The sequence below is a fragment of the Cyprinodon variegatus genome, unplaced genomic scaffold, assembly GCF_000732505.1.
Source record: "Cyprinodon variegatus isolate N-32 unplaced genomic scaffold, C_variegatus-1.0 Scaffold1434, whole genome shotgun sequence".
NCBI lineage: Eukaryota > Metazoa > Chordata > Actinopteri > Cyprinodontiformes > Cyprinodontidae > Cyprinodon > Cyprinodon variegatus.
In genome coordinates, this window is record NW_015151887.1 from 1 (window position 1) to 66,059 (window position 66,059).

The window sequence follows — 66,059 nt, forward strand, 5'->3', positions numbered from 1 at the left end:
TACATACATGCGTACATACATACATACATACATACATACATACATACATACATACATACATACATGCGTACATACATTCATACATACATACATACATACATACATACATACATACATGCGTACATACATTCATACATACATGCATGCATACACACATATATACATACATACATACATACATACATGCATGCATACACACATATATACATACATACATACATGCATACATACATACATACATACATACATACCACAAAAAGCAAACAAAAACATTACACCAAACCAACAAAGAGTTTAACATTATGCTTCACATACAAAAAATGAAATTTAGTGGACATGTGGTGAGCAAAGAACAAACAAACTATGCTGCACCCTTCTATGTATGTTGGCTTCATGTTGGCTTCAATTGCATTAAATCAGAAGGCATTTCCTGTGGCCCTTTCTGATCAAGCTTTCATTGCTAATGTAAAAATGTGTGACAGGTGTTTGGTAAGTTGGGCAGCTGCTTTAATAATTTTGAATGACAGTGTGTTCCTTGTGAAAAGCTGAAAACTATGCTTATTTATAGGAAAAACTAGAAAAGTGTTTTGACTAAAGTGTGTTTTAGAATTACACCTATAGAGAAGAGCAGGAACTGGTCTATAGATAAGTAGAATCGGTTTAAGGGGTTGGTGCATGAGTTACATGGGTAAAATGTGCCTTAAATACCATTTTTTGTGTGTAAACAATACATTTTGTATACAAAACAGGCATAAGCATGCAGATATATGTGTGTCTGCATGTATGCGTCTGTGTCTGACCAAATGGGGTGCTTTAAATGCTAATGAGTCATCTGATAATTGTATGTCATCTTTTTAAGGATTACCAGTGGCCATGGGAACCAAAGGATTATCAATGGAGTTTATTCTGAATTCCTGTTTCAGCCCAAACACCAAACCACCCAACCCGGCAGACCAACGTGTCAAGTAGAAAGCATCAAAAGCATCGATGGGTTAAGAGACTGAATTCACTTTGACAGCCAGCAGGTTACATGGTAAACAATAATGCAGGGAAACCGAAGTTTAAAAGGAAAAAATTGACATTGTGTCTGACATATAATCCTAAAATATGCTGATTGATTTCACTGCTAAGTTTAATTAGATTCCTCATGTCTTGCTTTAATTCCTGAATGAATTAAAACACCAGATTTTTCCAAAGTAATATGTGCAGCAAATCTTGTAATGAATGTTTAACTGCACTAAGAGAGCCAATGACTGTACCATCTACATGATGTACCCTATTTCATAAATTTATTTTTATAACTTTGCATTTGAATTTATTCAACTACTGCTTGAGCTATGTGTGCTCCTGTTATGGAATAATTCTGCAGCTAACCAGCAGACTGATGTCTGTTAAAGGGGAATATTTTTGTGTACAAAGTTATTTCTTGTTCCAAATGCAATGGTTTCCTCAAAGAAACTCCTAAAGGCCTGTGAGGAGCAGCTCTGTAGGATTCAACAGCACCTCTTCACCCTTAGTCTGAACCCAGAGACGGTTTCAGTGATGTGGAAGACCTCCTTCCTTGCTCCAGAGCCAAACAGGACTTAGCCAACAGTCCTCAGTGACTATAGGTCTGTTGCCATGACATTCCACATCATGAAGATCCTAGAGAGACTTCTGTTGGTTCACCTCAGCAAACAAACCAGCAGCTATCAGGACCTGCTGCAGTTTGCTTATCGCTGCGGAGTTGGTTTTAAAGATGCCATCATACACCTGCTTCAACAAACCCACTGTCATTTAGACAAGGCAGACAGCACTGTGTGGATCATGTTCTTTAATTTCTCCTGTGCATTTAACAAAATTCAGCCTGATTTCCTAAGAAACTTTAGAAGACTCAGGTGGAGGCATGAAACAGACCACAGTTTGTTAGACTGAAGGGTCAGCTGTCCGATCAAGTATTCAGGAGCACAGAAGCACCACAGGGGGCGGTACTCTCTCCATTCCTTTTTACTCTGTAAGAATCTGACTTCCACTACCAGACATAATCCTGTCCTTTGTAGAAACTTTGCAGTCATTAGATGCATCAAAGATGGACAAAAAAGTGAGTATAGGGAGCTGGTGAGAAGCTTTGTGGTATTGTGTAGAAATAATCATCTGATCCTGAATGTCAACAAAACAAGGGAGATGATTGTAGATTTAAGAAAAAAAACAAGAAAACGTTGCATCCTATTAACATCAAAGGAGAAGAAATGGAGGAGGTTGAGGAGTATAAATACCTAGGTGTTCACCTGAACTACAAACGAGACTGGAGACACAACTGTGAAGCCGTCTGCAGGAAGGGAAAGAGCAGATCGTACGTCCTAAGGAAACTTAAGTCCTTCAGATGCTGCAGCAAGATGCTACATATCTTCTATAGATCTGCTGTGGAGAGTGTGATCTTTTCCTCCATCCTCTGCCGGAGTAACAGTATCAAAGCTAATGACTTAAAAAAGCTAAACAAGCTAATAAAGAAGGTCGGCTCTGTTCTAGGAACTCTTCTAGATGATTTCACAAAGAAGAATTCTTCATAAAGTGAAGAACATTATGGACAACAGTAAAAATCCTCTTCAGAAGATTTTTTAACAACAACAATGTCTTCAGTCAGAGGCTTCTCCAGATCTGGTGCAAGACAGACCACTACAGAGGGTCCTTCCTGCCTACAGCTATCAGACCTGCAACAACTGGTTAAAAACCAAAAAAATGTATAATTAATTTCCCTTTGGGTTTAATAAAGTATTTTTGAATTGAATTGAACTGAATATTTCTGCTTGCACATGGAAAGGGCGGGATCCTGATCCCATCCATGTAAGATGCTGATTCCCCTCCAAGGGAGAGGGCTTCCCCCCAGTTCTACTAAAGAACTCTGGAGTTGATATAAAACAAATCATCCTCCATGAGCAACTTCCAACCATTTGAAACAAATTCAGGGTGGTCAGTGGATTTTCCATTCTGTTAATGCAAGAAGTCACAACACTAAAATTCTGGCAATATGTTGTCTGGAGCTACAAATCTGAGCCCCGGTGAGAAGATGTGGCCATTTTTTACCAAGCAGATGAAGAAACAGAAGCTCGTGGACTGGAATCAGCTCCATTCACTAAGAAGCACAAAGAGTTAATCAGCATCAATCCTGATTTGTTGATATCGTGTGAAAGGGAAACGCAGAGATTATAAAAAAGAGGTATAAACAGCAGAGATACTGATGTAATTACTAATAAAACCTCTGAAACATTAAGGAAAGTTTTTTTTCTTCCTTTTCATATAATAGGAATGTATAAAATTGTTACAGCCACATGCCGTCTGATTTTTCCCACATCTTTTCATACTGTATTTCTCCTTCACGTCAGCGTTCTGCGATCCAGTGAGCAGCCAGTGAACTAGAAAAACTGCAGCGTGGAAGAACAAATAAGCTGCAGAGTAAAAACCTTTTTCAGCCATTCAGCTTCATCAAGCTTTGCAACAGCTTTGCTCTTTGTTTGTTTTTCCTCTGTTTCAGTGACAGAGAGCGAATGAATGGAGGACAGCAGTGCTTACATAAGCCCATTTTACACTCATTTAGGAAAACCCATGCATCAGGATTTGTTCCTTTAATCTGTAGCAAGACTTTCATCTTAAAGTCCAATTTATTTATTCAGCTTAAGATATAAGCAGATGATTATTTTGGAAAATGTGTGATCAAAATTTTTCTGCCTTATCACCAGCCAACATTATGCAGATAATTTGGGGTTAAATAAAAGCTCCTTTGTGCCTTTTTCAGATGGTGTTAAGGTCAATCAATGCTGACTAAATCCAGGGCATCATGTTTGCTCCCAAAAAATGTTCTTCACGTTTTTGAGGACATAAAACAGTTGAAAACAAATATTTACTAAGTTACATATCTGGGATGCCATCTTGTTTCAAATATGTCAGAAATCCAATAAATTGTAAATGTTCAGGGCTGAAATGAGATTACTAGTCACGCTAATAATGATATTATTAATGCTAAAATCCACAACAAAGTAAAGTCATGGTCGATAAATTAGAATATGGGTTTTGATGAGGCTCTTTTGTAAAATTAACCTTTTCTAGGGCAAGTTACCCTTTTTTATTTGACCAATTGAATTATATATTACCTACTTTAAGTTCAAGGAAAAAAAATTAACAAGTCAAGAAAAAGGTAAAAAGTTAATTGAAGAGTTAAAAAGGAAAGGTAAAAAGTTAATAAGCATAGTTAACAATTATATTTAGGTTCATAAACTAAAAGATGTAAGTGCCAGTGTCAGCATCAGTGCCTCTAAGGTTTTGTTGTACCAAAAAAAAAAACAATGTGTTTCTTCCCTGTCAGAGTATTTTTCATGAATTTCTTATAGAAGCAATTTTGTTATTTTTCTTAATATATTCAGGCAAGTTGGAGTTTCTTGTTATTATATTGACATATCCATATTTTTTTGATCTTACAAAGGTGATAGGATCTTGTCCTGGATTCCAGTAAAACTTTTGGCTTGAAATTTGGATTTTCAAAGTATTTCGCTGAGTGCCATATAAAGGTTTAAAAGAACCTTTTGCAAAAGAACAACCTTTGGGGATATAATGAACCTACTTTCCATCAGGCTCAGATTTAATAAATGCAGCTTTTTAATTAGCTGTAAAAGGAAAACTATCATGATTAACAGAAATAAAGAGATTATAACGTCAGTCTGGTTCTATTTAACTCCTAAAATTTGATTCATTTTGTAAAATTAAATGGATTTTTCACAAAATTCTCATTCATTTGTTTCTATGATTTACATAAACTCACTTTAAACTAGAAATAATTATCAGTTAATTTGACCATTTTATGTTTTGGTTGTTTTTTGCTGCTGTGAAACCGCAGATGGGCCCTTTAGTGTGGCCTCTGACATTGGATTGGTCAACATGTACAGGAAGTTCACCTTAGATCTGTTCTCTTTACCAAGCCGACTTCCTCTAATGGGTTTAATGGAAATAAATACTTTAACTAAATAAAAAAGTCTGATGCATTAAACAGAAAAGAAGTTATAAATTATTCTGTGATTTTTATTTACTTTCTTGAAACAGCTGGCAGCACTGTTGTCTCACAGCATAAAGGTGCGAGTTTGAATCCCAGCCTGGGTCATTCTGCATGTTCTCCATGCAAATCTGCACTCTGGTTTCCATCATTGGTTGTGGATCATGTTTTAAGCTTCTATGAAGAAACAGAATAACAGAAAAAAGTTAGAACCGTTTTTTTTTCCATCATTCATGATTATTACAAGTAGCAAAGTAAATCAGTATTTCTAAAAGACCTTCAAGTAAATCTGGAAAAGAAGAAAAAAATAAATCTATGAGTTTAGAAGTAATATTTGCTTAAGGGATGATCTAACACTGTTCCAGAGCCTTACTTCGCCCACATCTGATATTTGAAAAAAGTACCTGGCGACAGACGGACCAGAGAACATATGCGGGGCGTCGAGGCTTAGGTTTGGTCTCTGCTGTGATTATCAGTGAAACAAACATGGAGACCAATCTCACACTGGAAAAAAAATCTAAAGCTAGATAAATCATTTTTTCTTAAAATGTTCTTGAATTGAGGAGGTAAAAGAGACATTTCACCAATAGAATAAGACAATTTCCACTTAAAATAAGAAAAAAACAATTGCATTGTCTTGTTTCAAGAGCATATTATCTAATTATCTTATTTTAAGAGTAAAATACTCATTCCATTGGCAAACTATCTCAATTACCTGCTCAAATTAAGGTTAAATATGCTTAATTTAAGAAATGTTTACTTATTTTAGAGTGTTTTTCCAGTGCAGTAATGATAGTTTTGTTATGGAGAAGCCATATGGGTGGGGTAAGATGCTTTAGAGGCCTGCAGACCGGAGCTTTACCCGTTTGAGTCACTGCCACCCCTTAAGGATTAATGAATGGATGGAGCTTCAGTCTGCAAAGGATCCAAATCTCAACCTGAGCAATTGTTCCTGTGTAAGCTTTCTTTAAGTGAGTGTAGACCAGCACATTACAAACCTAAATCTGGTTTAATCTCTAAATAAATCAAACACTCTAAAATGGATCGCAGGGTATGTCCTTCAGTACCAGCTGAATTCTGATTTCCTCTCAGAAATTGGCTTTATTCAAAAACATTCTAGACATGGATGAAGAAATGCTGAGGTCTCTAAAAGCTGCTCTTTGATGCATCCTGCTGCAGAGTGTTTGTTTGTGCTGTTAAAGCAGCAGGTATTCAGGCCAGTCTGAATCATCAGTTATGATGGTTTAACTTTAGATAAACATTCTGAATGGATTTTGAGTAAATCAGCAGGAACTGGAGGGTTTTGGTGGAGCTGAAGGCTCGGCTTCCCTCAAACCGACACAACTGGGTCTCTGAGTTAAGCAGCAGCAGGAATAGCTTTTTTTTCACTGTTTACACTGTTCCTGGAATAACCCTGGACCAAAACCAGCAACTGTAACCAAGATAAACACACCTTCACCTCTTTGTCCTGCTAAATGTTATTTAGACTTGGAGTCTAAATGTTATCTAAACACCATTTTGTTTTAAAGTAACATTGTTTTCAAAGTATTTGTCTAAACTTCAGCCTGACCTACTTACTTTAATAAACTTATGAAGATTTCTGATTATAGTTTATGTAATCATAGCTGCATTACCATTTTTATTGCAAAATTTCCTAAGTGCTGTAAAAAAAAAACTGGAAAAATTCTTGTTTCACGGTGCCAAGAAATTCAAAGAAAGCCACACAGCAGAGAACAAATCAGAGGAAGGATGCAACAATTGTAAGAAATCTGGTGAGAGATTTGTCCGAAGACCCCGGAACAACAGCTAAACACAAGTTAATGACTTGGCCGAGTTAGGGATTTTATTAAAAAAAAAAAAAAAAGTCTGCCTCTCAGGCCCAATACAGAAATAGATAACTGATGATTTAGGATGCGGGCAAAGAAAACCTCCACTAGGAAAGACACCTTCAATCCAGACTGAAAGGTGCTTATAACAATCTGCAAAAAAAGATTATGGATATGGAGATGTGTGCTTTGGTCAGATGGGACCGAACTTAAGCTTTTTATCCACAGATATTGCTTATCTTTGAAGAAAAACAGATTGGCATATAACCTGGAGAACACAATCCCCACAGTAAAACATGGTGGTGGGAGCATGTTACAAGAATTCTCAAGAAAACAGGATCTTAGTCTAAAGCAACCTTGTATCTGGGTTGTTGAAAAAGGCTGGGATTCCTCTGGAGATGTGCCACAAATACAAGGGCCTGTAGGCTGTATGAAAAGGTTATACCCGAGCATCAGCAGCAGGGAGGCTCATCATTTTGACACTGGTAGTTTGCAATCCTTTATCTAGCCAGTTTGTTGTATAGATCTAAAGGTAAATGTAAAGACCTTTGGACTTTTTCAGAGGTAATTAACCAAAACGACTGTATGCGCTGCAGTTTAAGACTAACCAGAGCTCTTAATGGTGAGAAAACAAGTGCATTGTATCATACTTCACTGGTTGGGATCATTCTTCATTGATACATAAAATACTTAGCTTTGTTCTTTATAGCTGAACCACTCAGTCTAAAGAAAATGCAGAAAACTTCATTAGAGCAATTTTCTGCATTCATGGCCACATTACTGTAACCTTATGGCTGGAAATGAGACAAGGATAAAAACAGCATTAGGCTGCAACAGACTACTTTATTGCATTTGCAATATTACAAGGAGACAATTCTGGTAACAAAAACAAGTGGAAATATGCACCACAGTGTCAATAGAAAGATGTCACAAAGCAAAATGTTACAAATGTTAAGGAACTCAGCTTCATTTTTTTTCTTCATTTTTTTAGTCGTTAGAAAAAGATGTTATGAAACATGAAAAAACAATGCAGCCTTTACTAAGATGAATACATATAAAAAAAAAAAATTATGTAAACGGGACGATCTCCGTCGCCTAGCGTTGGTCGTTGGTTCGGTTCTCCCCAGGGTGCAGTGCAGACTGAAGAGAGATGCAGGATCACGAGGAGGCGGGGCTTCCTGCGTCGCTGCTCTCGCTCGCCTGCCGCTGCATCACCATCTCCTTGGCGATGCAGGTGATCTGACCATTGGTCACTGCACCCGAGACCCCCGCCCTGGCAGAGAGAGGCAGCGGTTAGAAAAATAAACACCATATGCATACAAAAACATATCAGATAGCTTGACGGCATTACTTACTTCTGCTGTGCCTCCTCAGTCAATGGGGTCATCCCTGGCTGCTTCCCAAAGAAGAAACTGGACCACCAATGGCCAGAATCCTGCTTGGGGAGACCTGTGGACATAGATGAACAATAATGCAAATGTTGCAAAGACATAAGTAAACAAAAAGGGGGAGAAAAAAAAAGACAAAGGGATGTATAACACAAAGTGGACACCCCCTCCTTTTGACCTACTTTCCTGCTCTGCCCTGTTAGAGGCACATTTAAAAAAATAAAAACTGTTCCTCTGCGTGATTAGACAGAACTCCACCAGACTGCCAGCAAATATGTGAGGATTACTGATGAGGACACGCCAACTGCTGCTAAGATTTAGCAGGGAAGCATACCCAGCCTCATTACCAGGAAACAAAACTGTGGGTGTGGCTGGGTTAAGAAATCGACTCATCGCACAAAAAGCAGTGAAAAAAAAAAAAAAAAAAAGTGATAAATTTTTCCCAGCCAAAAAGAAATTAGAAAAAAATTGATTCGTCATGCATAACGAGTAACACTGGTTTCTGGGTGTGCTACAAACATATCATGTCTGGAAGTTAAAGAGGGATCCTTTAGAGTTTTTAAACAGTCATTATCTTACTCTCCGTCACAATCCCTCTGAAAAGGAGTGTTATAAGTCTTAAACTCAAATTACTTCTTTTAAAGCACCTTCATTGTTGTTAAGTCAGCTACCATGGATGAATTTCCCATTGTCCCTGTTCCCTTTGAATGAAGTTAATTACCTGGATGGTGAGGGATGACCTCCCCACTGTACTCCGAACTGCCGCAAGAGCTACTACTGGATGTAGAGCCGATGCGCCCTGCAAGCAAACATTTAGGAGGTTAGATATTAACACAAACACAGAAACAACCATCAGGACAGGAGAGACTCACTTCGGTAGTAGTCAGTGGTCGCCACGAGGGAACCGCCTGCTGGAATGGCTGCCATACTTCAGGAGTTGGTCACTGATGGGCTTGATGGAAACCTGAAGAACAACAATCACATCTGAACAGTCAGACTAGAGCCTTTAAATTAGCTCAGCAAAATGATTGAGATTTTGCATCAACAGCTTGAATATTTCAATTCTTTCAGTTTTCAAATACAACTGAAACACAATAGAAGCTGGTGTATGTTTATAACAGGAAAAATAAAACTGAAAAAAAAAAAAAAACAAAAAAAAACAACGCGAGTCTTAATTTAAGATCCATTTAAACTCAAGATTTCCAGATTGTCAGTTTTAGACCCTAAGGATTTTAGGGTGTAAAAGTGACCATTTGTTATTTATCTCTAAGAGGTAAAAAATAAAAAACAACAACAAAAAAAGACAGCCATCTTTTTTTCCACCTTCATTCAAAGGTAGTTCTCCCCCACAAAAATACAAAAACAAAAAACGTTATACTTGACCCAATTAGCACAAGAAAAACGGATTAAGGGGGGAAATGATTCATGACCACTTGCAAGTATTTTGGAAATATATATACAGATGCAGGTTAAAATTGTGTTTCTGTGTTAAACGCTTTGTTACAATGACGTCCCCACAGACACTGCTCTGCAGAGAGAGAGGAGGGGGTTGTTTACATTAAAACAGTCACTGCAGCAAACCCACATCTTTGCATTCATCTCATTCAGACTAGTGGGGAAAAAAAAAAAAAAAAAAAAAAGGTACATCCATCTTGTTTTGGCCATCTCCAAAAAATAAAAACAATTAATGTAAATTATTTTAAACCAGTGAGGAAAAAATAGGAAATTTTTTAAACTAAACCACATTTCTTTCTCTTAGGAGTGAATCCTTAAACGACTTGAGATGAACATTTCTTGCGATGTGCGAAGGCATCCCTTTTTGGCAAAGGAAAACTTATGTGAGATGAAGATGTGTTCTGTAACATATTTAAATAATGGCAACTTGTTGATGGCATAAGAACCGTACAAAATCTCAAAAAAAAGAGGGAAACTTTTCTATTCTACAGGAACATATCTACTAACAAATAGTGAACAGAAACACAAATTAAACAAAACACACACATATGATGCAGTAATGCAGTTTGATGACAAGTTGGACTTTTTAAACTTTTGATCTGGAGCTTTAAAAAGTCCCGCTCTGAGCTTTAGAGATTTGGAGAATTTTCCTGCTTATAATGCCTTAAATGAAGGAAAATAATAATAATAATAAAAAAGAAGAGAAATGAAACAGGAGATCAACTGCGGTGTGGAAGAGCCAACTAAATATGAGAAAACCTCAAAGTTATTCCATCATGTTTGTCAAGATGAAAAAAAAAATAAAATGCAGAGCTTCCTTCTTTTATTTTGAAAGAAAAAGCCTCTCAGGCCCAAAAAAAAAGGGGGATTTTATGCAGTTTGGCATCATGCAGCCAGTGAGTTTAGTTTGTGTGTTAAAAGCAGCAAAATGCGTGTACATTCAGATACTTGTTGGCAAAAGTGTCGCCTATGGCAGCGGGAGATCATCTCTGTCCCCAAATGAACGCGGAACTTTATAAAAAAGGGAAGAAAACATCAAAGTTTCCTTCTTCTTTGAGCTAAATTTGAGCAGGTGAGCCTGTTAACGTAAGGCGCCGACATTCACCAGGTATCGTACGCAACAAAGCCCCGCCTCCCACAGAACCATGGCCGGAAAGCACAGATTAGGCGGCTTTAAATCTACACTACTGAAAGAAAATGCTGCAAATTAAACCCAGTTTGATCGGATCTAGAGCTGCTTTGGTTTAATTAGTGTCACCAACTCATTCCTGGCTGAAAAAACTGACCCATTAGTGTTTGTTTTTTTCCACACTGACTTTTTCTAACCCACCAAACCCTGATAACTACCACCGATATATTGTAGTCTTATATATTTATACTTATTGATAAAAATTATGTAAAAACGTTTTGCAAAGCAGTGTAAAATAGTTTATAATACAAAATGGGTGCAGTTTTTTACAACTTGGGTGCTTTTTTTTTTCCTTTTCCTGTGGCTGTTTGCAGGGTTTCTACGATGAAGCAAACATGCAGATATCTAAGATGTCCTTAATAACGGCGAAGCAAAGTCTGCGTCTAAAGAGTGGAGGAACAAACTGGGTGCGAGTGTGACAGGTGAGGAAACAGTGGTGATAGTAACAGTTGCTCACAGTGTGGGTGGAAGCTAAACTGGTTTTTAACTGGCACCCGAATCCACCCTGATGCTCGGTGAGCCTCAGAGACGTCGGCTATTAAACTACAAGGGAAAATAAAAAACAAAATGACATGAAAACCTCAACATCTTTTAGGTTTTTCCTTCTTAAAACGGTGTTGAGGACTGATGATAGGAAAGGCAAATTATTCCGGTTTGAACAATCTTTGAAGAGTGAGGAAGAGAACCAAAGGTGGAGGAAGCAGCAGTGATGGGACAGTCGACTCATCAGCCTGCCTGCTGTGGTGCGTTTACAGATCGTAGGACAATACGCAGAGTGTTGCTGAAGGGTCAGAGGTCCGGGCTCGATAACAGTACAGTCTGAGGTCGTGAGGAAGATGGCAGCAAGGGGGAGGAGGAGGCGGCGTGTTGTGCGCTCAGAACGGCGGGTTGTCCTGAGTTGGGGTGGTGTCGGTGGGGGAGCTGACGGCGTCTCCGTTCCCTCTGGGTCCGACAACCTTATGCTGAACAGGGTGGAGGGGAAAGAGGAAGATGAAAACAGAGGAAACAGAAGAGTGTCAATGATGGTTGTGGTTCACTGACTCAACAGTTTCTGCTTCCTGTTTACGGTGACGTCGAGGATCTGGTGTCCTCTGATGGGGTCTAACTATAGCCGCTGATATGAGGCCGGCTTGATCAGGAAACTATTTCAGTAAAGTACGCATCCAGACAGGAAGCAGCTCCAAGAACTCACAAGGATTAAGTCTCTAATAGACACTTTTAGATATTTCAGTTCTGCTCAGTTATTCAGATTTTCTGCAGAGTCATAGAACTTCACAGTTTAGATTATTGTGCAAAGTGAGGAGTTAACCGCAGGAGCTTTAGTGGCTTTGAAAACTTTATATTTTAAATACATTATAGAAACTAATTTATCCGGTCACCAGCTAAGCTGATAAAAGACAGGATGGTCTAACGGTCTCCATTAGTCTGGATTTGGTCCAGAAGGTCAGAGTGAGAAAAGAAGCAATGAAAAAAGGAAGCTTAACGCTGGATAATTTCCAGCTAATAAATCATTTCTATTTGCCAGAAATCCTGAATAACCTCTGAACCGTTTAGCATTCAAGGATTTTCTCAGACAAACCGAGTTTTCTCACCTTCAGGTTTCCCACTTTGTCCTCAAATGACTTGAAGGTTGGAGAGTTTCTATAGAGCAGAAACGTGAAGTCAGTTAATCAGAAATATCAAATTACTCAGCTAAAATATACTGAGAAAAAATATGAAATCCAAAGATAAAACATTTATTGTCAAGATTAAATTGTTTTATAGGAATTTCTTTAAAATAAAAATAAAAAGTATGGGTATACAAAAACCTTAATTTTAACAGTGTATTCTAATCTAGAAAATAGGCGTTGGACATCCAAACATTAAAAAGTCAGACATAAGTTTTGGTAAATTACATGAGGATAAATAATAAATAACTCATCCAATTTAATTAATACTTATAACAATAAGCAGATATTGGGAAAAAAACCAAAACAAAAACAAAAACAACAACAACAAAAAAAACAGAAAATGTATTTAAAAAGATTAAGATACAATATGTAATTTTATTGTTACACATTTCCAAATAACTATTTATAAATAACAAAATATATAAATATATACATATAAATATAATATTTATATGTATATAAAACATTAATGAAATAAAACTGGAACAGAATATCAAAAAGAGCATCATTATAAACCAAATCTATTAATTTAAAATATAAATAAGACTGAGAAAATCTAATTTAAAAATAGGAAATGAAGTAAAAGAAACATTTTAACAAAAGGATGCCATCAAACTAACAGAGACCATTAGGATCTATTGGCTACAGGATGAACTCTGTGATACTTTACCTCATGGCAGGCATACTTATGGAGTGGCGAATGGAATAGTTGCTACTTTGCAAGCATTAAAGAGAGGAGAGAGTGCAAGTGTTATACAGCAAGCAAAGGGTGAGACAGAGATTCACATTTAAAGCCTGCATCTAAGTAGGTTTTATTGATTAAAAGTGTAGATCTGATGCTTTGTAGCATTAGTTTGGCTTCATCTATGGCTTTCTAAAAGCTCAACTCAGAATACTTTCATTTAAACTTGCATGTCTTCATCATCCTGATGAGTTTCAGGATGACTGACCATGTAAAGTTGATGTATTAGTCTTACCTAAAGGAATTAGAGAAAGGCAGAGCTCTGATCAAACCGCGGCAGCAAATAAAAACAAGAGGACAAAGTAAGGCAAAGGGACAAACGGAAACAAACAGGCGGAGAGGACGGTGCAGGGTGAAAAACCAACGTTATCAGATGGGATCAGAAACACAGGATGCAGATAAGAGAGCAGAATCTGTTTGCTGTGGAACCAGTGTCACCGGCAGCGTAATGCCATTCCTTTTCTGAACATGGAGGCACGTACTGTACAAGAAGCCACAATGACACAGGAACTACAACAATTCTGAAAGACAAAGGAGCCAAAAATACAAACAAAAATGATCCAAGCTCAATTATTTTAAGTTAATGGTAAACATTCATTATCAAGCCTGAATCCAATGGATCAAATTTAGTCATAGTGTAGCTTCAGCTTGATTCATCTTCATTTAAACAATATTTAAATATGGGGGAAAAAAAGGAAAGAAAGCTGGACCTTCTAGCTCATTTATGTATTCAGAAGAAAGGTGAAAACACAACCAGCTTTAAAGACACGGAGCCGAGGTTAAAGCTTGGGCTTTCTTCCGATATGGAAATACACTGCTGGTGCTAAAAACTAAATATTTCTCCTAAAGCCGTGCAGTTGGCAATAATCTGACACTTAAACTGTCTAAGAACAGACGTTCGTGCAGAACACCTAACATCTACAATGGTAGCAGACATGCAGGCATGCAGCAGGTTTTCTACTACAGTAACTACTAAAGCAAAGAAACAGATTAAAGGTCTGTTATGATAAATCTGCAAGGAAAAGAACAAATGAGCCGTCTGTAACAGAAAGCTTTGTGTTTACCGCTTAAAATTAAATAGATATATCAATATCCTCATGGTTCAACATGAACAGGTCTTTGAATAGTTGGTTTGTTCTGTGCAGTAACTGAGTCAACCTTTATGTTGCTCAGACTGAACAGAGCCGTACAGAACGTCTCTACAAGCTCTTCTCGTTTGTTCTTGTCTGCAGGTAATGTTGTTGGCCATTTTCACTCCGTACCTCATGTCGCCCAACCTCCTGCTGATGGCTGTGCCCAGCGTGCTGAGAGCTGCGGTCGTCTTCTGCCCCGCCTCAGAGAGAGTCTCCTGGGTTTTCTTGTATCTGCAGGGAGGGAAGCAGGGATGAGTAAATGAGAACATGAAGGAGAAGGGATGATGGAAGAGACAGAAAAGAGGATTTTTATCACCATATGGAGGCGTGAAGAAAAGGCAAATGAGTTAAAAGGGTGAAAGAAGGGTTAGCCGAAAATAAGAAGGCAACCAAGATCCAAAAGGTTAATAAACTAGAAGATGAGATTCTTTTTCTCTTCTATCTGAAAGCTAAAACAGGTGTTAGGAGTTTCTGGCAGGACTCCATCTGTGAGTAAAGCAGGGTTAGGGTTAGGTTAACCTTACAATAATGTGGGATTCGTCTCATGCAATAGGACCTAAAACCATTTTTTATCACTACGATTCAAACTGAGGATAAACAGTAAGTCTTTGATCATCGCCTCAGATCCTGCTGAACATCAGAGGTGGAACGGTTCACAAAATCCACGGTTCGGTTCACGGTTTCGTGGTCACGGTTTTCGGTTCGGTATGTTGATTGTTAGCCTGACATGTTGGTCGTTTTGCTGTTAGCTTAAACAAAACGTGTTGCACAATGCTTGCACACTGTTGCACTTTTATCCACAGCTTTCTTTCCGCCGTCATCGTAGGTCACTCTAAATGCAAAGTGGTCCCATACAGCAGACCTATAAAGTGCTGCTGGCGCGTCTTTCAACTCCTGTTCTTTCCCACTCGCCATACCCACACAATTCTCCACAACAACTGATTTTTTTTCTGCTACACCCGGCTACGCTGCTTCGCTCCTTCTTCTTTTTGTTTACTACTGGTGGTTGGCTTTGGTCGCAGTACCGCCACCTTCTGCTGTGGAGTGTAAACGCTTCGCCTATGAGAAAAAGGAGCAGCGCATGAACCGAAGGCAACACACGCGAACCGAACCGAGACCGTCGAACCGAACGGTTCGGACGGTTTTCATAAACCGTTCCATCCCTACTGAACATGAACCTGTTCTTACGTCTCCAAAGACACATCTACAAGCAGCAGGACGCCAACCAGATAAGAGCCAAAATAAAGGGAATTAAGGAGAATTATCAGGTAGATTTTCATGGATTCATCTGAAATATTTAAAATAGAAGGAACCTTCTTGGTTCAAGGACATGGGGACAAAAAGGGAGAAGAACGGGGAACCTGAATGAGGGTCTGGATGGTTAGGAAGGAGGAACATTTTGAAACTAGTGCTGCACATCATCAGGGAAATAAAAAACTGTTACACTGTTGCTAATAAATTATGAATAATCCTCATATTTCTGACTCCTTTCCAGTTACTATAAAGACACCAGTGTTGAACATTAGGATCGATTACATGTCTTCATCCAGCTGACTAAACATGTTATTAATATACAGGGTGTTAATGCATGACACCAATATAGTATCCTAGCGAATATTGGAGCAACCTTCGATGTTTCCACACACACAATGAATGCTGCAAGTTCCGTGATGAAGACGCCACATCATTCTGTTTCTATGCACCAGTATCCAACCTAAATCTTTTTACCAAACTCAAAACAAAGCTCACTGATGAGATTATTGTATAATCATAAAAAAGTGGGAGATTTTAGTTCGGAAGAATCAATAAGCTCTAAAAACCTCATTGGTATTTGACCTGCTGACCCCACAATGAAGCCAAACAAGAGAATGGGGATGATTTCTACCGCTGCTGTTTTAGCAGTTAGTCCCAAACTCTCACATACGCAGTAATAATAACCCATTAGTTAGAGAAACTGGACAAGACATGTAAAAGTTAAGACTGGAAGATACATGTAAAAGCATCATAATTATTTAACATTCATTGCAATTGGTATCGAGATTAGAGCCATCTCTACAGCAGGGCAGGAAAGAAAATGCATTTATGATGCTTCGACAAAAACGGTTCTTTAAATCTTTCATCCCGTCAGTCCTTCACATCTGAAGCATTATTAAAAAAAAAATGACCTCATTAATTAGATTAATATAATTATCCAAACCAACCCAGTCATCCTGGAAAGTAATCCTGATGACAGGCTGTTAGAGATAACAGTTGGAAGAGCTCAGTTTCTTGTTCCCCAACAGTTTGAAAGAGGAGTAATGAATAAAATCATTGTATACCTTCTTATTTACTCAGGTTGTATGTATCCTATAATAAACATTTGGAATAAAATAGAAGAAAATAAACACCGAAATGTTGATAAATCTTTTTACTGCACTGTAGATCTGGTTAAAAAGAAGATGCGTTTATTTCTGAAGCAAAATTCAGGCAGGCTGACTCAGCAGTTAACATTCAGGACGTACAAAAAGACAAAGTACAAAACCATTAAGCATAGACTATAAAAAAAAACCTAAAAAAACTTTAAATGTTTAAAAACTTTGACGGCAAAAAATAAAAAAAAAAGATGAGAAGAAAGCCTCAAATCTTCCACCAGTAATGCAGAAAACAAAAGCTAAACCATGTCCACAGCAGGTTACCGTCCGAAACAGAAAAAATAAAATCCCTCCTCTGATTCAGAAGACTTATTTGGACCAGAAATAAACTTGTTTTTCTTTTTCTGAAAGCTATAGGATTACTTTGGAGGAGTTGTACTGAAAGTCTTTCCTCTTATAATCAAGTTGTTTCTTTCCTATTAAGCAAAAATAACAGCTGAATTTGGGCAGCTGGGCTTCCTCCAGTATAAAACCTGAAGTTGGGATATAGTCCAGGATGTATCCTGCTATGTGTTGTGTTTAAATCCCTAAAGCTGAGCTCCATCATCAGTGGCTCAGAGACCTTCAGCTTCCTGCCTAACTGATGTTCAACAAAGGAAACAGCCTTTAATCCACAAAAGCAGCAGCTAAGCAGCAAGTTTCATCACATCAGTTATTTAGAATCCAATATCCCCTAAACATAGCCTTCAACACCGAATATGAACAGAATACAAAGCATGGACAGGAAGAAGGTGACGGCAAAAGCTCCCAAATAAAACAAAAAGAAACCTTAACTCATCTACAAGCCAAACAAAAACAAAACAAAACAAACAAAAAAAAAAGGATCAACTCACGCTTCAGAGTGGGCAATGTCATCCAAAGTGGCTGAGGCAGACAGATATCTGAAGACACAACAGCGGGATAATGACACAGAGGAAGAGATACAGACAGTCACAATACAGCAGTCTTTAACTGGTCCTAAACCTGTCCCAGTCTGGGAGACGCACTCTGATACTGGGCTGAAGGAAAGAGGGGGACAGCTGAAAGGGTTTGATTTGAGCAAGTGAGAATGTAGAACATTTCATTACATCAGAGAGAAACAGAACTGTCATTAACAAAAAGAAAAACATGCAGCTTATATTTCTATATAGTTTAGATTTCTAGATAAAAAAAAAGAAAAAAAAAGAGAGCAAAGTCTCCAACTTTTATTTATTCCTGTGTGCGTGTCAATTATCGTGCCCTTCATAGAGGACTGGTGTTGAATGTTTCCTCTTGAGGCCATCAAGGTTTTATGGGCATCCAGCTGCATTACTCCCATTATTTAAAAAATATAGCTTCAATATCATTTTCAGAAACTGCTAAACAAATACCAAAGGTTTCAGGTTTCTTTTTACAACATCATACAACCAGAAATCATAAAGACTGCAAGGATATATTAAAAATAAAGGCAAAAAAAACATTACTAGAATAAACACTAGAGCTTTAGCCAGAGGAGACTGCAATGTTCAGCGGCGTAGGACCAAATTTGGCCAAATGGTTGCATCCATCAGGAGCACAGTTATGGAACACACTACCAGCTCATATTAGGGGCTGTGTAACCTACATACGTTTTAAATTCTCCTTGAAACATTGGTTGAAAACTAACCAGACATGTGTTCACAGGTAAATTGATCTGTTTCCATGGGCCTGTTAACCTCATTTTATTGTTAACCTAATTTTATTGTGATTTTATGTTATTGGCATCTTATCCGTTTGTGTCCACTCTGTTCTCTTCTGTAGTGTCTTGTTTAATGTTCACTGTTTTTACCTGCCTTAGGACAGCGGATGCAAATTAGCTGTTGTGCTAATTCTGGCATATTTACATTCATGCTTTATGCTGACATGTTGATGAATGTGCATTGTCCCAATTCAAATAAATAAAATAATAATAAATAAAAATAAGACCACTATTAGGGGTGAGATTAGAGATTAAAAACAAGTACTATAAATGTCCATTAGAAGATATTGATCATTCCGGGGACAAATTCAGTCAAAATCTATTCGCTTCAAAACATCCTAGCTATTATATGCTACAGTTTTTTCTTGTTTTTTTTCACTGAAAAATTAAAATCCAGTTAAAGACACCATCATAAAAATAAAGCGCAAGTAGTTTTTTCCCCCGAAATATCCCAAAGTGGCACTTACAGCATAGCGACGGCATTGTAACCATTAAAAGAAAGAACATTAAGGATAAAGAATTGCTGAAAATGCACAAAAAATAGAAAAATAAACTTACTGCAGATCAAATAGCTTTTCTACGAAAGAGAATAAGGGCCACTGAAAAAAAAAGTTTACTGATTTTAAAATTTAATTTCAATTTAGTTTTGGAAAAAAGTCAGAATTCTGACTTTAATCTCAGAATTCTGACAGATAACAAACATGTTAGCATCAAGCCATAGCCATGTCTGTTTTAGACACTAGCTCTCTTGCTTTAATGACCTTCTGCTCCTCCATTAATGAGGGGACCCCTCGGGCACGTAAAAAGTTGTCTAATTCCGTCATTTTCCACCAGTGTGTCACTGGCCACCTCAAGCAACTCACATCTATGTCAGTGAAGCTAAGTGCTCCCACATCTCTTCCTTCATGGTGTCCATCTACAGTAAAATCCAAAATTCTGAGGAAAAAAGTAAGAATTCTGAGAAAAAAGTCAAAATTCTGAGAAAAAAGTCAAAATTCTGAGATTAAAGTCAGAATTCTGAATTTTTTCCTATACTAAATTGAAATACATTTTTAAAATCAGTAGACTTTTTTTCTTTTTCCAGTGGCCCTAATCCTCTTCCGTACTTTTCCCTCTTATTTTATGGATTTTTTTCTTAAATCAATATTATGACCTATAACTCAACTTAACTCAAACTTTAATTATAAAGCACATTCAAAACAACCGGAGGTGACCAAAGTGCTGTACAGGAATCACAGTTAAGGAACATAAGATAAAAACTGAAGACTAAAATACATAAACAATTAAAATACATTTTAGAATAAAATAAAATAAAAAAAAAATTTGCCAAATGTCCACTTAGACATGATTAAAAGCCAGGAATAAGAAATGTGATTTTAAAGAGGATTTAAAAACCTCAAAGGAGCCTGCTGATCTAATATGCCAAGGCAAGTGATTTATAAGATAAATCAGGTGACCAAAATACAATATAAATCTAAATTATACTGTGATTTAAATGCCCATGCATTATGTATAATAATAAACATTTTTAATGAAATGAAATGTCAAATTCTTGCGTCAAAAATCTAACTAAACCACTTTTTAATGGAAAGTCTTAGTCTCAACGGATCCCAACTTTACATAAAAGTTCTGTCCTTTCTAAAATGAACTTACTGTTCAGATGGACACTGGACTACCAATAAATACGGAGATTAGAAAACACAAAGCTTTGGAATAAAACTGCTGTGTAATCGAGTTTTGATCTAAAACTAGTCAATAGATTTGTTTGTTCTTCCTGCAAAGGATCGACTTCCCTCTAAGTCTAAACTCCTTCTGTCTTCAGATAACTGTCTTTTGATGGCGCAATAAATAAATGAGCTGCATGAGCAGCTCCACGTTTCAGGAAGACGGGAGGACAAAGATAACGAGCATAAGCGATGCAGAACAGCTGAAAATGTTTTAAGATGGAAAAAAAAAAATCCTCCCACAGATAATACAAAACGCTCCAACGCTTAATGCTTTAGCAGATCAAAGCAACGAATGACTCGGCTCATTAGCGAGGAGAGAGAAAAGTAGGCCAAACACACCATTCGCTGCCTCGGTTATGTTTGCTTCAAAACGCAAAAAAATAAAAACGAGAACAAAAACTTGAGGTCCAGCCTCAAGTTGTTTTAGACTCATCAAAACCCTAAACCAGCAGAGAATATTAGCAGCAACGTTTGTCAAGAGAAGAGTAATGATGATGCAGATTTCCTGCAAAAAATTTTCAGAGAAACTGAAAAAGAAACCTGAAAGAGTCTGGATAAAACCGACTCTGATTTAGGGCTGGGCGATATGGCAAAAATAAAATACCACGATTTTTTGATTATATTATTGTGATCTCGATTTTATCACGATTTTTTTAGATACGACCAACATAACTTCGATTACATGCAAAGAAGAGTAAAATTAAATAAATGAACAAGTTTATTAAAATTAGAGAATCAAAGCAGTGCTAACAAACTTTTTTTTTTTTTTATTTCTATATTGTAAACACACCAAAGAGTATAAAAATGCAATAACTCCTGAGTAAAACAATTACAAATTAGTTACATTTTTCAAGTAACTACAGTCAAAATAAATAAAAAATTCTAACTGTATCTTAGTGCAGTTTTATTACTTTAAAATCTTGACTGGTCTAATAAAGTAGAAGAAAATAGAAAGCACACAGAAACTAAGTTGAGTTAAAAAAAAAAATATTACATTAAACGATAGATTTGTATAATTTCTAAAGTCTTTAGAAACAAAAACTATTATGGAACTGCAAATATAGTGCAAGTCAAGATGTAATCTGTGCAATCTATGATGATATGATCAGGAAAATAGGCTGTCTGCAGTGTTGCATTACATAGCTCCCAGTTGCTGATGGAATGTATGGTTAAGCTCACATACAGCTCTGACGTGCGGCTGAACCAGAGGTCGATTGAGTTGGCAAATCTTTAACTGATTTTTAAACTAACGGACGAACGTCAAACCCTCGGATTATATTCTAGCTGTAAAGGTTTTTTTTTGGTTGCATGTAAATGTGGTCAGTGGCAGAAATACAGCAGAACTGCAGTTCTGTGGAGCCTGATAAAACGGTCTCTTAATAATGACAAATCGTCAGAGGTGTAGATCGTAACACGGTCTTAAATCGTCATATCGCCCACCCCTACTCTGATTCTCATTTTTTACTGCAAATTGATATGTGAGGCATTTGCAGCAGAAACAGGAGGGATCGGACATCGGCATCAGACAAGGCTAGACTACGCTGGGACCACTGTCAGCACAATGCAGCTTACAGTACAGCACAGTAACGTCAGACCCAGCGGCTCTGTGCTGGCATTGTCCAAGAGAAAACAATATGAACAGAGGAGGGGAGGACATCTTTAATTAAGGTCTGTAGCTCTACCAGCTGAGGTCTCCATGACCTACACAGCCTACTGGAGAGGAGCTGGATGGCAGAAAGTACAGAGAAAACCTCCCCTCAAAATAAAGCTGACTGGGAGATTCAATCCCATCATTACTAAAACTTTTTTAATAATCATATTTTTATACTTTAACAATCTGTCCAGCTTTGCACAGTCAGAAGAGTTTTATAACCAATATATTTTCTTTGCACCTCCTGACCCCGTCTCTGTGTGGATCATGTGACCCCGTCCTCCTCCTCCGTGTCTCTTCTTGTTTTCCTCTTGTCCCGTTTATTCCCGTCTGAGCGGCCTGTCTGCTCACTGGGAGGGAAGGAGGAGGCGTCGGAGAATGTGTGTCAGAGATAGACATGCTTTCCTGCATTGTCTCTGTGTGTTAAATACTTCCACGCTGCTTACTTCTCCTGTCGTACATTTTTCCTCCCTATCAAACAGATGCAATCCACCATCATTCTGACAGCAAACAAAATAAAGTCCAAGCCAACTTGGTTTCTAAATGCAACAGAAACACTGTTCACCAGCTGCACAGCTGCTAGAGTTGGTGGCTACATGTCGAGTTCTCATCCATCCGGTTTATTGATCAAACCTCTCAGAAGCCATTTAATGGTTTGCCTTCAAATTCAGCCTTTTGAAAACGGTTTTACAGCTCAGCCACAACTAGGGATGGGGATCGTTAATATTTATTGATATCGATACCTTTATCGATACTCCTTATCGATCCGAGTCTTTATCGATACCACTATCGATACTTTTCTGTCATTTGGTCGAAAGACTATGCGACAATATGTTTTTAACAGACAGAAAGGAAGTGGGGAAAAAAAATATTTGAAGAAATGTCTTCTTTTGGTTTAAAAAAATATATACATTTTCACAATTCACAATGGTTAATGTATTGTCTACTGTCACTTTTCATCATGTTTTTAGTGATTAGGAAAATATTTAGCAAATAAATAATTGTATTTTAATAAATGTTGGCATCAGTAGTTTAATTATATATTCTAAAATAATTAGAGCAATATACAACTGTATTACTCATGTTTCTCGCCAAAAACTTCCCTTTTCTTTACGTTACACTTGAACGCATCATGATAACCCAATTGTCGTTTTACTGAGCCAATCTGAACACATCATCACGCAGCACGTCTGAAACTTTATTTACTTTTCAAGCTAACTAGCTTGTATGCTGCCGATTACAACACGGATTTCACAATTACTATTTTTAACTGACCGGACAAGCTACAAAGTCTGTGTGCGCTTACCAGTGGTACTCTGAGTGGATGATGAAGACGGGCCCGACTGTGGTGTGGTGCGGCAGCAGCAGGAGGAGGAGGAGTCTTTTCAACCCGGAGACAGGCGAAGGTACTGCATTTGGCCTTTATTTGATGCACAATACTAATGTGCTTTGGCCATTGAGGTTGTGTTTCCCCCTTTAAAAGAGATGATTTTGCAACATAAGTTGCATTTTGCTTCTTCTTTATCTTTGAGCTTGGTAAAATGAAGCCAAACTTCAGACCTTTTCGTCCGTTCAGCCATCCTCGAATCGCGAGCGAAGTTAAGTGCCAGACTTCACTTGTTTTATTTTTAATATCTGTTTGCTTACAATTTCATTCCAAAACATTGGTGTACATGCTGCAGTGATTGGATTGATTAGATTTAAATGCTGTGACGCGACTCGAGGGACACACAATTATGTTACAGGACCTCCGGGAGGAAAAAAAAAAACGACCAGACTCGATAGTGGTATTAATAAGCCCAAACGTTATTGATTTTCGGGTTTTTAAAAAAGTGGAACCGGGTCCTTGATAGAACCGGGTTTCGATCCCCATCCCTTGCCACAAAAGAGCAGCTGGACGTGTTTTATCAAGATCAAGAGATGCAACCCTGTCCTCCAGTTTGACTCTGTGATAAAAGACAAAGGATTCTCTTCTTACAGATGAACGCTGTCAGCATGAACAGCCTCCAGTCACTGAACTCTGGACAGATCTATGAGGAGACAACCAGAGACAAGCTCCTCTTTGTGCAGAAATCCCACCAGGGTGAAAAGAAAAGGTGTCACGTCTGACCTGTGTGGAATTTCAAGAAAACTCTGCCTCTAATTCTACAGTTTCTCACACGGTTACAGCTCAATCAGATTAACAGCATTTAAAAAGACTTAAATAGTCAACAAATCTAGTCAGGGATTTATCATTAATGGGATCATATAGACTGTAAAACTCGCTCAGTGCAGGAACAGAGCTAAATTTATATAAATAAACATTTTGCAATTAAGATTAGGAAAAAAAAATGTATCTCCGTTTATAAATACATCAAGAACTCCTTAAATGAAAGGGTTTTAGCTTCAGATTCAAATTCTGTAAAAAGAAAGATCTATTAAGCATCTTTTCTATCTAGTTATTTATCTGCAGCCCTTTTTGGTTGTGAACATGTGAAATTTAATGTTAGGTTGGATGCGATGCTCTGATTAGAGTGTTAACTTCATCTATTTCTCTCCATCCCTGTAGTCATCTCTACCAGGAAGGAATAGGCTACCATAGAAACGGTTTATAAGACAGGGAGGCTTCTTCATCGCAAGATTAGCCAGAGAGGGTCAGGCTGACTTTGGAAGGACTCCGATTGGAGAACAGATTCTCTACCAGAACATCTATTAACAGGTTAGACTAAGAGACGGAGCAGAGGAAAACACCCGGCAGATTTTATTCACAGAGGAAGAGAAGGGGACACATCAGCGGTTCAAGAGGAAGAAACCCTAGCTGATCTCTGAGGAAGCAAAACACTGATTCAGTATAGAATAAAGCCAAACAGCTAGTTTACACGATACCTTCACCACAGGCCTGCAGGTTAGGAAAACGTCTCAAATGCATCAGTTCATTATTAGTAAACTAACCAGTGAGTTATAGGCTACAGGGTCTGTTAATGTTAGGACTGGAAAAAATACATCTCACTTCAGTGCAACAAGTATAACCAAATATCCAAGAAAGTTATTAGAAGTGTAAAAGTGCTGATCCAAACATTACTTCTTTAAAAAGAAACTAAATAAGTAGATGAATGCAAAAACAAAAACAAGTGATCCTGCTGTAACACCAAGTGTTAAGAACCAGCTGCTGCGACGTTAGTCGCTGCCAAGGTTAGAATGTGTGTGTGGAGAATAGCGGGGGGTTACTGAGGGGGAGTCAGAGCGTGAGAGAACAAACAGCAGAAGCCCGGACATCCACCGGTGAGACGAGCAGCAAACAGAGCATGGACTCACAGATCCGAACTGGTAACCCTTTCATTCCACTCGCCCAGTTTCTCTGTGGTTCTCACATAGCTAGAAACAGAAACAGGAGCTGGTTACCCAACCGAGGTCCAGCAGGGCCACAGAGGTAAACCTGCGCTTCTGCAAAGAAACACTTCTGAAACAACCGATCGACACCCAGGATCCATTCAGTTAAGCCTTCAGCTCAGTTTAGCTTAGCTTTACAAGTACATTTAGCTAACATCTAAAAATATAAACATTTCTCCTACAGGAAAACCCATCAGGAGTTTAAAGGTTTTAATTTGATAAAGTAGAGCTCCAAATCCTACAAATCTTATTTATTTTTTCTAGAAATGCCCTTAAAGTCAAGAATTTCAAGTTGCCACTAAGATAGTTGTTATTCTGTAAGCGATGTTAATAGTATTTGCACATGAACTAATCAGATGACCTCATTCATTATTGCTTTGCATCAATAATCAGGAAACATCAGCTTAAAAAAACGCAGCTGAAAGAACCGTCTTCAGGATCAGCAATAACTTCATGATGAGGTTCAGCTGCAAAGAAGAAGACTTCAACAATAATCCAACCAGATCAGATCAGCTCTATTACCAGTGTAGAGCTTACACTGGCAGCAGGTTCATTTTTTCACTTGTTCCATTGGACTTGTTCCTGTTTTTCCTGACATCTACAATCATCTTGTTTTGTTAACAGAGGATCTGATGATTGTTTCCGCCCGCCTGCTCCTGTACTCGGCTACTTCATCTCTGCAGATTCATCCTAATGTTTCTGCAGATGATGTCACCGTTTAAAAAAAAAAAAAAACATGGTGATGGGAATGCTGAGAAAACCGACTACCAGGTTAGACTTGACCCTTCAAGTCTCACAGTCTGAACCTGCTCAATCTGTTTGCTTTTAAAGAAGAGGAAACAAAAGTCCACAATCTGTGATGAACTCCAAGCTCTGTATATAATAAACCATCATTTCCTTCTAAGTGACCCAGAGGGCAGGAAGTGGTCAGCGTTGGTCAGAGTCTGCTCTGGAAGCTGAAGCTGATTAAAGTCTGTCCCAGAAACTCATAACTCAGTAGAAAATCTTAATAACTCCATGACCAGTAAATAAGGATTTCCCTAACCCTTGATCCGCCAATATGAAAACACATCTTACAATAAATAGAATTATATTGTACCATTATACCTTGACAGCTACACAGATTCAAAGAGAACAATTACTACAAACATTAAAGGATTACTAAGAAATTAGTAATTACTCAAAAGTAACACATGTAACAACCTCAAGGCGTTTCTTTTCCAAAGCAGTGACATTTTTATTTGGAAAGGCAATCGGGTTGAAAGGAGAGGTTGATATAATTATCTCTCTGCCAAAGTTTTTTTTTTTTTTTTTTTGTTGCCTTGCCAGTGAACTAATAATAGTATTGCAGCTTGACTTCAGAGGGAATCGAACCTCTGGATTCAGAACCAGAAGTTCTAGTTCTATATATGAGCCTCCAGGGCTGAAGGGGTTAATGCATACGTACGCCTGTGAGGTCTGTACATCTTGCCAGCTCTTGGAGATGTTCTGCTTGAGTTCGTTGAGCGGATTGAGGCCGAGTTTCCTCTTTAGCTCTGAGGCGTGTTTTTCTTTGGCCGACAGAACCAGGCGCAGGGTGTTGATCTCCTCCTCAACCTGAAACATCATCAGAGCTCAAACCAAAATACTCCAGCTGTCACCCACGGAGATAGAGATATATATATATATATATATATATATATATATATATAAAAATATAAAACTGTTAAGTAATCCCATATTTTAGTCAAAAGGCCTTATTAAAAAATAAAAAATAAAAAAAAACACCAAAATATTCAGATCCTTCACATCACATCTCTTTACAGAAGAGGATTAGGGCTACTTAAAAAAAAAAAATTAACAGATTTTTAAAATTTTATTTCAGTTTAACATGGGGAAAAAAGTCTGAATTCTGACTTTAAATCTCAGAATTTTTACTTTTTTCTCAGAATTCTGACTTTTTTCTCAGAATTATGACTTTAATCTCAGAATTGTGGATCTTAATGTAGATGGGCACCATGAAGGAAGAGATGTGGGAGCACTCAGCTTCACTGACAAAGATGCGAGTTGTTTGGGAGGTCTAGTGACACACTGGTGTAAAAAGACGGAATTAGGCAACTTTTAACGTGCCTAACGAGGGGTCCCCTCATTAATGGAGGAGCAGGTCATTAAAACAAGAGAGCTGGTCTCTAAAACAGACATGGCTATGGCTTGATGCTAACAAGAAACCAGAAGGGCTGGTTTAAGAATGAAACGGCTGTTCTATAATCAGGGAAACTGGGTTTGGTACTTTTATTTTAAACATTATACTTTGTCTCTTACCTTTGTTAGCTCTGTGCGGAGCTCCTCGGCTTCTTCCTCCGTCAGGCCGGGTGGAAGAGGGTGAGCCACGTTTCCTGCCGCTCCCTCCACCTGAACATCGGACAGGTTGTCTGAATGATCCATATTGAGACCTTTGTTGGGAGAGTTCAGGTTGATATCTGATAAAGAAAAACAGAAAAACGATGAAGCGGGAAACATGACAAGGGAAGGAAACGGAAAACATAAATAAAAGCTGGAGTTTGTTTGGATGGTTTTTGGCTGCATTCAGGTTTCTTTAGGCAGAAAAGAAGATAAACCAATAGGAATCAGTATCTGTAAGCAGACTATGATGTCTCTTCCACAAAAAGCAGGCTTTATGTCTAAGTTTTTTTTATTTATTTAATCACACATGGATAAAACAATCTAAAGTAAAAAAAAAAAAAAAAAAGGGTTTCTTTTTTACTTCACCTTAAACGACCGACTCCAGAACTCCTGTGGTGCAAAGAAAGGAAGTCTAATATGGCCGGCCTTTCTACAAAACTGAGGACTAATTTTAGCAGCGAAGGCTGAGTCAGAGGAGGCAACGCAGGCAGCAGAACAGGAATGGGGAAAAATATTTACTAATGAATCAAAATAACTTCATGGAACCATATTCTAGGGTTATGGCTGGAAATAAACAAAATATCCAGACGTTATTGCAATATCAATAGATGCTGCAGAAACAACATATCTAACCTCACTGGTAGGCTCTTCCTGCCCTTTATGCTCACATCATATTCTGTTTGGGAAAAATTTTGGCAAATTAATATGAAAGCTTCATGAAACTATCGAAATGATTTTTACAATATTCAGTATTCAAACATGGATTCTAAGAACAGAAATGTCCTTATCCGATATAGATATTAACAGTTGATCCGATCAGATTCTATCGGACTGCATCTGAAATCTCTAAGTATGCTGATAGAAACACTTTGCTTTCAAATGAATGTAACCATCGATTAATAATAATTCTTACAGCCATTGTTTATATCTATTGTTCTCTTTCTGAGAAAAATCATTCGATCCAACATTTTCTAACCTTTAATGCAACAAAATGAGTAAAAGTAGTTAATCCATGCAGATAACCTATCGGACCATATCGGCCTTAGGGAATATTTATCGCTGCAATATATGCATCACATCGGAAACTAAAAGGTTTTATTAGGACATCTCTGTCAAAGAACCACACACTGGATTATGGCTCTAAAACATTACTGGGGCAAAAAAAAAATTGCCATTTTATTAGGGCTGAAACTAACGAAATCGGTTAATATGTTTATACTTTTTTGATTAATAATCGGATAGCCAATGGTTCCTTAAGGAAGATTTTTTACAAAATCAAAGCAGGTGAAACTAAAACTTTTCCACTTGATTGAAAGTCAATGAGTCGATGCAATCAGCTGGTTTTCCTTAGATAGAAAACTTTGAATTATTCTGACTGAATGATCTGGTTGAATCGTCTCTGTAAAGTGCCCTGAGATGACAAGTGTTGTGAATTGGTGCTATATAAATAAACTGAATTAAATTGAATTTAATGGATAGAGCATATTGACGGTCAAAAACATTGTTGTTTCCATCTTAAATGCAAAATATTTATACATTTTTACAACTGTAATATAATTACTGCTCTCTCAGCTAAACACGTGTTACAGTCTCTACACTCCAGTTAACAATTAATCGATTACTAAATTAGTTGATGATTATTCAAATAATCGATTAATTAACACAATTAATTGTTTCAGCCCTAAATTTTATTTCTTTTGAATCTTATTTTTGTCTTCCAGACTTATCCTGACCTGGGAGACATTTGAATCAATTTCTATGTTCCTCCAGAAGAGCGAAAAAAACTGATATTGAATCAGGGGATTCAGGAGGAATCCCATCACTGTGGATCCATAACCTGGTCAGCAAGTAATCAGAAATAATTCATATTATTAAATCGCTGACAAACACACAAAGTTTGATTTGCCTTTTGTTCTAGTGCAAAATAAAAACTGACCCAGACCATTACGCACCATGGCTAATAAGCAAGGTCTCATTTGAAAATAAAACACAGTCCAATGATGACAGGATCAAAATAAAAGGGGGAAAAAAGAATGAACTAGAAATTCTGGAAAAATGGTCAAAAAAAGCCAAACTATACCTTAAAAAAGAACTCTGTAGAAAGTTACTTTATTATATAAAGTGTTAATCAAATAAAGCATTTGATCAAAAAATCATTGGAGACAGATTTCTCAGCTGGTTTGGCAGCAGCAGGTTCTTGAAACAAACGTCCACCAGAGGTTGGCGCAACAGTTGGAGTCGTTACGAAAGAACAAGATTGACTGCAGGTAGCAGGACTCTGCAATCGAGACATCTCCGATGAGCTGTCAGGAGTCTTCAGGCAAACAGTTACTCCACCCGTTAGGTATACTGACCCGTCTGAAGCAATCAGACAAGCTCAGACAAAGAGATCAATGTTTGGGGGGTGGGGGTGATGGGGCTGGGATCCTTGACTTCATAATGTTTTACTAACATTTCTTTTACTGCTTTAAATATAATCTGATGGGTGAAGTTTTGTGACTTTATTTAAAACCTGTGAGCAGGTGATCATTTGTCTGAACTCGTTTGGCAGCAGTCTAACCTGTTTGAGAAACACTGAGGCGTGGAATGTGAGGTCATCCTCCACGCCCAATCAGCACCGACCTTCCCGCTGTTCTACGTTCTAAGCTGCTTCAGATTAACGACACTAATGAACTTCAAACCCACCATCTGTGTTTTATCGTCAGTTTACTTAATGTTAACTTTTGTTCAAACACAAAAATGAAAAAAAAGACAATTTTTCCTTTTCCTAAAAAGTTTAGGAAAAGGAGGACATTTAAACAGAAACGTCACACAGAGACGAGGAAACGGTTCCTGTTAAGGATTTCATTCTAGGTCACACCACTGACCAACAAACGGCAACAAGCGCCTTTGTTTTCTCTGCAAACAAAGCCAGAGGCTTGGCAACGCATCACTGAGTTCATCTGAGGCGCTGCATTGCCACGTCGTTTAGAAACCGCATCATCGCCAACAGGGAAACCCTGCAGCACACAGTGATGCTGAATGAGACGCTCACCGGGGGTCTCACAATCCTTCATTAAGGACTTTTACATTTCTTAAATGTGGGACAAATGTGCATCAACACCATTTCCAAACATTTTACCCTATGACCCGAAAATAACAAACTGACAATCACATAAATATACATGCAATTCCTTCACTTTATATTTACTTATAGAAGTGAATTATAAAACATTTTAAATAAATATCATTTTAAGTTTTATTTAATCAATTAATTCATCATTTTAAACCGATTTTTCATTACATAGAACATAACATTCAACAGTATATTAAATATTTGCATCATGCATTTAAAATAAATCAAAGCTGCATCCAATAATTTTTATAATAGATGTTTGTATTTCAGTCCCCTTTATGTCTCTCATTGTATATTTTGGCCTTAAATACACCTTAGGGATCACATCACAATGATCTGGTGACCCCCTCACATTAGGAACCTTTGCACTAGTGCACACCACACTGAAAACACTGCAGATTTTTTGCTGGGTCCATCAGAGGCAACACAGAAGCGAGGAAAACTGTTAGCAAAAAACATTGTGAGGACAAATCACAGATAAACAGAAATAACTGCAGAGAGGCGGAGCTACAAAGTCATTGGGTGTGTTTGATTTCAGCATCCTCCAAGGACCCAGTCTACCTGGGTAAACCAAATATTACCTCATATCTGACTTAATAACCATCTAAATGAACTATTTTTCATTAATTTCAGACTGAACTATTCACATACTTGTATTATAATTAATCGACACACTGTTCAGCGTCATTTCCCTTTTTTTCTCTGAGCATGGAGAAGCCGGGCTGCTTGGACTCGCAAGGAATCACGGGATAACCAAGGATACGTAGGATATGCCACACCTGTCCTTCAAAATGGACAAAAAAAGGCTGCATTTGTCGGACGAAGATTCTTCCAATCCGAATAGGCCTCAGCGCTGCGCTATGACGCAATCGAACTACGAATCTTCCCCTTGGACGATGCAGCCGCAGTGTTGCATAGCAACAAAGTACAAATGCGTCACTGCTGTACTTAAGTACATTTTGGAGTACTTTATACTTTCCTCGAGTATAAAGTTTTTGGATAAAATTGTACTTTTACTTCACTATATTTACGAACTTAATTGCGTACTTTTACTGTGATACATTTTCAATGTTTAGTTTAGTTACTAGTTACTAAAAAGCGAGAGAGAGAGAAACGCAAGTGTTTTGACCCCACCTACTGATTGACAGCAACAAAGTCGGGACTTGCCTTGGCTTGTTTATCACCACCAATCGGATACACTCGTTTCGCTTCTCCCATTAAAAACAAATCCAGTCTCAAAATCAGCGGCAGACACATGGAAGAGGAGACGGAGACGACAACGACTGCAACAACGTCGAACTGGACTACAGTGGACCCATCAGTCCGCGATGAGAACCCGTGGCCTTATTTAAACACGATGTACTCTACCATGGGTGTTAAAGATTTTTCGGACAACATAAAGTGCCTGTTATGCCCGCCCAAAAACATGGAAATTCTATCTTCCAAAAACACCCCATCTGACTTAAAGAAACACATGGAGGTAGTCAGTATGCACCCCCTGGTCTGCATTTTGCCTGCACTTGGTTGTGTACCATTTTAAAGTGTATAGCACTGATCTTACTTGAAGAAGGAAAACTGAAGGCTTACAAAAAGGTTGTACTGTCCTGTCTAAACTTGGTCTAAATTTCTCCTGCACTTGGTTGTGTATATTATTTCAACTGAAAGTTTACCAAAATATAAAATGTCATTCAAACTGCATTTGCCTTGTTTTAATTTCATTACATTACTTGAGTAGATCTATTTTTACAGTAATTTTCATACTTAAAAGACATTTCGACACTTTAAGACTTCAACTCAAGTAACATTTCAGTCAGTGACTTGGGATTTTACCAAAGTCTTATTTTTTCAGAGGTACATATACTTTTACTTGACTGAGATTTCAGTACTTTATAAAACCATGCAGCCGCTGAATTCCAACACAGCGATAGTTTAACAAAAGAATCAATTGTTGTGTATACAGATCTGGATCAATCTGAATGAAGCTCCTCAGATTAAAAGTCTTCACATGGTAGGGCCCTTCGCTTCTAGGCCTGCTACATCTAGACATAAGAACTCCTTTATCAATCAGACTGGACCTTCATTGGATGATGGACCACACTTCTGCCCCTGCTTGACTAAAGACGACACTACAACCCCCAGATCCAGAAGGAGAAAACCACCCATCTGGGGCTCCTCACTGCTGCTGCACCATTATTTATCTCTTTATAGATTTAAACTCTGTTTATATTCCATTAAAATATTCAAAATCTACTAGAAAAAGACACAGGCAACGATCTAAATCTATATTTGATATTTTAATCTATCGCATTCCTCTGACCAATGCTAAATAACCAGCGGAGGCCATAAATCTGATTACAAACTTGTGTCAAACATCCACAGAACCACTGAGGGAGAAAAGCTCATTTCGACTTGTTAATCGATGGATAATTTTTTAATCGATGTGTAGGAAAAATCTGATACCAGGTTAAAGAAAGAAAATATGAGAATGATAAAGATCGGTCATATTAAAACAATCACTCTGAAGCAGTGGCAAACTTTTGTCCTAATTTTTAAATATCAGAACTTTCTTTTTGGATAGGAATTGTTTCAGTTTCTATAGATTACTATTTTGCCACTGAGCAGAATCTGCCTTTTTTTGCCCTGATCCATAAATCCCTCTAAGTTGTTGATAAATCTTTTCCCTCCCAAGTAGTGAACACAGGATGTGGCTCTGAAAAACACTTTCTGGAATAGAAACTGTCAGGGCCGGAAACATCCGTTTAATTCTGCTTTATTTTTATGGTCGATCTCGGAGAGAAAACAGAACAGACCAGCATCACTATCAGCAGGTCAAAGCTTTAAAAAAACACCCTGATTGGCGGATCTGTTTTTCTGATAGGTTTTCTGAAGTTTCAAACAGAAGTTGTCAATAATCCGTTCTGCTCGCCCCCCACAGCCTCTTCTTCTTTCTAGTGAGACTTTGCAGCGCTGCTATGAGGAGCCAGTAATCAATAATAAAAGGAAATCCATAGCTGTGCAAAAAAAATCAAACCCACTTGATGAAAAGACAATCTTTAAACTTCATTTGAAGAGCTCCTTATGCTAAAGGCACCTTCACAGTGGGACAGGCCTGAAAATGGAGACCCATCAAACTCATTCTTGATAGATTGTTCAAAGCTGTATTCAGTATTCAAGGCGGAAAGTCAAATTTTAGGAAATATGTTAACAAAATGGCAGCTCAGCAACCTTCAGCGTGTTAAATATCAATACAGTCTACAGTAGGGGTGAGAGTATTGGCATGGGTGTCACGATACAATATTATCACTATATTGCAATATCACCATATATCATGATATTTTTCCTGATATCAAAATTAAATGTATAGATAAAAAAGCAACCTCTGTAAATGTTCATCAGATTATTTTGATCTTTTAGTTATTTTGGTATCCATGTTGATTAGGGTTTGTGTCAGTTAACGCCTTCCACTGTGACTGCCTCAACTACAGATATGGCTCCACTGCACTACCAGAATGGCGGTGCAGAGGTAGCCCATTTTCCTTTAGTTTTAGGGAAAAATGTTTTGTTTAAAAAAATCAATATGAGGGATTAAAAATCACGATATATTGACAGAACGATTTTCTTCCCCACTCTTAGTCTACAGCATGAGACACCAATTTAAAAATCAGGGAGGTCCGAATAAAGAAAATCAACAACCAGTAAAGGTCCAGAGACATTTTTAATTATAATCGGTTACTTAAAACAGAATTTAACACTGAAATTAAATGAGTTTTTTATGTATCCATGTTATAAACTGACCTTTTAAATAAAAAAAATAAATAAAATAACAAAACTTTTTTCCATTTTACAACCTAAAGTGTTTTTTTTTTAAGTAGAGAACAATAATCGTTCAGTTTGTTATATAGACAATTTCCTGATTGACAGATTTTATAAAACATCTGAACTGACCATTTATTTTATTTCTGTCTTTTTTATGGCTTAATAAGGGAAGCAAGGCTTTAAAGCTGGTTTGAATGGTGACAAAGCAATTCTAAAGCACATATAAAAGGTGCTATTTTTGATTATGTTCATGGTGGAGAATCCTGCTTCACAGCAGCACGTTACTCAAAATGTGCAGGGTCACCTTTGAGCACGCCATTTCACTTTCTGTCACCAGTTCACCGCAGTTCTTCCAGCAGTCCACACTTTCTTTCACTCTTTCTCATCATCTTCTCCTTCTTTCCCATCGCCCGGCTTGCCACAGGTTTGCCTGCTGTGTCTTAAAGTAGCAGCAGCAGCAACCCTGACCGACACAGCTCATTGGCTAATTGGCATCACATGCAGCCTGGTCCCGGAGGGCTTTACCGTACAAACAGGAGAAGCGGCGCAAGTGAAATTAGACACTGCAGTTTATTTATAAATGTTTTAAATCAGGTTGGGTCCAGATTAGCCAGCAGGTGGGTGCAGATCCAGACCGAGGTCCACTAATCCGTGAGCTCTGGTCTAAAGGGTAAGAATTGTGAATTGCGGAGTCATGTTCCATCTTTGCACGCTCAAAATGCTCTCTGCAACTCATTGCAAGCAAGAGGAATTGTCGCGAGTTTTGTGAATTCACATAGTCCCGAAAACACATCTCGCCAGAGGTCAATAGATGGATTAGCCTCGATACAGAAATGCTTTGCACCGACCACATTCCGAAACAACAGGCCTAAACAAACAGGGCTGCGTTGGTGATACAAGTTGTAGACTCTAATATTCTGTCTGTTTTACCAGGAACAGCTTCTATTTCTTTTCTTGAAAAAAAGAGCAAAAGGACACTATTTGTGCCTTTGTGGTTAGGAAAGATGCATGTCCCGCTGCAGCAAGCAAGGATTTGAAACATCCAGGTAGCCCTCATTGTCTAGACAGAAACAGTGTGGGACACAAACCAAAAACCGGTAGGATACACTATTGCTGACTCAGCAGTAGTCTAGGCAAATCATATGCAGAGGCTACCATCCACCAACTGATGAAAAAAAGGCCACTTCCTAAAAACTCTGCCTTCGGGTGATAAATGTGGCCGGCTAATTCAGTCCTCTAAACCAGAGTCTAGCGCTGAGGCACATTGGTGCAAACATTGTATTTCACTGGGGGAGAGTGGCGACCTAGTGGTTAGGGAATAGAGCTTGGAATCCTGAGGTTCTGAGTTCGAGCCCCACTCCCACAGACTGCCACTCTGGGTCTCTGAGCAAAGACCCTTAACCCCACCCTGCTCCCCAGGCTTCACACAATGGGATGGATTAAATGCAGAGGTAAATTTCCCCAATGTAAGATCAATAAAGTTCAATTATTATTATCTCAATGTTTGGTCTTTTAAAATAATGTGCAGAATAGAAACATGCTGCCACCATTGCAGAGCTTGCTCATACTTGGCAGCAGCATGCAAAAGCATCTGCAGCAAAGAGCGAGAATGAAAGTAGACTGAGCCGACTGGTCCAACGCTGCACGCTCCTTCATTAGGATCATCTGGGATGGATTGGTAAAGCCTCCCATCTGTCCTGATTCAGTGATACCATCAGTACCACAGGGACAAGCTGGTGATGACCTGTGAATCTTCCCAGCGTGTTGAAGCCTCCGTGTCCCAAGTTATTCCAAAGTTCCTCGGATACTAGAACATTGGATCTTTTAGACCTGCGGTCAGAAAACTTTCTATCCAAAAACATGGAGACCCTGTGGCCCCTGATGCAAAAAACGACCTTTCCACACCTGGATTTGATCTGGAAGCTGATTAATAATATCAAATAATTACACAGGGCTCAAAAAATAGAAACACTGACTCTGAAATAAGAGTTTGATGCACCTAGAAATTATTTTTAGAGGATTCCAGCACATCCCTGGAACCCCCTCTTTATGTGGGGCTGTGCAGAAACTTTTGGATCCAGCTGCAGGTCAGCTGGGGTTAATGACACAGCAGAAAGAAAGCTTCCTCCTCCCCAGCACCTGCTCTCAGTTTCATCCTATTATTTATCAGCGAGAGACACAAAAACATTCAGATGTGTTGGAATAAAGGAGACTATTGTTGACTTTTATCGCTGTAATGACTCATTCAAACGCAGAAAGTTCAGTTCGGTGTTTCATCGACAGATGAGCTGCCTGAGCGGATCGGGTCAGCTAAACGAGGTAAAATCAGTGCTAACATCAGTAACCGGATCCTCCTTTCTCTCCACCTGCTGTTACTGCTCCTGTCATGGAGCAGAGGCCCGCGGCTCCTACAAACACCCCCGATAATTAGAATATACATACGTTTAACTTTAAAACAACACGAGGAAACAACAGATGGGTTTATATCACAGCTTTCTCGATTAAAAACAAGCTGCCTTCAATTTGTTTACGTATTATTTTCAGGCAGCCAGAGAGCCGCGGCTAAGTTATGCTAACTTGCCGAATAAGCTAACAATTACCTTGACTGGCTGGGTCCATGACGTTACTGTAACGGAGCCTGTGATTCTCGGATCAATTCGCCTTGAATCGACGGTGGAACAGCGGCTCGGTGTGTGGAAATCTCCCCGAGCTGAGCGACCAACTTCCACGTAGAGAAAGACGTCGATGGGAACTGCCAGCAGACTCAAAACAGCCCCAGCCCACAGCCAGCTCAGCCTTAACAACTTTCTGTGAAGCTAGCGAAGGTTTCAGACCCACATCCGGTGACATAATTTCAAAATAAAAGCGTTTGTTTTGAAGCTACGTGGACAGTGGTCTGCAGTCTTTACAGCCTCTTAGATTTGTGTCGGTTTATAAATTAAAAAATTATAAATTAAAAAATTATAAATTAGCAAAATTTATGGTGTTTTTTTCCCTAGATTTCAATATAGTCAATTTACAGGCATCATTTAATCTATGGAAAACATAAAATAAAACTGGAGGTTTTTAAACTATATAAAAAAATAAATATGCTGATGAAGATTGTCAGTCATCCAGGTCATAGTCATTCCGTAAAAGTTTAAAAACAATCCACTGGACTTGGTTTCCAAGGTTTGAAGACGTTTCGCTTCCCCTCCAGGAATTGAGAAAGCTTCCTGGAGGGGAAGCGAAACGTCTTCAAACCTTGGAAACCAAGTCCAGTGGATTGTTTTTAAACTTTTACGGAACAAAAATAAATACTTAGACAACTTTATTGTCATTTTGTATACACACAGTGTATAGAAAACTATCATTTCAGATAGTGAATGATCAGCAGCTTAGCAGAGAAATGAACATTTCCATTTCATAAAGTGCAGCGGCGTACAAATGTAAACGGAGTGGAAGAAAAAACCTGGTGCAAAAGGCAACGATATGAAAGTCCAGAGCATTACAAGACAAATATATAGGTTGCAAATATGCAGTGTTTTGGTTGTGTTATCAGTGTGATGCAGGGTCTGTGACTTGATTTTAAGTCTTTAAAAGTTCAGCAGTCTGATGGCAGTGGAGGAAAAAGCTGTTGCAGAATCTGCTGGATGGTCTCTATAGTGCTTCTGTAGAATGTTATAAATATTGTGCATAGAAAGCATTAAAAAAGCTTTTGGAACAGCAGCTAAAGTTAGCATGTTTCAATTTTGTCTACAATTTTCTCTTAGATCTTCTTTTACTCAAGAAGATCTAAAGAGCCACAAGCAGCCCTGAGTGTTGTAGACACTTCAACTAGGGTCTCTGAATTCAGTTTTGCCTGCTGCTCTAGAGCAAGTGATCTTAAACTATGTCATTTATTTTCCCCAGCTTCATGCCACCAAAAACCCAGCAATAACACAACCAAACAACTCAATAAGGGAGATCTGATCACTGATGGCGGCACTGCAAGGCGATCCTGCAAAGATAAGAGGTATAATGGTGTATTAATGGTGTAACTTTAACTCGAGGTATGAGCAGAGAGAAATACAGCGTGTCTGACTCTGCCTACGATTTTAAACCACCATTCATTTTATTTAATTGTAACGCCTGTTGTTTTTACATTGTAATGCTTTTATTTTGAAAGCCGACCATCCAAACCAGAAGTAACATCCTCCAACTGGAAACTCAGGCATATTTCTGAAACTTTGTGTTTTTCTGTGGAAAAGTAACATAAAAAAAGCATGTTTTAATTGATTTTTATTGTTTCTGAGATTACAAACCTGAAATCTACAAAAATCATGCTTTACATGATCAAGTCTCCATCCAGAGTCCAGTTTATAACAGTAAGAAGCAAATCCAGTGTCTCATTTTGAGCTTCTTGGCAAACTTGTAAAATAGCCCAAAAATATCTTCAATCATAACTTAACCAAAGGAGGTAAAAGCTTCAGTTTGTACCAAAAGGGGATCAATCAGCAGTTTGCAGCCAATGAAATCCGCTCTCATCATCTGTTCAGTCAAGTTTCCTGTGATATTTGAGGTTTTGGCTTCTGTAGCATTTTATTTTTGTATAAAATTGACAGTAAAAAACCGGAATAATCATTTAAAATCATCCTCAGTGCAGTTGAACAACCAACATATTATTAAATATTAGTAAAGAAAAGCAGACTCCTTGTTTTCCTCCTGCTACTTGTTGTTGTTGTCCTCTGGGTCAGCCAAATGATGCAGAAGCTGGATCCTAAAGGAACTTAGCTCAGGACTGAGAGGCAGGCTGATGACCAACCCAAGAAAAGTGGGTTCTGTTGTCCTTTGTCCTCTGAAGGAGAATGCAGATAACTAAAGTTAATTCATTACATACACACAGAACATCTCATCCCTTTGTAATAATACATTTAAAATGCTGCTGAGCCAGAACTGATACAAGCAATTAAGACATTAACATTAATTAATAATATTTTAAATAATAGACTTAGTCTGACTTAGGATTTTAATATTTCAAACCTCAGGAATCTGTATCAACAGCTGTGGTTCTTTAAAAATAAAAGGTACCCGAAGCTGTAGTTACAAAATATAACCATAAGGTGTCAGTCAAAGGCAACAAAAAACAACTTTGGCTGAACAGCTATATGATATGTGTTGATTCATATCTGACCAGCATGGTGGTGCTGATCCATGGATCTTTCTCTCCTCTGGTTTCATAAGTGGATGATGCAGCCGATGTAAGACCAAACCCTCTGCAGGATGACCAGAAAGGTCAACAGGTAGAAGATGATTGTGACAACCTGGAGGAAAGATGTGCAAAGATGGAAAGGGCATCATTGGGAAGCGAAGGGAACAAAAAACATCCAGAAGTTTACATTTTTAACTGAAGCATGGCCGTTACACTCCAGGGTTTGAGGGAAACTGTCCTGCAACTTTGGAGAAGTAGCAATAATCTACTCTACAGATGAGGTAATTTATCATTTAATTCAGGCTATGGTGGAATAGGGATATGTGCAAACACCTGGGGACAGGAGATTTGACACCTTAATTTAGAACATAAAAATGATTTTAAGGGGACTAAAACATGGCTTAAAGTCCATTCCCTATAGAGAAAACACATTCAGTTTTGTCTTCAAGCCTTTTGAATTTCTGTTTGTTAGATGTTTGAGACGTTACCTCCAGATTCAGGTTTAAGATCTGACCTAGATGTGCTGAGAGGGGATTTCCTGACGGCTGTGGGGGTATATTAGCTGTTCTGAAATGCTATCCTTTGGCAGGGTTTCCCATTGAGTGGAAACTTCAGGGGCAACTCTTTGCTAACAGCAGCAAGCTCAGTCAGTGGCGGTCCTAGATCAGAATGAGCAGAGAGTTCAGGGTGGGGCCAGTCTTATTTCATTGAGATACAGAACAATGGAATGAAACAAACAAGAAAAAAAAAGAAATAGGGCAATAGTTTACTGTTTAATACATTAAGTAAGCCACAACGCCAAAGAGCCACTCTAGAGTTGCAAGTTATCCCTGATGTAGCAGATGAAAACTGCGATCCTATCTCAATATGGCTGCATTTAAAAGTGCAACACCTTAACTTTTAAATCACTGTTGAAGAAAAACAAAAATTTAACAAATTGACTGCTAAAGGGATCAGTTGGTTAAGGTTCCTGTGCCAGTGCATATCAATGTCAGAAGCTGAGTTAGTATTATGTCCTCAGCAAGGGGGCCATAACTTAGCCTCGTGAGACCATCCTGATCTCGCAAGCTTTCAAGGTTTCACTCGCAGATCAGTCTCCAGACTCTCCGTTAAAGAAAATTTGGAGCAATTCACCAAACGAACGTCCAATCAGCGTTGGCTTTGAGGCGGGTTGAGGTGTGAAGCAACGAGAAGCGCGACAGTTCAGTCTAAAGAACATGGCGGCTTCAGCCGATGAAACTAGCGTTAGCGTGGCTATCGAGCAAGTTTTATCGGAATTTCTTCACTGAAAGAAGAGCAAAACACTGCTCTGGAGGCTTTTCTCAGAGGAAAAGATGTTTTTGCTCTTCTCCCGACTGGTTTCGGCAAGAGTTTGATCTATTAATTGGCTTGTGCCTGGCTTGTGGTTGTGTTTTTTGTCGTCGCTCTGTTAGTACGTCATATGCTAGGTTAATCTGATTGGTTTATTTGGCCCGTCTATCACCAACATAGGCCATTCAGCTAACCAGTATCTTCGCCCCGTCCCAAAATTACTTCAACAGAAGGTTTCCAGATGGATATGCGGAGCAAATCCATCTGGTGGAGTCAGGTTAGCCATAACTGGGGCAAAGGCCAGTTTTACAGGGGCACTGGCCTCTTCTGGCCCCTGTTTAGAACCGGCCATGAGCCCTGTCCCCTTTGTCCTTTTTCCTGAAATTTGACCTTTTTTAAGGGACAAGAATTAGGGGACAAGAAACATTGTGATTCCAAGAGAAATTTTCCCTACTGCTACAAAATTAAAAAAGTCAATAACCACAGAAAAAAAGGATTTTATAAGTAACAGTCTTTCTTATTCCTTTTCATAAAAGCCACAGTGAAAGGGACAAGGAGCCACAAGTTTCCCTGGAGCTGCAGGGTGTGGGCCCCTGGACTATACAGGGGACTAAATACCTTCAGTTACCTTTGACCTGCTGCAAGTCGACAGCTGTCCAACGCTGTGTTTCTCATGGTGGTAACTGGGCCGCTTTAAGTGGTATACTGAGGACCTTTAAGCATCACTCATTTAAACAAGAAGGAAACTAAGATTCTTTCTAAAAAATATGGTTTATATGGCTTACAGCCCAGGGTGGCCCAATCCAGGGGCAAAGGTAGCACATGACTTTTTTTCCCAGCAACGTTATCCGTCAATCGCATCCTGAAAACATGTCATATTTATTTAAATGTTCTGTGAAGGAGGAGTTGGGAGTTCCTGAGTGTTGTCCACAGCCTTGTAGGAAATTATTTCTACTCACAGCAGCTAGACGAGCTTGTTATGTCATTTCAAACATCTAACTTAGCACTTTAGGAACAGTTTTTTCACTATTTTTCAACAAACTGCGAGGTTATTTCATCATCTCTATCTCAAAATCTGAAATGCTTCAGCTGGTCAGATCTGACCTGAAATAAGTACATACTGCAAGAGTGTTTTCAACTAGAACTGCAACATTTATTTGTTACCCAAATAAATATTACAGTCTAACATTTCATAGAGAAAAAGATCATTAGCAAACAAAAATATTTTGACAATGCTGATCAAAAGCCAGAGGTGGGTCAGATTCTACATGTTTCCCAATAGTAAACTATACATAAGAAGGAGAAAGGATCATGGAGTTGGTAAAACAAACAGACAGACAGACAGGATCAAAGACTAGAGGCAGCGGTAAAGCCTTACCTTCCACCCGCTCCCATTTTATAAAATGAAAAGGTTTTGGCTCAGAAAACAGCTAAGAAAGCAGAGATAACCTACCTGCTGTGTGCTCATCCCTTCCTGGTCCTTCCTGATGCTTTCCTCTTTAACAGGATGTGGCGCCTCAGTCATGCTTTGATTCTCCACCCTCTCTACTTCCTTCTCCACATTAACCTGACCTGATCCCACATCACCTGGATCTGGCTCATAAGTGTCCTGCTCTGAATTTTCTCCAGCAGCATCTACAGAACTAGTTACCGCTGGTCCAGTCGCTAAAGGCACATAGTCAGCTTCCAGTTCACATGGTAATGATTCCACTGTTGGGGAAATGCTTTCTAGAACTGAATCCTCAGCTGTTTTTTCCACTGCTTCCAGGTCCTGGATTGAAGTTTCTGGATTTTGTACTGGTTCTATGTTTTGGGCTGTGTGTCCTTTGGGTTCCTCTGGCTCTGGATTGACTTCCTGCCCTTCAGAAATGTCCTCTACAACTATTGGGGGAAAAAAGCAAACTATAATCAGATTTTCTTTGCCTAAAGAAAACTTTATTAAATAGTGAAAAACATATGAATTGGTACCAAAGCCTCCAGATTAGGGGGGCGAATTTATCATACCAGTGTTGTGATATATTTGTAGTCAGGATAATGAATTTTATCTATGCTTATTAGGGTTGGGTATTTTCGCCAAAGTCATGAATCGATTCGATTTTGATTCGTACATTTCTAAATCGATTATTTTGGTTCAATCTGTTTTTACAATAATGAAAGTGGTTCAACTGTGTTTTAAAATTCTCATGTATTTTATTTTTTTTTTCCTGTCACATTAAACACAAAGTGCAAACTTGTAAATCAGACAGTTTAAAATTGAGATGTGAACAAAACTGTCTCATAAGTGCAAACTTGTTTGTAAAAAGTGAAGCATCACTCGAGCAAGCAGAAGTGACACAGCGGGAACACAGCAGACATGCATGAGCTGCATTATCTCCACTGCACAAACCATATTTGCAACATTGTAACAACTACAGGGTGTTTGCTGGTCAGCCCCCATTTGTTAATGTCTTCAGTCAACCTATTGGCTATATTTGCAGCTGTCTAACTTGAATTAATCGTGAGTGCATCTTTCCTGCTCATTTGAACGTGAACGTCATACGCATCACTATAAAACTAATCGATCTCATTCCCTAGATATCGATTTCGCAAAAATGTAAAGGAATCGAATCAAAATCGATTAAATCGATATTTTTTCCCAGCCATAGTGCTTTATATATATATATATATATATATATATATATATTTCTTCCTTGAAGATGATGGGTCCCCACTATCCTTCCAGTATTTTAATAATGCGTTGGACAGTTCTTAACCCAATTTTAGTAGTTTCTGCAATCTCTGTAGATGTTTTCTCTACTTGATGCATGCCAATGATTTGACCCTTCTCAAACAGACTAACATCTTTTCCACTACCACGGGATGTGTCTTTTTCGACATGGTTGTTTAGGAAATGAGAAGCAAGTCATTGCACCACTTGGAGTTAAATAACTTGTTGCCAGTTGAAAGATGATCGCCCATGCAGTAATTATCCAATAGGAGGCTCGTACCTATTTGCTTAGTTGAATCCAGGTGGCAACTTTTTTTTTAGCCATGCAGTGTATATATGAAGACATCTAAGTACCGGTACTACCCCCAAAGAATAGTCTGTTTCTTATCCCACTAAATCTAAAGATTTCTGTCAAAATTAACACCAGTTCAAGTTTTTTTTTGTTTTTCTTACCTTTATCAAAGTCTATGCTCCTCAGCGCTCCTTCTTGTTCACTAAAATTAAACCTGTAGCACCTCAGATTTTCATAACCTGGTTTAAGTGTCTCTGTTGGACTGGAGCTGGTGGCTACAATCACTCTGCAGAGGAAGGGAAGCAGGGAAGAGGATATAAGTAAAGAAAGCAATATTGTATCAACAGGGAAAGGAATACTGTATAATGTGGGTGGGTGGGGGGGTTGGACTTGCGGCTAAGCTGCTTCTTTTATCTGTAAATACTTACTTTGAGATCAGCTCTTTGGAATTCTAAGGATGGGGTGACAAAAATGACAACGAGAGAAAATGTTAATTTTAATCATTTATTATGGCTTAATATGATAAGTTCTCAGAAACGTATTCAACTGACTATAAAGAAAAGATAAACAGACAAAGAACTCTGATGTAAATATTGGCGTGGAGGATCTGGTTCTGCTTATGAAGGTGTGACTCACCTGGACAAACTCAGCTATATCCAGCTCCTCCATGCTGCTCTCTGCAATTGCCAACAGCTTCCTGTTGGCCTCCATCCTGTCACCGTAGCAACGCATCAACATCTGGTTGTGGTTTATTTTCTCATCTTCTTCAGAGCTAATTTGTTGTGTCATAACCTTTAGGAAAGTGAGAAAAGAAACAAGAACCAAAGAAGAATGAAAATTTATTTCATTTGGTTTGAGCACAGTTTCACACTAAAGTATTGTGTTTTTTCTTAGATAAAGTTTATTAGGTTCTCAAACACTTTTACACAGAGGTAAAAGGTCAAATAAGGAGTCCCTGTCTGACACAGACACGTGAAATTATAGGCGGAGCTTAAGCAGAATTAGAACAGCTGCTGTGTTACGTCAAAGTCAAGCTTATCAGATAAATAGACAAACTCTGACCTTGCGTCTGTCCTCCAGGATGGAAAACATGCTGCTAAACTTGTCACACACATTCTGTTTCTGCGTCTTGTAGTTCTCCTGCAGAGGATTAGGAGAATATCAAAACACAAATCTGGAAAAAAAAAAAAAAAAGATCCTTTCATATAATCCAGAAACTGTGAAAGTCTGTTTTTCTATGAAACCCATAACTAATAAAACATGAACCCTCCGGACGACAGTCAACTCTGCATAAAGGTATATTTTTGTCAAGAATTATCGCTGAGACTCAGCATGAGTTTTGGTTATAATTATCCAGTGTTTTGATCTCCAGCAGCTATTATCTTTCCATGTTTAGAATATTGTTACCCTGCATATTAAAGCTTCGGACCGATTAAACATTTGTTCCTAGATAATGAAGTGAGAATGAGATCTAAAGAGCTGTCTGAGGTCCTCGGGAGAAAAAATATAGCAGCTTATGGGTTTAATAAAAGCTCTAAATATGTTATAAAGTAATTTTATAGTATAAAATTGGAGGCCATTTGAAATAATTGCCTATGTGTTCAAGTGTGGCCATCCAAGGAGGTTCACCTTGGAAGCAGACTGCAGGATGCTAAAAGAAGTCTCCTAAAAACATGGAGCCTTCTGCAGGCTACTGCTGTCGCTGATAGAAACGTCAATATCTGTGAAAAATCAATTCAATTCAGTTTATTTATATAGCGCCAATTCGCAACACATGTCATCTCAAGGCACTTTACAATTCAACCAAATCATACAGTGAAATTGATTCATAGTTATCTATCTAAGGAAAACCAGATGATTGCATCGACTCATTGACTAGAAGGCAATCCCTCACACTAATCAGAAAGAGGCTAAAGCTTAACTTTGGAGGAAGGTTTGCAAAAAGGAACCTGTTGTTCTTTGAGAAAAACATGACGGTTTTACAAGAAAGAAGATCGACAAAGACCGGTTTAAGATTAAGTTTTACTTTAGAGTTCCAAGAAAAAAAGAAGCATAAGAAGGAAAGCAGCTGAGAGGGGAAAGTTTCATGTTTTGCTGCAGTAAAATCTGGTCAGCTAACCAGCAAAAAATGAACTATACAGATAGTGGTCGAGGAAAACAGGAGACCGTGTGTAGATTAGTTGAAGTGAAAGCAGACCCAGCGTAGATGTTAAGTAAACAAAGACTGAGATAAGAGTTAGGAAATAGTCTGTTGAGGAATCAAAGCACAGATTTGATCTCATAAAAATAATGCAGAATGACTTGAAATGGGTAGAACACGTTAGAAACAGCTGGATGTAATAAGTGGGACTAATTTTCTCAAACTGGTGTCACAATTGGATAACATCTTCAAGAAGCAGCTTTATGGGGTTTTATCAAGCTAATAAGATAAGACAGGTACAGTTGCCTGTTTTCAACTATTAAAAATGCTTTTTCTATTGATGTGATTTATCAATAAAATACGTTTACATTTTGGTTTTACTTAATATGAGATCATTTCCTTATCTCATATTGAAGAACTCACCAAGTTAAGAATAAAAATCTGCCCTTTTAGAAACACATCAAAGAATCTGTTGGGTAGGGCTCAGTGTGTTTTATCCAAGGGAGGATGAAGAAGTAGGGGCTTGAAGATGGCGTAACGATTGTTAGGTTTATTCTTTATAAATCATGCGTGTCGTTACTCTGTTATTAGAGAGAGTAGAAGGCCTTCCTTCACATGGTGGATGTCACTGTGTGTACAGAGGTCATCTAATCAGGACAGCCTTCGTGTCTTTAAAAATACACAGGATATGGGCACATCTTGGAGCCGGACTGATAAAGGAAAGCTATCTGGCAAGATGCATGAAGTTCAAGACATGGATGGTGTGTCAGTTTCTGATACGGACGGCTAAGCATCCACCTGATGCAACACATAGACTCATGGGGTATAAGAAGGAGGAGATGACCTTGTTCGGGGCTCAATCTTTCGCTCGCTGACGTTATTTAACCCACAGTTGTGCCAACTCCAAGCAAATTCTCTGTCCTGTAACGACCTGACACGGAATAAAATCTGTTACCTTTTACTCCTGTTTTATGGTCCTTTTTTAGATGGTTCTACCCAGTTTGAGTTAAGAGTAGTAAATAACTTGCTTCCAGGAAAAGAACCGGAAGAGAAGTTCCGAGGCACAACCGCCTTTAGGGGGACCTAACTTCCATATTTAACATGTCGTTGCATCTCTGATCCACCCGGGGAGGAACTCAGAGAGCGTAGTGTGTTAAAGGTCTGAAGCGGAGAGAAAAGAGCTCCAATTAATCCAACAGAGAGATTTGCAGAAACTGGATTTTCCTATGAATGAACAAGCTGCCTCCAGCGCCAGGTTCTGGAAAACCAGGGAGATGTAAGTTGAGGTTTGTGTTTGCGGGTTTACCTCCTGAAGAGTCTGATTTTAAACCATCATACCTCAACAACTCGACAAGTCTCTTCTATTTCAGTGATGAGAGCCTGGACTCTGCCCCTGAATTCCACCAGAGAGGTGATTCCTTCACTCAGCTCATCCTAAAATACAGCAGAAATAGTTTTTTAGCCATATGAACCTTGATTTTAGGAAACCCACTTCTTCTTTATTATTATAGCCATCAAGAAATCGGAATTACCACATGTAAAATGAGAGTAAATAGGCTATCATCAATCACACACATGCAACACAGTGCATCAGTTCACCTTCTTTTGCTGGTGGACGTCTGCCAGAGGAGCCACCTGACAGGACTGATGGGCCCCAAATACTTTGCAGAGAGAACATGTTGGAAACTGGCAGGTAAGACAGTAGATGTTTAACTTTTCACCCTCGTGGTCAGAGCAGGTTGCTTCAGCAGGAGGAAGAGGAGGAGGAGGAGGAAGAGGGCTAGAGAGGAAGAAACAATTCTGTTTTAGTGTTGATTCAGTCCTTCTGACCTTGGATTCTTGGTTATCATGGTTCAGTCTCTCCACCTCGGTATTTGGTTGAGCTCCTCTTTGTAGATATCGATGATGTTCTCTACTAGCAGGTTTCTCTGGAGGCCGTAGACGCCATGGCGATCCAGCACCACGTCGTGTCTGCAGGTTGGACATCGGAAACGCCCGCTGTTCACGAGCATAGTGGTTCGAGCGTGGAACAGAGAGGGCTTCACATGGGAAAGAATAATAGGGAAATGCTCTGTAGGGTTACGGTTTAGTAGATGGGTTTATAAAGTTAATCCGTTAATCAAGTCATAATCATTCCTTAATATAAAAAAACAACCTTATATCATAATTTTTTTACTGTTTTTAATCCATGTCTTTTTATAAACAAAAAGTTATATACATTTTATATGTATGAGTATAGGTATTTTATCATACACCAATTCAAAATATGACACAATTGTGAGGCTAAGGGAAAGGGGCATCTGGCTTTCAAACTTTTTTCCACAAAAAGAACTAGCCTTAAAACAACAAATGGGACATAAAAAGGGTGAAAAGACCGAAAGCTAAAGATGAGCTGAGGCCTTCCATTCTAAACATACAGCACTAAACAGTGACATTCATAAATCCTCTCCATCCAATATGACTAATCTTGAGTTTTATGTAATATATGGAGAATATAACCTTGACTTAACTTGACTTGTGACTTAGGTTATTCTGGATTATATCTATACTAATGCTGCTATGGGGTTAGAATGCCGGAGGACAAACAGTGCCTTGCAAAAGCCCCCCTTGAACTTTTCAACCTTTTGCCACATTTCAGGCTTCTAAGATAAAGATATAAAATTGCAGTTTAGTTCAACCCCTATCTTTATGACTTTATGTTGTCTCTGATTTCTCTCTCCATAATAGTTTCACCTGGTTTATTTGGCTGTGATCAGCTGGACCACTGCTATCAACACCTAACATAAGAGATGATAGAGTTGGGCTTGTGTTTATTTATTTATTTTTTTAAGTGTTTAGTCCTGTTTCTCTCCTAGACACAGCTATGGTGTCAGCTTTTTACTGTGACTAACTGTATGTGCTCACTTTCATCTCTTTGACTTGAAAACTGGCTCAGAGCTCATCTTCTACTGTTTGTTTTTTTTCAGACCGAGCTTGTGGAGCTTGTTAGATTTTCTAGTAACATAGAAGTATTTCTGGACAGCGATAGTTTCAAGGTGTTACTCTATTGTATGTCTCGTACCATGTCTTTTGGTTGTGCTGTTCTTTTTACATCTCGTTGCAGGTGATGAAGCAGACTGAAAATGTTTTGTCATGATCTCCTATTTATCATTCTATATCCTATTTCTTTCATCTTTTCTCTTTTTTTTCTCCTTTCTTTTTTCTCTTCAGCTGGTTTTCATCTTCTGTTCTACCTACATTGCAGTGTCCATATAATCTGTAAAACTCCCTGCATAATTATAATAAAGCAATTTATATGCATTAAACAAGCGCAATACTATGGCAATACCCCTACTGCTCCACTTGTGAAAGTAAAATCTGTTGGGCTCTTTTTGGCATCAAGACAATTATTCTTATTGCCACATTGCCAGACAGGACACTGTAAAAAAAAAGAAGAAGTATTTCTGGACGAGTGCTTCTATGTTTGTTATTGCATGTCTAATTCTCCCTCTCCTTGAACCCCAGTTGGCCTCAGATGGACGCTCACCCTGAGCCTGGTTCTGCAGGTTGGTTATCCTGTTAAAAGGGAGTTTTTTTCTCTCCACCTTCGCTGCATGCTTGCTCCGTCTACTGTGAAGGATTGCTGTAGCGTTAATGACGAAATGTAAGTGAATATCTACTATTGCCACAAGCTCATCCAGGAGTGTGTCTTGCAAGTCAATGACTCCATGCAATCATTTTTTTTTTTATTATTAAGATTTTTTTTACCAATCTGACTGTATGATCTGATTGAAATATCTCTGTAAAAAGCCTTGAGATGACATGTGTTGTGAATTGGCCCCAACCTGAAATTGGAGTACTCTGTGTAAAGCTGATAGATGCACTGCAAAAGCCTTACAGCTGTAACTGCATGAAAAGGCACTTTTGGTACTGAAAAGAAATGCATGCTAAACTTTAAAGACTAATGAATATGAAAAAAAAAAATCTTGTATCGTTTTCCTGTCAAGTGAACTAAAATATAGAGAACTGTCAACAAGCTTAACTTTCAGAAACTATGAGGAGCTCTTTGATGAGCTGTAAACTGCTACATTTTTACTATTTGATAGACAATATTGCGTTGTAACAAACATGGAAATCCCCTCACAGTGAGAAGCAGCTTTAACTCTCAGGTCAAACAGTGAATCTGGGGCCATATTTGATCCCTATAACTCCAAGCAATTCACACATGAAGAAAAACCCTCACGGTGAGAACAATAGCAGCCAATATGGGTGACGGCAGCTGATTTTAAAGTCGCCAACATGTGCATACCAGTTAAACATCATCACGTCCCAGTTTAGACCCTGATAATCCACATACACACACAGACCTGCACATGTGTGCGCCTTGTTTGCAGCATGTGTGCCATGCAGCTCTGTATATTGAAGTTCAATGCACGCAATTTTTGTTTTACCAAACCACCTACAGATAATGAGAATAACATTAAATGTGGGTTTTGCACATAATGAGGCACACCTGATAGAGCTCGTTCGCACACTTTCTGCACAGGTTGTGCTGGCATGGCAGGATGACCACGGGCTTGTTGAAGATCTTCATGCAGATGGGACACATCAGCTGTTTCTCCAGCGATGCCAGCGCTGCGTCTCGCTCTGCTCCCTGGCTGCTCTTGAGGCAGCTCAAGTCTGCTGATAGAGACATGGCTGCAGCACTGGACTTCACCTCCTCCTGCTGAAACCAGGGAACGCAAAGTCTATTGCTTATGAACAAAAGCATCTAAATTGTTCTCCAGAGATAAAGAGTCAACCAAATTCAGTTTTCCCCCTATTGGCGTTGTTGATTTGCAGAAATTTTCTTGCTAAAGTATTCTTTACACAAAAACCCTCTGAGAATTATGAATGTATTCAGAAAGATCCATTGGGAATTACTTTTTTTGAGCATTGTTTGCAACAACAATGGAAAAGAAGAGCTGCTTAGAATTTAACTGGACAAAAAGATGAAAATGGGACAAACAGCAGCTTATTTGGCTGTCTAGATTTTTATTTTGCACCTTTGCTAAAAGTGTTGAACTTTCCAGTCCACTGTTAGAGCTGAAAATAGCCCAGCGTCACCTTAAGGTGAAGCTTAAAGGAGATCTTTTTTCTTCAGGTTAGTGGGTCATTCTTAGTCATGTTGCCGCTTGGAATAGATGGACCAAAGTTCAACGAGGGCAAATCTCAAAGTAAAACCAACCGAGAGCCTGACAGCAGAAACTAGCTGGATCCTTACCTTGATCCGGTTCTTCCTTCTACCTCCTTCTACCTCCTCCGACACTTGCTGCTTGTTCACGGTCTGTGCAGGGTCCACAACAGCAGTGGGAGAAGGAGGATGCATGTTGGGGGGACAGGGTTTAGACTGGTGTGGGTTGGAGGCGTCAGATTTCAGCCCAGCGCTGCTGAAATGATCCTGACACAAACACACACCCACCATATGAGGAGTCGGCTGGTATGTGGACAGATTAAGACCCTGCCACGCTGTCCTTCTTCTGTTACTCTCTAACGTCCTGCTAAATGTCGTAAATGATAGAAATCTTCTGATTTCAAATGAAATAGCTTATTGGACCCTTGCAAAAAGAGTCACAGGGAGAGTGCAGAAAAACACTGTGCTTCAAATCAATGCAGACATGATAAACAGATTTTTTTTCTCCACCGACTGCGTATCTCATGCTGATGATCAGCTTTTGGAGCAGACTCGGACGGATGGTGACCCGTTCTTAGAGACGATCAGTTTTAATAGTTTGTTTCACCACTTTCTATTTAAGAGCTGACCTGAGGTCAGCTGCTCCATCAAGCTGGAAAATGCAGAGATTACCAAAATGTGTGCTGGATTATTAAAAGTTGCCTTTTAAGTTGTTTTGATCCCACTATTATTTCCTGACAGTATGGATGGATATAACCTTAGTTTATCCCGATTCTATAATAAACATGATTTTGATGATGTACCCATAAAACCAAAATCATTGTCACTTTAATTTTTCCCCACAATTAGTTTCAAAAGGGCAGTCCTATTTTTAAACTGTGATAAAGATAAAATGCAGTACTTAAAGGCACCAATACTTTTTTTTAACCTTTATTTTACCAGGAAGTCCCTTGAGATAAAATCTCTTTTTCAAGGGAGACCTGGCCAAGAGGCAGCAGTACAGTAAGACATATAAAAACATATCATAAACTAGACTCTACTTTAAAGATGTTCTTTATTTTTGGCTAAATTATATTCGTATTTGAATATATTCGTGAACCTTTGACCACTTAGTAAAAGAAAAGTATTCAATAACTTTTAAATTCCAACAAAATATTAAACTTTTAAGTTGTTCCCCATCACTATAGCTATGTCCTATTGGGCTGTTCTCCTAACATCCTGCAAAGCAAACTCTGCACTGGTGGCAAAGTGATTCTGCAGACCTTCTATTTAGGTTAACATCTCTGCTTGAGCTTTATCCAGAAAACAGCTCCTTCAATTGTATTATATTTTGCTGTAGTTCCCTGTGTGCAAAGAGGCGATTGCTCTTTGCTCATCTTTGTCTCCTCTAATATAGACTGATAAAACTGACTTGACTTGATATTGACTACACCATCATTAAAAAAACAACACAGTGAGAGATTAAGCTGTGAAGCATCAGAACTGTTTATTTTCCAACAGAACATTGGACACTTCAAGTATTTTCCCAACCCCACACACACATATCTCTTTGCCCGACAGGTAGAAACACAAGCCCATGCTAAAAACAGGAAAATCTGCACCTATCTACAGGTTGCACTGCGTGTATATATACAGCACATCGAAAACCCTAAACATCCCCTTCAAACATTAGCTAAATTTAAACATTACAGAGACGGGTCAAAAAAATAAAATAAAGCAAAAACATTACATAATGCTGCTGGATTGTTGTCATACTGCTAATATATTCAAACATCCCTTCCTGTTGTGCCTGTGCATTTTTTGAGGCGTCAGGATTCAAGCCGGTTTCACTCAAAAGGAGGAGATAAATCGAGCAAAATGTTTGGTTAAATGCATCAGAATGAGCATTAAAACCTGCAGATTCTTGGAAACGCAGAACTAAACATGGGATGATTTAGCAGCTCCTTATTGCACTCCCTTATGATATGCAGAAATACGTAATGAATATGTTATGGAGTGGGCCTGGTTCACTAAGTCTTTAGAAACAGCCAATTGACTCCCCTGTTTATATGGGAGAAAAACAAAAACAAAAAAAATAATTAAGAGATCGATTGTTGTAAATCGCTTCTCTACAAAAGCAACACAATTAAATAAGACTTTGGACATCAGTAATTTCCCTTCCTGAACAACAGAAACATGGAAACAAACAAGGAGAAAACAAACACAGATGCCGTCATTAAGACAAAAAAGACTTGCAGTCAAATCTACATTAACTTTACACAACATTTACAGTGTTTTCACAAAACAAATCAAAAACTACAAAAAAAAAAAAAAATCCAAAAGTAGGAGTTCATCTGTGTATAAATGAATACCTGTGATGGCAACGGGGCGCTGCTTACTGTTCTAAAACTATACAATAATAAAGAGACCGTCTCGGTCTTTGCTTTGAATACTGATGTCTGAACAAGCCTTCAGATGGAGAACGAGGAAATAATTTCAGCTTCAAAACAAAGAAATGGAGTAGGAGGAGCGAGAGGGAGAGAACGCGACACCGACCGCTGGAGCAGCCAAATTCTGCATACATGTGGCGTTAAACCCAGACATCACCAGAATGCCCTCATCCTGTGACGGCCATATTGGATTTAAACACGCTGACCAAATAAAGGTTATTTTCACTCCTAACTTTAGTGTTTAAACTCCTAAAGGGGCAAAAGGGGCACCAATACTGGTCTACCAGAACCACACGAATGAATGGGTAAAACTCAACAGCCTAAAGCAGCTGAATGGATTGATAGCGAGAGCCAGTAGGTGGAAATGACTGCTGGATAAAAGAAATTAAAAAGATGCTGGGGTTCTCACATTTATGTTAGATCTCAAACATCTTGGACAGGTAATGGGACAGTTCAATCTGTCCCCTCCCTCGTGATTCAACCTAAAAACAATCCACTGGACTTTGTTTCCAAATTTAAAGACGTTTCGCTTCCCATCCATGGACCCGAAAGTGAAGCGAAACATCTTCAAACTTGGAAACAAAGTCCAGTAAATTGTTTTAAAGAGTTTTTTTAATGCCTATGAGCTGGATGACTGAAAATCTTCACTCCCTGGCAATAGAAGCGCGGTCCGAATGGCTCCAAAAAAAGAACCGAGCTGGGATGAGAAAGATCATATTCTTGCATAAAGATGAAAGCAGCTTCAAATAAGTTTCTGCAGCCTGGGTTCTAATGCATGATTTATCCAAATGCAATCAGGGATGCTGACTTTTTAACAAGCAGACGGCCTACTCGGGATCATAAAATCACTAATGAAAACTAGGGAGGCTTTCACTGTGTGAGGAAAGCGTAAAAATACAGCAGAGAACGACAGTAAGGCTGTGGCTTTAGCTCAACATAAAGGTTCTGATGCATGGAGCAGGAAGCCGGATACAGAGTTTGGCGGAGCAGTGTTCTCGTCTGAACATAAATATTAAACTAAAGTCAAAATGGAAGTCATTACAAAATTGCTGATATCTGAAAAAAGAACAGGTACTGAGAGCTAAAGCAGAGATACCCTACAGTACCGTCTGATGTGCACAACAGCAGTTATTAGTAAGGATGTAAATATTAGCAGAAAAACTTTTATCCAACATGGCCGCTATAGGAAGTGAAAAGCTGTAAGATGATGTTGACAGTTTCAGCTGGGTTTAATCCTCATTCATTTTGGAAGACTGCTGACGAAAAAGGTCGATAAAGGGGAGAGAAAATCTGATTCATAATGGCACCTGGTTCTAAAATCTGAAGGGAACTCGTCATCACGAACGGCATAATGCATCAATCTATAACAATCCACATTTAAAAGAGCAATTAAATGATGAATGAGCATGTTTATGAAATCAAAAGGATATAAAACTCATTTTTTTACAGCTTCAGGAAGCACAATCTCGACTGAAGGGTTTGACACATCTTCAAAGTAATGCTGGTGATCATACAGACAATTGCAACAGGAAATTATCCATCAATATAATAGGCTGGAACCATCATACATCCAAGGAGAAAAACTACAGTTTTATTTCACAATTTTTCAAATAAAACTGTTAAAAGTTATTGCATAAATCATTAGTTAAATCTCTTATCGTCTCCAATATATATATTAAAAAAAAAACATTTTAGTAAAAGTGGTTTTATTTGGAGGGTTACAGGGACGAGCTTCCTCTAGCTGGTAACATCAGCACCCGTGGAATAAATAATCCAAAAACACAACCAGATAAAGTGGGAATAATCTAGTAAAATTATACATTTTTTGTATATCTCCCTTTCTTCTCCCTCTAGGCTTCTTCCTGTCCGTTCAGCTAATTTCAAACATATAATTTAAGAAAAGAAACTAAAAAAAAAAACCTAAAACCTAATGTCCTATTTTTATTCAATTCATCTGCAGGCTGAGGGTGAGATTGAAAAAAAGGGACAAGCTGGAAAAATGTCTGATGTAAATGTGAATGCAACGTATGCATCAGTCCACCTGGTTCAGGGGTGTGTGTGTGTGTGTTTGAGAGTGCTGCTGACAGACTAAACAGCTGTTAGGGCTGGGAAGGATTATTGGAGATGCATAAAAACCCGTTTTGTTTTGACACACCTTTCTCCATCCCTCTGTGCCACGTTTGAATACATCTTAGTACATTAACACATCTTTATAGCCAGTAAATTCATTTATCAGACCATGTTCCGCCCAAAGATTGGTTAAAAACAGAGCGGCTGAAATGCAGCAAACTAAAGCTGGATTTCCACCAAAATGCTTACATTTTAGGTTCTAGATGTTCGACAGATTGCTGAATCGGGATTAAATAATTTAAAGTCATATTTACACATTTTTCTAAAGCCTTAATGTTCCTGTACACAATTAAATGTTAAAAACCCATGTTCTCTCTGTGGAAAGAATATAGAAAGAGGTGCCCTTCTGTTTTTTGAGGTCTACATTTGTACCTTTTAGCACTAGTTTTTGATTAAATTTCAGCATTTAGTGTTTTCATTAAAAATCTGGAGCAAATTTCAGCTGAAATCATACATTTCAGGCTGTAAGTATTTAAAAAAAAGTATGTTTGGCACGATAAACACTGCATATTACAGGGAACCTTGGTGATGGCAGCATCATGCTGTGGGATTTCTGCTCATTATTTGCAACTGGAGAGTTTTTTAAGACAGTGGAAGCTGTAAACAGAAGAGATTCCAATTCAAATAGAGTCAGCTAGAACACTAAAGCTGAACAGGGACGTTTTTAGCCAAAAATCCTGGAAGGTCACCAGAAAAGGGCTTTAAGCAAGACATATCTTTAACTTATTGAGGATTCAAGATAGAGGTGGCAAGTATTCCCAGTAAGATGTGGGATGCTGGTAGAGTTTTTTTGGGGAAGAATGCTGACATTGAATCAAAACATGTCTCAGGTAATATGTGTGCAAAAGTCTGTAACCGGATTTGTAATTTCAGTAGCACAACATACAGGACTGTTAAAGTGGGTAATGTTTTGGAATAATTCATAAATCTTATTCTATGTTAGAAAAAAAGATAATTGGACTCAGTCAGCTGCTGACACTGACCCACAGAGAGAATAAACAGACAGACAGGCTACTCTCTCGGTTCTGGAAGACGTGCTACGACTGGTTCCTGTGACATGTGGGTTAAGTTATTGCTCTAAATCTAATGCATCCACCTGTAATAATCCTCTTTAAGTCGTGTTTGTCTAAATTATTCAGGATAAACTAAAGTGGATGTACCTCTCAGCCCTAGCAGCCTCTTCTTGCCTTGTGAGGTGTGTGTGTGTGTTTCTGTAAGCGTGTCTAGTATGAGTCGGTCTTGTAGCTGTGATGTGCATCAGAGGTGAGCTGGGTAGTTTCTGTGGCTGATGACGGCTGAACCATGATGGGATCGCTGCCATCTGGGGAGGAGACACACAAGAAAACATGAATATTTTGAAAAAAATCTGAGCATTTTAAATTTTTTACAGCACTAGTGGTTTGTTTTTTCTACAGTAGGCTGACAGGAAAGGGGGTATGAGAGAGGGGGAGAGACATACGGCGAAGGACTACAGGCCGGATTCGAACCCAAGACGGCCGCGTGAGGACTAAAGCCTCCGTACATGGGTCGTGCGCGCTAACCCCTTCACCAACGCCCTGGATTGATTTTGAACCAGACACATCTAAAGGGCAGATTATGCTTCTGAAACCGCACACATCAAATGTCGCTTGGGTCTGGTTGCCAACAAGTTTTGCTGGTACACTTCTGCACAGTCGGTCTGGAATTTCTAGTAGTCAGGATTTTTTTGAGGTGCGTGACCTAGGGTTATCAAAAGCATCGATACTGAAAAGTTGTATCCGGATACAATACTCATTTCCAAAAGTATCGATACAGTGCTACCACCAGTGGCACCTAAACAGTCATTCATCTTATGCGCAAATTAGAGGAATGTGCACTTTCTGAACACTGTGTGATTGAATAATTCTGTGCACTTTTCGGTTTCAGACATTTTTCTGTAACAGGTGCAGCTGCTGAGAATTATTTTTGTTTTTTAACTGGTTTGGCTAGTGTCGTTTTTATGTATGTAAAGCATAGCCAAGGAAGGAACACTTAATTTTAATTTTGTAAGTTTTTTTATCAAGCTTGCTTAATATTGTGCACAGCATACAACCGCAAAATATTGTTTATTGTATTTATCTATTTATTGTATTTTGTTTATTAATGAAAACATTTCTGTTGAATTTTGGAGTCTTTGTTTTTATCCTTGTGGTATCGAAAATGACATCGAGTATCGAATATTTTACTTAGTATCGGTATTGAGTTGAAAAGTTAAGTATCGTGACAACCCTAGTGTGACCACGCCCGCTGCACAGAGGTTCTGCAACCGTCGTCGCACAGAGACCGATTTGACGGTTGCAGAGGCTATATGTCAGAAGCATAAATTGGCTTTAAGGCTATGTTCATGCTGTATATCAAATAATTTCACTGTCATAGCCTCTGTATTTTTTTTTTTTTATGTTTTTAAATGTCTTTATAATTATTATTTTTTCTGACACTTTTTATGCTTTTGTACGGTGACCTTGAGTGTCCAGAAAGGCGCCTTTTTAAATAAAATGTATTATTATTATTATATCTGGCTTTTCAAGGAGGCCTGAACAGCCAAATATTAACCTGTTCACATAGGAAGAAAATCCATAATATGTGGAGCTAAAACAGATACGCATTTATTAGTATTCCAAGCGCCTGAAGTCTGAACTGTCATGTCGCATTTAATGCAATGTTGATAACATTGATCTGGATCTCTCAAACGTCTCTACAGCAGCAGCAATCACTGCTCTACTAAACAGCACACTTTTGTTCTTACCTTCATAATTATTTTGTTGGTCACTATATTGTCGGTTTCTATTGCTAAACAGCTTAATATTGAGACAGAGACACTGGTATCCGTTATTAATGCCATACATGGTGCGCTCTTGTTATGTTTTGCAGATGCAGAACATAAGCGTGCTTTGGGGTCAAAAACACCACATGTCTGATGTTGGTTGGATATGAATATTAGAATGAACAATGGAGCAGGAATAATCAGATTTAAGCCAAAAATACGAATTGAGCCTGAAGACCCTCAGAGTGAATGCAGCCTAAATGTTGCAGGTCATCAGGTGTGGAGGACTACATCACTGTGAGCTGGATATTTAATGAACTCCCAAACTTTAAACAGAGAACGTGCAAAAACAGTGAAAGGGATCAAAAGGCCTACTGGTTCTAGAAAAGTTTAGATATGATTTAAAAAAAAAAAAAAGGGGTAAATCCAGCTGGAAGATCCACAGAAAGCAAGGCTTATTCTCCTTCTTCCTCTAAGGTCTTTCAGGTTTGAGGGCAACATTCTGGCATTTTCCTTGTCTGTTTTCTAACATCCAAACAGAAGTGAACTATTATTAATTGGGTTGGACTCAGACGACTTTTCCAAAATTATTTACTAGGTTTGCTGTGGGAAGAAAAGAAAACTCTACTTTCTCACTGAAATAAAAACAAAACACTCATCTTTTTTAGTTTGATGTTATTGTTTATATGTTATGCTGCTTATTTTGGTTACTATCTTAAAAAGCATGCATTTAATCTCAGTGTTAATTTGCCTTATTGAGTAAAGACAAACCTTCAAAGTTCTTAACTTCTGTTTCCTAACTCGATTAGGATGTAAAAAAAACTAAGTAACCAAAAAAAGCAAAGAGGTTCAACTTTTTTAAAGACCAAGGTGTTATAATCTACATATGAATCTTGAAAATGGATATTTTCCAAAGCAGCTATCATTTTAGTTTTTCCTCTTAGTGCGTTTTATCCTGTGTGTCCTTGAACTCACCTCTTTCCTCAGCAGTCATCTGGGCTTCCAGGTCCTCGGGGGACACGTAGAATTCAGGGTCCCCGTCCATCGGCGGCCGAGGTTTACATTTACCACAGCAGCAGTTACAGCAGCAGCACAGGCAACAGCAGCAGTAGCAACCTGTCGCCAGGCAGCAGAAGGCGAACAAAGCCTGTGGGGGTAAAGGTCAAGCAAGCACAAAATGAGACCTGAGGGAACATTTCCAACAACAAAGTTCTTTCAACAGCAGAGGAAGAGCTGAACAACATAACAAATAACTGCATCTTTCATGTTGTCAAAAAATAAAAATCTGCAATATACGGTAGGATATTATAATAATAAAGATATCTATGTAAATTTATGATGCCTTTACAGGATATAAAATCTGTCAGTTTTATATATATATATGTAAACCAACTTCAAACAGCTTGAAATTGTAGATCAAAAACTGGATGACAGTGAGCAACCAGATGTACCTTGGCCCACCAGCTGGACAAAACAAAGTAGGTGTTGACGTTCTCCTCTCCGAACTGCTCGGCCACATAGAGACCCAAGGATCCGTACTTGTCGTAGATGTTCTTCTTGGTGGGGTCCACCAGGATGGAGTGAGCATTGTTTATTTCTTTAAACTTTTCAGCTGCGTCCGGGTTATCTGGGTTTTTGTCTGGGTGAAACTTCAGCGCCAGTTTTCTGTCAGATGAAAGAGAAAATGGAAAAAACAAAAACACATAAGATTTCTGATTCAAACCAACAGTGGTTGGGAGGGTGAGACAGAATGCTATAAGACAGTTTAAAGATGGATTATATTACATTTCAACTACAGTCTTCCCACCCATCCTTGGGGAATTTACCATCTCCATGCAGCGCTCTGGACCTTTTGCTAAAGCTGTGTTAGCTCTGCGCTCATGGCAGGTAGCATCTCCCTCAGGAGGAGGTAGACCTGGAGCTTCTTGGAGATCCCAAAATCCTCTTCACAGGAGCTTAAAGTTCTTGATTACTTATTGTTCTTTCAGCTACTAAGCAGGAGTTTTTATCATACGAGGCCAATTTGATGCAAAATAACGCCTGCATGCTTTTCTGTAGGAACTCCTGCTCCTCTTCGAGAGCATCCACCTTCTGCTTTGATTAATTGAGTTTTGATATCACTGAAACTAATACAGTTCTTTGCATTTAATGGGCATCTCTGTGATATCTTAAGCTTTAAGTGAGTTTGAAGGACCACTGCATATGAGAATAATTTCCCTGTTTGCAAAAATCGGGAATATCCACCATCTTCTCCTAATCATAGTGCTTCTTAAGAAAAGTTGTCTAGAAGGGAAATAAGGTTGCATAAAAGGTGTTTGGAATCATTTCAGACTAGAAGGACTCCCCTGGATTATTGATTGTTTTACTGATCAAGACCAGAGCAATTTCAAAAAGGCATGAACTGACATTTTTGCCTTTCAGATGTTAGATTACTATGTTAATCAGCCAATGAGAGGGAGAGGCATAATGAAAAATATGTTTCATCAAACAATAACAAACTAGAGTTGATCTTTTAGAGCTCCCTAGAACTGTCTGAGCAGTTTTTACAGGTCTTTACCCCCCTCTAGTGGTGGAAAGGATTAAAACAGATGGATTTCCTCCTGCTAGACTTAGACTTGACTTTATTAATCCCTTGGGATTACTCCCTTCGGGAAATTATAGTAGGTTTGATTCAATCCCTGCCATTTAAATCACTACACACCTGTAACATTTCTTTATGTCCTCTGTTGTGGCATTCTTGTCGACTCCGAGCACAGCATACAGTGATTCTCCTGAAGTGGACAGCGTTCTCTGCCGCTGATGGTCCATGGCTGCTCTGTTACTCTCTTCTTCCCTTCTCCTACTGGCTCCTCTTCTCACTCAGCTTTTCCTTTAAACAGAAGAAAAGGGGAACAATGAACAATGGAACTCTGCTCGTATACAGGTTGGACTTTATTAATGAATAAACAGACAAAATAAACCAAAAATGTGCGACACGCAGCAGTTCAAGGCGAATAGGGTGATTCAAGGATTCTAAACGTCTTATTTAAGAGAGAGAACTCCTACATATGAACCTACAGCAGGTTTTACAACCCATAGATTTCAATAGCTCACAATAAAAGGGGCATTAGATGGCATGAACCTTAATGGAGGTTAGACTCTTTTAGTTTCACGAATTATACTGATCATTAGCCCTAATTACTTCTGGCTGGCAATTAGCAGGGGAATAAAAATGTATTTCTTTTTCTTTTTCATTATTTTACTAAGAGTTAAACAAACATGTCTGTAAACACATCAAGAAGCCTGTTTGACGCAGTTTCCTGTTATTTAGTCAGATATGTTCAGAACAAAGGTTTGGATTTATGGCTGTAGCCATTAGATTTACAGATATGACAGAATGGCCCCATACTGATGTATTTTAATATAACATTTATGGCCAATAACCAACATTATCTACAGTTCTCTAGCCTTTAAACACTGTGAAAAATAACCACAGTTCTCATTTTGCTTCTCTTTTTAAGTTAAAAACCCACAAATCCTGTGCTGCATCACCATCACAAGACCAAAGCAAAAATCATGGGGCTAACCTCTTCCACATGAATGCATATCCAAACTGCAACCAAAAGGAAAAAAAAAACATCACTTTACCACATGAGATCAGTTTTACTGATGGAGCCGATACCAATGATGCAGATGTATAGATATTCCTTAGTGGCAATGCTTCAGAACTATTGTGCTCCCAAAAAAATGTCACACCCCGAATATTTAAAAACAAATGAGTGCTTTGACTGCAGTGTTAACTGGCTTTAATTATTCAACTGAATGCCATGAAAAATCATAAATAGATAAACAAATCCAGTCATGAATACTGTTGTTCTCCAAAAGAAGCCCAAAGTCCCAAAAGCCCATGGCTCCCCCAAGAATTCAACATCAAGCCAAAATATCTAAATATTAAAAAAGAATCTAAATTGAGAACCTTAAAGATGGGGTGACAAGTTTAAGAGCACTCTGCTTACTTTATTTACCATCAATTATAGAGTCTTCAGATACTAATGTTTAAAAATAAAGCATTTTTTTGCGGGTTCTGTTTTTTTGCCCATACCAAGCGTTTGATGCCACTCTGGGACATTGGCTAGCCAAAATGTCTGGTATACACACTGAAAAGGAAAGCGATAAGTGACGAAATACTTATGAATCATCGTCAAGGTACAAGTTTTCAACGGATGCCAAACAGAATCCAGTCGACGAACAGGTTCTGCAGCTGCTGCCCTATATGTTTGCACCTAACAAATCATCGGAGGAGGAAAAGGAAGGGAAGATGGAGTCAATTGGGATGAATAGGAGACGAGAATAAGATGATGACTGAATATCTACTGACTTTAAAAATGAGTGTGAAGAGTGTGAAGTGTTAGAATGGTATGTTTTCAACCACTAAGAGAGGTCTAAGTGACTTATTTAAGCTTTTAAACCTGACAGGGCCCAACATGGCTCAGCTGACATACTGTATGCGCATCTTGAGCTATTTATAGATACCAGTGTAGCTTTGCTAGGTATCTATTGCTAATAATAACCATAATAATAATGTATGAACCAAACAGTTGTGGATCTTCATACTTTAGATCTCACATGGCAAAAATAATGAAAAACATTATTCAACAACAATGTACAGTAGGGTTATTCTGCACAATGTCATTCCATAACCCTAGAGCGAGTCACACCAGTTGCACTGAATGCAGTAGAGAGGCTTCTTCTACACAGGGTGAATAGATCCAGATCTATGCAGATTTATTTATTTATTTATTTTTTTTACTTCTGTCCCAATGCCCCAAAAATTGGAGCAATATCCTGCATCTTACTGGGTCAGATTATAAAAACTTTTTACTTAACAAAAAAAAAAAGTATGAAAGAAAAAAAACAGCCATCAATACTTTAAAGCCATGCCTAACTTCATTACCAGTAGGCTTGTCCCGATCCGATCCACGTATCGGATCGGACGCCGATATTGGCAAAAAAATGTGTATCGGCAAAGCATGTAAAATGCTGATCCAGAGTGCCGATCCAGTTTAAAAAAAAAAAATCCGGTCCGTATTTTCCACTTTCGCCGATTGAAACGATCCATTCCACTATTTTGCGCCAGTGTTCCCCTGTTTTGCATTTTTATTAAAACTTACAGTAATACTTGCACCTTTAACTGTTTATGGTTTTACTGTTCACTGTGCAATTTCAGATTGCTATTCATAATTTTGTCCAGTTTGTGTTTATCTCTTAATAAACAGGTGAGTTTGTTGTTACCAAGCATTGTGTTTTATTCAATCTCACCTAATTCAGCTGGCTAGATGTTATCAAGAGTACTAAAACCCTTTTCAACATGAGTCTTACAACTAAGGCTAAATACTTTAACTTAAACTTAAATACATGCTCGGATAGGCTGGTATCGGCCAGTATCGGTATCGGATCGGAAGTCCAAAAACAATATCGGTATCGGATCGGAAGTGCAAAAACCTGGATCGGGACATCTCTAATTACCAGTCTGCTCCAGTATGCTCAAACGGAAACAGACAGAGAATTTTAATAGATTAAAGAATGTTTAAAAAGAAAATGCAGCAATAAAGGCCGAGTTTAAACAGATAGGCGACAGAGGTGATTTTCAGACAGCGATCTGGGGAGAATGATAAACCTTAGGGGTGTAAATAATAATCGTTTTGTATCGATGCATTGATCCAACAGCTGACGATCCGATGCATCGATACGTCCGCAAGAGTATCGATTCATGTATTTTTTTCCCCCTGCGGTCTATTTTTATCCATTTGCTCCTGGGCGTAATTCTCCTCCCGTGCTGCGGTGGCGCTAAACCTATTTTGCCCTCCTATCGCGTTTCCTGGTTATACTCTTACAGCAGTTTGTTGCAGTGAGCTTGACACAGACATTTTTGATTTATGCCCAATATTGAAGCGTGGTCTGCGCTATAAGCTGTGAGTCTAGATACGGCCGAGGTGGAGAGGAAGTGGGGGCGAGTTTGGTCCGACAACGGAGGGAGATGAGGGCCAAAAAGAGCGAAGATCCAGGTGAAAAAAGGGTCCCAGCATTCTAACGCACATCGCTCTTCTAGCGGATCAAACTTCACGAGTTGTTTTCCGCAATTTCGGACATAAAAACAAAACAAGCCGGCCTCTTGTCTGCGACAGTTTGCATTTAGCTACAATTTGGGAGAGGTGCAGCGGCGCGTCTGAGGAGGGGGCGGGACGTCTGGAGCCGAGGTATTGAGTTGCACTCACTGTGCTGATTTTGTGCAGTATTTTTTGATGCAAAGCCTTTCAGAATCTATAACGCAGGGATATTATTATTTTTCTGTGAATTACATTTTAATAGGAATAGGTGGAGTACAACTTTTCTACTTCTGTTATTTGCGGTTGTTTCTCAAATAAAATGCATAACGATATTACAGCTTTCATTGATTTATTTCAAATTTGAAACATTGTCTAGCCTGTAAGATAAAAAAAAAAAATCAACCAATGAATCCAATCGAATCATATCATGGTGTATTCTTGAGTATCGAAAATAATCGAATCGTTGGGTCAGGAAATCGATACTGAATCGAGTCGCCATGATGGATGTGATTTATACCCCTAATAAACCTACTTTATCTGCTTAAAAAAAAAAATTAAAGCTCTGTTTTAAAACTTGATGTTACAAACAGCTGCGTCACAGATGTGAATAGTAGCATTATCACAGGCCTTCCTCCCAGCTGCTGTTTCACTTTATAACCATCACTTCTCAAATACTTTAAATATAATTTTGCCATTGTATACTTTTTTCCTTTTTGGAGTGCGTTTTTTTTTTTATGATACGCTTTTCTTTTCTATGTTTTTTCTTTAGTAGTTTCACCTACTTCAAAATCTCCTATTATAATTTTTATTAACCCTAATGTATATCTGCATGCTTCTGCCAGCCTTCCACGATAGATGAAGAACAATAGATTAAGAAATATGGCAAGAAATGGTAAACGGCCTGCACTCAGGAGACCTGAACAAAGCGTTTTACATTACATTCAGTCGTTCACCCATTCATGCACACACTCACACACTGATACACATAACAGCTCTACTAGACCATTAGGGTAATTAGCCTTAAAAAAGTGCTCAATCAACTTATTTCAGAATGTAAGGGAAGTGAAGTTTATCTACAGATTGTACATGTTAAAATGTACTTTCATTAAATACAGTGTTTTCGAGTTTGTGAATAAGCCCTGATTAAGGGAATTATTTTTGTCAAGAACAAGTTCCTACACAGGATGTTCCTAATTCCAAGCAACAGATTAATTCAGGCCCCGTCCACACGAAGCCAAAACGAACACGAAACGCTGATATTTTCCAAAAC

At 38.5% G+C, this 66,059-nt stretch overlaps 4 protein-coding genes across 19 annotated transcripts in view; all 4 read right to left on the reverse strand.

The window, feature by feature from the left end:
* Positions 1–7,669: 7,669 nt before the first annotated feature.
* Positions 7,670–9,261, reverse strand: LOC107103367 (pancreatic progenitor cell differentiation and proliferation factor B-like). The gene is made up of 4 exons (XM_015403041.1): positions 9,107–9,261; positions 8,956–9,033; positions 8,202–8,295; positions 7,670–8,119 (listed from the first exon to the last, which is right to left on the reverse strand). The coding sequence occupies exons 1-4, from the start codon at positions 9,159–9,161 to the stop codon at positions 8,005–8,007; spliced, it is 342 nt and encodes a 113-aa protein (XP_015258527.1). The 5' UTR covers positions 9,162–9,261; the 3' UTR covers positions 7,670–8,004.
* Positions 9,262–10,741: 1,480 nt separating this feature from the next.
* tpd52l2 (tumor protein D52-like 2) lies at positions 10,742–37,408 on the reverse strand. Of its 16 annotated transcripts, none has more exons than XM_015403048.1 (10): positions 37,191–37,408; positions 27,579–27,736; positions 26,725–26,873; positions 25,203–25,262; positions 17,668–17,715; positions 14,553–14,654; positions 13,526–13,552; positions 13,219–13,260; positions 12,471–12,519; positions 10,742–11,840 (listed from the first exon to the last, which is right to left on the reverse strand). In XM_015403048.1, exons 1-10 carry the CDS (start codon positions 37,207–37,209, stop codon positions 11,754–11,756), a joined length of 741 nt encoding a protein of 246 aa, XP_015258534.1. In that variant the 5' UTR covers positions 37,210–37,408; the 3' UTR covers positions 10,742–11,753. The 16 variants fall into 16 exon arrangements, with proteins under 16 accessions (XP_015258534.1, XP_015258533.1, XP_015258539.1 ...); XM_015403047.1 differs by having other exon boundaries at positions 13,219–13,263; XM_015403053.1 differs by lacking the exon at positions 25,203–25,262.
* A 1,430-nt stretch (positions 37,409–38,838) lies between these two features.
* Positions 38,839–51,566, reverse strand: LOC107103368 (tripartite motif-containing protein 54-like). Its single transcript, XM_015403042.1, has 12 exons — positions 51,453–51,566; positions 50,703–50,915; positions 48,077–48,249; positions 47,810–47,990; positions 47,549–47,644; positions 45,133–45,210; positions 44,707–44,862; positions 44,499–44,521; positions 44,232–44,356; positions 42,525–42,952; positions 39,743–39,872; positions 38,839–39,406 (listed from the first exon to the last, which is right to left on the reverse strand). Exons 1-11 carry the CDS (start codon positions 51,555–51,557, stop codon positions 39,786–39,788), a joined length of 1,665 nt encoding a protein of 554 aa, XP_015258528.1. The 5' UTR covers positions 51,558–51,566; the 3' UTR covers positions 38,839–39,406; positions 39,743–39,785.
* Positions 51,567–56,954: 5,388 nt separating this feature from the next.
* Positions 56,955–66,059, reverse strand: part of LOC107103370 (dnaJ homolog subfamily C member 5-like) — an 18,173-nt gene continuing 9,068 nt past the window's right edge. The window contains exons 2-5 of the mRNA XM_015403046.1: positions 61,405–61,572; positions 60,155–60,368; positions 59,679–59,850; positions 56,955–57,242 (exon numbers count right to left, since the gene is read on the reverse strand). Coding sequence (XP_015258532.1) covers positions 57,145–57,242; positions 59,679–59,850; positions 60,155–60,368; positions 61,405–61,511 — 591 coding nt within the window. The 5' untranslated portion in view covers positions 61,512–61,572 and the 3' untranslated portion in view covers positions 56,955–57,144. The remainder of the gene's footprint in view (positions 57,243–59,678; positions 59,851–60,154; positions 60,369–61,404; positions 61,573–66,059) is intronic.

What these genes read in the sequence shown, in the direction of transcription:
- LOC107103368 (XM_015403042.1), bottom strand. Translation starts at nt 51,557, where the DNA reads ATGCATCCTCCTTCTCCCACTGCTGTTGTGGACCCTGCACAGACCGTG. An exon ending in ACGTCCACCAGCAAAAGAAG is followed by an intron (nt 47,645 to 47,809) that starts GTGAACTGATGC and finishes GCTGTATTTTAG; the next exon opens with GATGAGCTGAGTGAAGGAAT. An exon ending in GAGCATAGACTTTGATAAAG is followed by an intron (nt 42,953 to 44,231) that starts GTAAGAAAAACA and finishes TTCCCCCAATAG; the next exon opens with TTGTAGAGGACATTTCTGAA.
- tpd52l2 (XM_015403047.1), bottom strand. An exon ending in AGGAGGTTGGGCGACATGAG is followed by an intron (nt 13,553 to 14,552) that starts GTACGGAGTGAA and finishes CGGTTTGATCAG; the next exon opens with AGCTCTGCCTTTCTCTAATT. An exon ending in ATAAGTATGCCTGCCATGAG is followed by an intron (nt 12,520 to 13,218) that starts GTAAAGTATCAC and finishes TCTGCTCTATAG; the next exon opens with AAACTCTCCAACCTTCAAGT.
- LOC107103367 (XM_015403041.1), bottom strand. Translation starts at nt 9,161, where the DNA reads ATGGCAGCCATTCCAGCAGGCGGTTCCCTCGTGGCGACCACTGACTAC. An exon ending in GACCACTGACTACTACCGAA is followed by an intron (nt 9,034 to 9,106) that starts GTGAGTCTCTCC and finishes GTTTGCTTGCAG; the next exon opens with GGCGCATCGGCTCTACATCC. An exon ending in ACTGAGGAGGCACAGCAGAA is followed by an intron (nt 8,120 to 8,201) that starts GTAAGTAATGCC and finishes TCTCTCTGCCAG; the next exon opens with GGCGGGGGTCTCGGGTGCAG.